The sequence below is a fragment of the Nicotiana tabacum genome, chromosome 19 (genome assembly GCF_000715075.1).
Source record: "Nicotiana tabacum cultivar K326 chromosome 19, ASM71507v2, whole genome shotgun sequence".
In the NCBI taxonomy this organism is placed as follows: domain Eukaryota; kingdom Viridiplantae; phylum Streptophyta; class Magnoliopsida; order Solanales; family Solanaceae; genus Nicotiana; species Nicotiana tabacum.
Window position 1 is genome coordinate 4,798,134 of NC_134098.1, and position 60,948 is coordinate 4,859,081.

At 35.9% G+C, this 60,948-nt stretch overlaps 2 pseudogenes; both read left to right on the forward strand.

The window, feature by feature from the left end:
* The first annotated feature begins 32,990 nt into the window (after window positions 1–32,990).
* LOC107788340 (uncharacterized) lies at window positions 32,991–36,523 on the forward strand (annotated as a pseudogene).
* Window positions 36,524–48,853: 12,330 nt separating this feature from the next.
* On the forward strand, window positions 48,854–60,495 carry LOC107798908 (uncharacterized; annotated as a pseudogene).
* Window positions 60,496–60,948: the final 453 nt, after the last annotated feature.

Genomic DNA, 60,948 nt, shown 5'->3' on the forward strand with positions numbered 1-60,948 from the left:
CAATATTTGCGCTATTTATTTACTCATATAAGTTGACGTGTTGCTATTACTGCTCATATTGGTAGAAGCAACAATGACTGTGATTACCCTACTGTTACATGTAATTGGATTAATGAGGATTGGATAATGCAAAAGCGCATAATTTCTTATAGAATAATTACTTCACAGCACACAAGGCAGTTTATTGCTAGCACGGTTATGGATATTTGCATATATTTTTGCATTAGTGATAAAATAATATAATTTTTAATGGATAATGCTACTAATAGCACAAATATTATAAACTTGCTTACCACTACGCTAAATCCTGCATTTAGTAATATTTTTTATGTTAGATGTATTTGTCATATTTACCATTTAATTGTGGGTGATGGTATGAGAATTTTAAATATTCAAATTGAAAAGTTTAAAATGGCTCTTAATTGACTTTTTCATTCAAACCGTAGAAGTAGACTTAGAGAATATTTTAAAAGATGCGATGATTGTGGTCTAAGATAAAGAAAGGCTCCTAAACCTTGTCCAACTAGATGGAACTATATATATGAAAGTTTGATTTTTGCATATGAATATAGAAACCCCATAAACTCAATGTTTAATGCACATGTAAGTGATGATGACGATTACCTTACGAATGGGAATTGGGCTAATGTTAAAATGCTTGTTGATTTTTAAAAAAAAATCATATTGCTACAAAAGAATTTTCGGGACAATATTATCCTACTATTTCTAATTGTTTAGTATATATTGCAGAACTTGCAAATTTATTTGCTCATTTTTCACAGAGTGGAGAAATTTATCAACTTGCTATTGATTCTATGAGAACAAAGTTTAAAATTATTTTTCCCTATTCCCCCTATTTATGGTGTTGCTACTTTGTTAAATCCTTGTATGAAATAAGAAGGTCTTCAATTTTGGTATGAAACTGTTTATAATGGTTTAGTAATTGAAGATGATGAGTTGCCTAAACTTCCGAAAACAATAGCCTTAATTAGAACAAATGCTAAAACTATTTATAATGCTTATAGTTGCATTAAATCATGCTAGACCAAATGTTCCAACTCCTTCTTCTTCTGATTCTCAATCTTCTAAAAGAATTGCGGGAGTAAGAAGACTCAGTATTTGGGCGGATTTTAGAGGTTCTTTTAGTTATAGTAGTAATGATTTTTCACAATTAAATGAGCTTGAAGTTTATTTGTCACAGCAACTTGAGGAAGTGAATTCCGACGGCACCTTTGATATTTTGCAATGATGTAAGGACAAAGAAAAATACTTTTCGGTTCTTTCAAGGATGGCCTGAGATATTTTAACTATTCAAGATTCAACAGTGGCATCGGAGAGTGCTTTCGGTCAAGCAAGACTTCAAATCGGTGATCATAGACAGTCTATGAGGGATAACTTGGAAAATCAGTACTTTTCAGGGATTGGATCCATTCAGAAAGAAAAAAATTTGGACTTGCTGAATCACAACCAGAGGTAGACGAAGTTTATGAAGAAATGCTAGCTGAACTTGCTGAGGATGCTCCGCCACCACAATGAAACTTCCTCCAAACCTTGAAGGATTTATGAAGTTTGTAAGAGATAGCATGTAACTTGTATGAACAAAAAATAGTATGTAACTTGTATTTTGGGACTTCTTGATTAGTTCATTCTTCTTCTCAATGGTAGTATTAGCACCTTGTTGTGCTCATTACATGGGTGGAGGAAGACTAAAAAAGATATTACCATTTTTTTTATTGCTATAAATAAAATTATAAGACATTGCTTTGAATATATTTTTATAATATTTTTGTCTTTAAATTTAAATTAAAAAATTAGGTCACAATTCTATAATAATATATATTACAAGGCATTGCCTTAGATGTTTTTTAACATCTTTTTGTCTCTAAGTTTTATTTAATTAAAAAAAATTACTGCTTAGCCATTGGGCCCATTTAGTCCGCTTGGACTGCAGCCCCGGGTCTTTTCAGCCTGGGACCATGAGTTAGTAGGCCCAGTCCAGAGCCGGTTCCTACAAAAGCACGTTTAGTCCGGGACCGTTTAGCCCGTTTATTTAACGACTGAGACCGGCCCGCGAGACCGGCCTTTTTGGCTCGTTTGGGTCTCGGACCGGCCCACTTGCCATCCTTAAGCGAAAAATATCTAACGTTGAGTTAAATATTTTTTAAAAATAACCTTTAAAGTTTTCATATGCATTTTAGTTGATCAAAAGGAGTTAAAACTTATAGGTCGCCAAAATATGAATTACATTGTAATGACGGTATTTACCCGTAAAATGATACAATTGAATTTATACGTGTTTTATAGACAATTAAATTAATTTGATCCAAAAATAATAGATGAATTAAACAAAAATATAAAACTTAGCCTTAAAATAGAAATAGGCGGCAGATATCTTGGTTCTGGGCGCAGAGCTATCGGGAGCAACAAGAACAATGCAAATAAGCAAGAAAGTAAAATGTTATTGAGCTTTTGATAAAATATAGTGTATGCTTATTAGAAAAACTGTGTCCTTTACTATGATAGTAGAGCTCACTATTTATAGCTGCACCTAGGGAACAAGGTCCTAGGATTAAGCTCCTCTTTAATGACAATTATGAGGGCCATTGAAGGGTGTGTAACAGCATGGAGTGAATGTCATATTCTCTGTAACAGATCATGCACTTAATGTTGTAGAATATTCTTCATTGAATGCTACCGGATATGGGCGTTAATTTTGTCATTATGAGTATTATTCTCTCCGGTGACAAGCGAGATCGTTGCCTTCGGGTTTAGCTATCTTCTACCTTAGGTTCCACATATCACTTTCTTATGCGATCATTAAATATGAACATATTTTATCCCATACAGATAGTCCTCTGGCATAACCTTGTATCACCGGGAAGTTGGTAGAAATACCTTTTTTGGCAAAAAAATTCTCGGATCCCCTCTGAAAAATTTCTGACAGTTGATTAGACGCACGTCTCTCCGCATTTATTGCCCCGAACATACATGATCCCACGATTTATCATCACTTTTGTCGATTATCGAGGTAATTATGGCCACAATTTTAGCCGCCTATACCTTTACTTATACACATCAAACCTCTTCATTTATACTTCATAATTCTTTACGCTTTCTCAAACTCTTTTTACTCAACTCGTGTTGTGTCTTTAACCTTCCTTTAACCTTCTTCTTGATAGAAAACCTTCACTCATATCTGATAAAAAAAAGGCATATTCTTCCAGAAACCCTAGTTCTTCAAAGAACAAAGGTAAAGCTGATGATGATGCTCCTCCTACGGTGAGCTCCATCATCCCAAAGAGTCTTGTCACCACCAAAGACTTTGAAGAGAAGAATCCTTCCGCTCACTCTCGTACGTGGGTCGTTAGCATATATCCTTATTCCATCCATCCTTCTAGTATTCCTGTTGTGAAGGAAGACTAGCACTGTCAAGATTTAGACATAATCGCTCCCGACCTGGCGGAGCGAATAACCTTACCCGTGATGGATTTTATTTATTTTTACACATATCTCTTCACCTTGGGGACATTTTCTTTGAGTGGAGAGCTTGACTCCATCATCTTGGAGTTCTACATCCACTACCAGGTGTACTTGGCACAAGTAAGTCCTTCTGTGCGGAGGACAGTCGCTTGTCTTCGGTGCCTGTGCTAGGAGACGTGAGAAGATTTAACTCTAGCTCGATTGATGAACCTCTATTCCTCCAAGATCTTCCGCGGGGAAATGATTAATTTCAGCAAGCGCATCCACCATTCTCTGCTATCCAGCATGGATGATAACAACGACCGTGGGTGGATGGAACAGTTCATTTCAGTCACCACCGGTGAAATCATTCTGGCTAGAGCTTCATCCTTTCCGCAATTATGGAACCGCACTCGTAAGTTCACCATTTATGTTTTCTTCCGTTAAAGATCATTCCATATTGTTATTGACCCTTCTTCTTTCAGCGACTCGATAGGTTCCACCCATGGTTGAAGGCTTGGACCAGTGGGTCTAGAAACATTTGGACGTTACTATGCCCGAGACCCGCACGTGGAAAAAACTGCCCTTAAATATGGGTGGAAGGACAAAAATCATGGTAAGTCAAACTCACCTTGTTCTTACATTTTCGCATAAGGAAGTTGTTTAACCTTTCTCTCCTGTTGGATTCCGGTCTACCCTAGGGCTCAGTTGTCGTCCCCGAGGAGGATGTTTCGGCTAATCATATTGATGCAGCGAGGCTGCTGCAGGAGGCTTTTACGCAGACAAGTGTCTCCGGGCCTGCTTCTAGTATGAGTGCTTCTTCTCGAAGTCCCCGCCTAGAGAACAAGCAACCAAAAAAAAGGCGTTCCTCCATGACAGGGGAAAAAATAAAAAGGCGAAGAGTGCCACTCCTGAAGTTGTGGCGATGAGCCCCTCGCCCGGGCCGGTCATAGACACTGTAATGATTTATGATAATGGGGAAGCCAACGAAGAGGAGGCTTCTCTACATAGAAGACAATGACCTTCCTCAGCTCAACAGACTGCTCAATCTGTTGAGTTAGTTACACCAATCGAGGAGGATGCCTCGGCATTCTGGGGAATATGAGATGGTGGAAATGCTAACTCCCGCTTTCGGATCCCAGTTGTTATGCCCGGTATTATGAGGCTGAGTATCGGGTCCCCGCCGTCTTCGGTTGATGAGCAACCAACAACTAGCACTGCGCTTGTCGCATCCACTTCTCATCCTTCAATGCCATCAGATTCATCTCCTTCTTCACCAACTCTTCCTTTGCCACCAACAACTGCTACATCATCTCCACCGGCCGCAACTTCCCGAGAAGAGGACGTCCCTCTCCCCTAGTCCCCAGTTCATGGGAGCTTGGGGCAAAATTATGATGCCCCCTCAGAAGATTCGCAAAGGAGGAGGAGTGTTACTCTTTCGATCTCTACTGGATGCCACATGTTGTCCCGACCGATGGAACTTGCTAACTATCTGAAGCCTTTGGCTTCAGAAAAATATAGGGAGAATATATAAGCCCTATCTTGAGAGTGTTTGTTGAACAAGGCTATGCACAACGCAACAGCGGTATATTCTTCGTTTCCTTCATTATCTCTTCAATCTTTGATATATTAGGACTTTGAAATTGCATTTTTCATTTTGCACGCCAGCTTCCTTGCTTCCAAGGACCTCCAAAGGTTGATTCAAGATAAAGAGGAACTTACCTCCGAGCGAGATCAACTTTTGGCCGAGCAGGACCAAACCGATGCTCGTCTCTCAGAGCTGGAAGCTAGAGCTACCGAGGTAATTATGTTGGAGGCTCGGTTGCAGCAAAGCGAGCAAGAAGTGGAGACCCTTAGTCAAGAAGTCGCCCTGTTGAGGGCTCAATTTGAAGAAGCTAGGGCAAAATGTGTTGAAATCCATAATGTCATTCTTGCTGCATCCGATTGTGAGGTTGTCTCTGCTGAAAGATTGAACAATTTGGAGGCGGCCTTGAACTCTAAAGGTGAAGAACTTGCTACTGCCGGGGTGAAGTATGCCCAATTGGATGAGAAGCATAAGAAGACCATTGAGCGTAATAGACTTTCCAGCTCTACTGTCTGTGATCTCGATGTCAGCCTTCGGTCCGTTAGATTCATGCGGGAAAAACTTTCTGCTGAGGTTGACCAGCTTAAAGTAGAAATCAAGCACCGAGCGGATTCCCTCGTTGTTGGAAAAACATATGTTATGTACAACACGAGGAGAAAAACCTTGGAAGAGGCTAAAATGGATGTCATTGACTTTGATGCTGAAATCTCTAAAGCACGTGAGCTCGAGTCATCTGCTAAAAAGGGTCTTCCAGTCAAACCCAATGCTACTGATTCTTTTGGTTCCGGTTCTGAGTTCTCGGGAACTGAAGAGGTGCCGGAAGGCAAAGATGCTGAAGGCCAAAATGACGAAGGCCAAGATCTCGAACTGGTGTCGGACCTACCCACTTTTCCTGGGGGCGTGAGTGCTTCTCTTCATCCGGGTTCCGGAGATGCAGCAACTTATTCCTTGATTTCCTTTTTAAACTTTTTTGTTGGTGTCTTTTGGCACATTTATTGTAAATAAAAACACTTATGCGTTAAAGTATCGTATAAGTTTCCCTTTCTGCATACTTTCGTTTAAACATTTGCGCAAGTTTGCTCTTTACGTCTTTTTTCCTTTAAGTGTTTGTGCAAGTTTTATTATTTGTGTCTGATCATGCAAGACTTTGGATGTATTTTCCCCAAAAAGCATTTGGATTCGGGGCATAAATTCTTCCGAAATCAACCCTTTAACGTGAGGGTTTTTAATAAGAGAGGGCCCTTTTATGTTTACGGTGCTCTTGAAGATGACGTCTCATGTTCGTTATGTCACTAGCATTTGAAGTACTTGTTTAACTTTCAAATGATAAAATCAATTCATCGTTCAGACATGAAACGAGATAGAAATAAAAGGGATTTACTTTATTCCTTCCATTTTCAAAAGTACATAAGCATTCATTGTGCTAAAAAGAAATTGCCATTTCTTGTGGCTAACTTGTACAACTTGTTTTTACGGGGCTGGCCGTGCAGTCCTCGGTCCCGATGATATAATTATGTTTTCGGATTTCGTATACCAGTCAAAGTGGCAATCAGTTTTTTCATATCCTCATATCATTCCCCCCAGTGTTCGAATGTGAAGAATGCGAATTAGAATACTGGAGTTTTACGCCATCGGGGATTTCACTAGTGAATGGCTAGATAAGCTTCAGTTCGGTAACAAACTTCACTTCCCCTTAGGAATTTATGCTATCGAGCCAAAGATTATCTAACAATCTCCCAGTGGCTTGCACTTGTGAACGGTCGGGCAATCTCTGTTCGACAGCAAACTCAACTTCCCGGTAGGAACTTTGCTATCGAGCAAAAGACTATCTAACTGCTCCATAGTGGTTTTTCTCTTGTATGCCTTGTCATTAAAAGGTCTTATTGTTGTTGTTGAAACTTCCTTCGTAGTATGCTTTCCGTTGCTGCCTCGTTAAAAACCTTGCCAGAAAAATCCAATTGGGACAAAAATCAGACGAAGGGAAAAAGGGACACATACTTTCAGTACATGTGATGTTCATCAGCAATAGTATCTCTTGAGGTGTTCCACGTTCCATTTGCTTGGAAACTTTTCTCCATATTGATTCTCTAACTTATATGACCCTTTCCCGGTGACAACTGAAATCCGGTATGGGCCTTCCCACGTTGGACCTAGCTTTCCCGCATTGAGTTCCCGGGTGTTCTGAGTTACTTTTCTTAAAACCAAGTCTCTTACTTTGAAATAACGGAGGTTGGTTCATGTATTATAATATCTCTCTATTCGCTGCTTTTGAGCTAACATCCTTATATGCGCCAAGTCCCTGCTTTCATCGAGTAGCTCCAAATTGACTAATATTGCTTCACTATTTGCTTCTCTGTTTGACCGAAAATATCTCATGGAAGGTTTACCTACTTCCACAAGGATCAGGGCTTCTGACCCGTACACAAGAGAAAAATGAGTCTCCCCCGTGCTTGATTTAGTTGTTGTTCGATATGCCTATAGTACACCTAGAAGCTCTTCAGACCATTTTCCTTTAACTGTTTCCAATCTCTTTTTGAGATTTTGTATGATCACTTTGGTCGTTGATTCTGCTTGGCCGTTTGCGCTCGGATGATAAGGCGATGATGTGATCCTCTTGATTTTCAAATCTTCGAGGAATTTTGTGATTTTTGCGCCTATAAATTATGGCACATTGTTGCATGCTATTTCTTTTGGTATCCCAAATCTGCAAATTATGTTCTCCCATAAGAAATCTACCACTTCACGTTCGCCGATCTTCTGATAAGGACCTGCTTCAACCCACTTAGAAAAATAGTTAGTTAAAATCAAAAAAAAATTTACCTTACTGGGGGCCAGTGGCAGTGGTCCGATGATATCCATTTCCCACTTCATGAATAGCCATGGTGACAGAACTGAGTGCAGTGGATCTGTCGGTTGATTTACCAGCGGTGCATATCGTTGACATTTATCGCAATTTTGAACATATGCTATGGCGTCTTGTTCCATACGGGGCCAATAGTATCCTACCCTTATTAATTTTAGTACTAAGGAATCTGTGCCTGAGTGATTCCCGCCGATCCCTTCGTTGACTTCTCGCATAACATAGTTAGCTTCGGAGGCTCCCAAATATCGGGCGAACGGGTCTTGGAAAGATTTTTTGTATAATTGACCTCCTTTGAAACTATATCGTGCAGCCTTAGTTCATAGTGCCCAAGATACCTTAGGATCCTCAGGCAGTTTCCCGTGTTTGAGATAGATAATTTCATTTCTCCAGACTAAATTAGACGTGTTTACCTCGTAAAAGCTATCTGCGTCCAGTACTGAGTGCTAAGTTGTACGACCGTATCAGAGTCCGATACTTTTATTTATGCGGACGAGCCAAGGTTAGCTAATCCATATGCTTCTGCATTTTCTTCCCTCGGGATATGCATGATTGACTACTCCCGGAACCGAGCAAGCATAGCTTGAACCTTCATTACGTATTGTTGCACGCGTTCCTCCTTGGCTTCGAAGATCCCGTAGACCTAATTTACTTCCAACTGGGAGTCACATCTGATTTCTATGTCCTCGGAGTCCAGTCCCCCAGCCTATTCGAGGCCTGCAATCAAAGATTCATACTTTGCCTCATTGTTAGTCAGCGTGACCGTTCTTATGGCCTGCCTTAGCCTTTCCCTCGAAGGTGTGGTTAGTACTATGCCAAGCCCGAATCATTTTACGTTGGAAGTTCCATCCGTGAATAGGGTCCAAACTCCTTATGTCGATTCTGACACCATCACTGCTTCTTTTATTGCCAAAGGTAACAGTCCTGGACTGAAATCGGCCACAAAGTCGGCCAAAACTTGTGATTTAATTGTAGTCCTAGGTTTATATTCTATGTCAAATTTACTCATTTCGACGGCCCACTTGGCCAGCCTCCCCAAAAGTTCGCTTTATGAAGGATATTCCGCAGGGGAAAGGTGGTCACCACAACTATCAAATGACATTAAAAATAAGGCCTTAGTTTTTGATCGGCGACTACGAGAGCTAAAGACAATTTTCCAAATGTGGGTAGCGAGTTTCTACTCCTGTTAAAATTTTGCTAACAAAATAGATATGAGATTGCGTACCTTCATCCTCACAGACTAAAACAGCACTTACCGCTACCTCCGAGACTACTAAGTAGACCAATAATTTTTTGCCTTCTTCCGGTTTCAGTAGTAACGGAGGATTTGACAAATACGTTTTCAAATCCCTCAAAGCATGTTGACATTACGGGGTCCATTCGAAGTTGTTCTTCTTTTTTAGTAGCGAGAATAAATGATGGCATTTCTTTGAAGATCGGGAAATGAATCTGCTCAAAGTGGTCAATCTTCTCGTTAGCCTCTGAACCTCTTTTACCCTTGATAACTAGTCTGGTATGTCTTCAATGGCCATGATTTTATCGGGGTTAACCTCGATCCCCCTTTGTGACACCAGGAATCCCAGGAACTTACTGGAGCTGACCCCAAATGCACACTTCTCGGGGTTAAGCTTCATGTTATGCTTTCTTAAGATGTCGGAAGTTTCTTGCAAGTGTTTGAGATGATCACATGCGTTCAAAGACTTAACAAGCATATCATCTATGTAAACTTCCATGGTTTTCCTTATTTTCTTTTTAAACATCTTGTTCACGAGCCATTGATAAGTGGCTCTGGCGTTCTTTAGCCCGAAGGGCATTACGTTGTAACAATATATGCCGACATTCGTGATGAACGAAGTTTTTTCCTGATCCTCCAGGGCCATTTTGATTTGATTGTACCTGGAGTAAGCATCGAGGAAACTTATTAACTCATGCCCGGCTGTTGCATCAATTATTTGATCAATGTTTGGCAATGGGAACGAGTCTTTCGGGCACGCTTTATTTAAGTCATTATAGTCTACGCACATGCAAACTTTATCTTCTTCTTTGGTACTACTACTACATTAGCTAGAAAGTCGGGATACTTTACCTCTCGGATTAAACCGATATCAAGAAGACGAGTTACCTCTTATTTGATGAATTTATTTTTGGCCTCCGCAATAGGACGTTTTTTCTGTCTTACCAGAGGAGTGCTGGGATCCAAGCTTAGCTTGTGTATGACCCATTTTCGGCGGGATACCTATCATATACACATGAGACCATGCAAAACAATCGACATTAAATTTAAGAAATTCAATAAATCCATACCTGAGTTCGGGGTGCAACCCTGTTCCCAAGTGGAATTTCTTATCCAAGATTTTTTCGAATAAAGCTACTTGCTCAAGTTCTTCCGTTGTGCACTTTGTTGTGCCCGTCTCTTCTGGTACCTAAAAATACCTTGGTACTTGATAGGATTCTGATGCCGCCTCCCCCTGGTTGACTTCGCTTGGCTCGGGAATAGGCACATGCTCATGTAATTGCTATGTCGCATGCTCTTTCCCTTTGCTATTAGAGGCTGTGATTGTATTCATCTCCCTTGGTGCCGGTTGGTCACCTTTTATTTATTTAACTCCCTCGGGAGTTTGAAATTTCAGCAACTAATGATATGTTGATGGCACAACCTTCATTCGTGCAACCACAATCTCCCCAGGGAGATATTGTAACTCATATTGCCGTCCACTACCTCGAAGAGGGTCGTCTTTATGACCCCCTCAGCATTCATGGACAGCAAGATCTCTCCCCGAGTTGTCACACTTGCTAGATTGAATCCAGCGAGGAGTTTTATGGCCGGAATGATACTTCTAGTGAGTTTGGCTTGCTCCAACACTTTCCATTGGATAATATTGGCCGAACTTCCTGGATCCACCAAAACACGTTTAATTTTAAAATCTAAGGCATTTAGAGAGATTACCAGGGAATCGTTACGCGGTAGTAGCAGTCCATCCGCATCTTTCTCCATAAAAGTAATGTCGTCTTTAGCAACTTCCCTGAGTCTTTTGCTGTGGGTCACTGATACCTTCATCTTTTTCACCGCCGAAAATATAGCCCCGTTAATCTCGTTCCCTCCGAAAGTCATGTTGATCGTTAGGCGTGGGAGATATTCTCCTACTTTTGAAGGTTATGCATTATCACGATTGCGACCGTAGTTGTTTTTATCCCGGTCACTTAAATATTCCCTGAGATGGCCGTTTTTCAACAATGTCGCCACCTTTTTATGCAGATGTCGGCAGTCCCCAGTCCGGTGACCATTTGTCCCATGGTATTCGCACCACAAATTAAGATCCCTCTGGCCGGGACAGATCTCATTAGCTTCGGGAACCGTGCTTCTTTATTATTCTTCATAGCCGATACCAGCTCCACTATGATGACGTTGAAGTTCTATTCAAAAAGTCTGGGGTAGGAAGAATCTGACATTTCCTTGTTCTGCAACAACATGTTGTTTCAGCCGCAATGAGTTCTCTTATCGGCAGTAAATCTGTTCGCTGACCGGAAACCTTTGCCGCGTCTTTCGGCCCATTCATAGGGCAAAAATGAATACTCGAAGACCGTAAATCTGTATCGAAATCTTCTTTCAATTTCTCTTTATTCTTCTCCCGGTCCCGACCCTTAACCAACGCCGGGAAACCGAGCTGATCATTTTCAATCCTTATTTTCGACTCGTACCGATTGTGAACATTTGCCCAAGTTGTTTCCTAGAACTCGAGCAAACTTTCTTTCAACTTCCGCGAAGCATCGGAACAGCTCGAATTCAGACATTTGCTGAATGCTTTAGCCGTCCATTCGTCCAGAATGGCTAGTAGTAACATTCTTTCCTTCTGGAACCAGGTTACGAACTCCCTGCAGCAACTCAGACTCTCCTTACGCAATCCTAAATATATCGTCCTTTTGGGCCTATACTTTTCGGTCCCTGGCATGGGCCTTGATGAAAGAATCTGCGAGCATCTCAAAGAAGTCTATGGAATGGTCAGGCAAAAGCTAATACCACGTCAGGGCTCCCTTCGTAAAAGTCTCCCCAAATTTCTTCTGCAAAACGGACTCAATATCGTGGGGAGCTAAATCGTTTCCCCTCACCACCGTTGTATAAATGGTGATATGCTCCTAAGGATCTAAAGCCCCATCATACTTCGGCATGTCTGGCATTTTAAACCGCTTCAAGATCAGCTTTGATGTCGCGCTTGGTTTGTACGGTAATTGTGTGTACTTCTTTGAGTCTGATTCTTTCAACACTGGTGGTACGCCCAGAATTTGATCCATTCGAGTGTTTACTTCCCTCATAAATCACATGAGTTCGATTTTAATGGGATCACTCTCATTGTTGTGACCGGATCCATTCCCCCAGCCCTATCGGAGTGGACCTCGCCCCTAGGGGTATTGTTGTCGACCCTCTGCATCGTTTGGCTTACGGGAGCACCAGGAAGAACTGGGCCTCACCCCATTTGCGTTGTTAGAAGAGCCCGACAACGCCTGCTCCAGTTCCGTCATGACCTTATCTTGCCATGTGAGGTGGCCTATAATGGCCTCTTATTGCTCTTGCAAGACCCTGACTGCTTCGATGACGTGCTCTTCTTCAGCATTATCAGGAGTTGCCTCCCGAACATATTGCGGATATCAGCCGTCATGGATCGACATGGCCTCGTTCCCCTCGTTGGGCTTATCACTGATTGAATCCTTATGCTGAGGCTGATTTCTTTGAGTCTCAACGTTGCGTGTGTTGTTAACACCATTATCTGCCATTTTTAATTGTTTTTGATAAGAACAAAGAATCAAACAAGTTAGTAACAGATACATGGATCAATTCAATTACACGAATATCTATGTCCCACTGTGGGTGCTAAATTGTTTACATGATAAACAGTATAGTTGAATTTATACGTGATTTATAGACAAGTGAATTAATTTGATTCAAAAATAATAGATGTATTAAACAGAAATATAAGACTTAGCCTTAAAATTGAAATAGACAGTAGATATCTTGGTTCCGGGCACAGAGCTACCGGGAGCAAAAAGAACAACGCAATAAGTAAGAAAGTAAAATGTTATTGAGATTTTGATATAATATAGTGTATCCTTGTCAAAAAATTTGTGTCCTTTACAATGATAGTAGAACTCACTATTTATAGTTGAACCTAGGGAATAAGGTCTTAGAATTAAGCTCATCTTTAATGACAATTATGAGGTGTGATGACCCAATAGGTCATTTGAAGTTTTACCCTTTATTTCCGTATTTCGAGACCTCGAATAGCTCCGTTTAGTCTTCCTTGATTTGCATGCGCAGTAAGTGTCCTTTTTCGGAAGGTTTTTATGAGAAAATTGATGAAAATATAAAATTGTACCTTAAAACTCAATTGAGTTGACTACGGTCAACATTTTGTGTAAACAGACCCGGATCAGTATTTTAACGGTCCCGGTGGATCCATATAGTGATTTTGGGACACGGGTGTATGCTCAAAATCGAATTTGGAAGTCCCTAACTTGATTTATCATAATTTATTGAAAACAAGAAGTTTAAAGGTTTAAAGAATTTTTAAGTTTGACTTTGTTGATACCGGGTTCGGATTTCGGTTCCAGAACTTTGTATAAGATCATTACAGTTTTTATGACTTGTCTGCAAAATTTGGTGCAAAACATAGTTGATATGACGTGATTCGGAGGTTCGATTGAAAAATTGAAAGTTCTTAAATTTTTTTGAAAATTACTTGTTATGGTGTCCGAATCATAGTTCTAAGTGTTATTTTAGTGTTTTGATCGTGCGAGCGAGTTTGTATGATGTTATTACACTTGTGTACATGTTTGGTTTGGAGCCCGAGGGACTCGAGTGAGTTTTTGATACGCTACAGAATGATTTCGGGCTTAGTAGAATAGATCATGCCTCTTATGTTACCGGTGCTCTGTTGCAGGTTTCGCATTTGCGAGATCAGGCTCGCATTTGCGAGCCTCGCTTTTGCGAACAAGGTTTTGTATTTGCGAGCATGAGCTGACTGGGGAAATCTCGCATTTGCGAGGCGAATGTTCGCATTTGCAAACTTGCTTCTGTCGCTTTTGGGAAGGTAGAGTCGCATTTGCGACTCAGCATATTCCTAGGCAAACTTCGCATATGCGAAGGGATGGTCCGCATTTGCGAGGGCATGGGTTCGCATTTGCGACCAAAACATCGCATTTGCGATGACTGCTTCCTGAGAAGGGTTCGCATTTGCGACTTCTTTCTCGTATTTCCGATGTTCGCAGTTGCAAACAAGCTATCGCAATTGCGACATCCGCACCTGGTAAAAGAGGAGAAAAACTGAATTTAGCTCATTTCTTTCAAACTCTCAACCCTAAACACCCTAGAGGCAATTTTCCCAAGAGATATTCTTTCTAAATTCGTTCGTAACTGACTTTAATCCATTTTTTTTCAATTACTCATTACATTTCATAAGTTTTCAACATCAAATCTAGGATTTTCATGGTAGAAATTAGGGATTTGGGTATAATTAGAGATTTTTGTAAATTTGGGATTTAGACCTCAAATTGAGGTCAGATTTTGAAACTAATTACATAATTGGGCTCGAGGGCAAAAGGGTAAATGGGTTTTGGTCCGAATCTCGCGCTTTGATCAAGCGACCACGGGGTCGACTTTTGTTGACTTTTTGGAAAAAGTGTAAAACTCTTAACTTTATGTATTGTAATTGATTTCTCTAGTCTTATTTGATATTATTGAGTCGATTTTGGTTAGATTCAATTGATTTGGAGGCGGATTTTAGAGGAAAGGCCCCGATAGAGCTTTGATTTGCTTGTGGAACGAGGTAAGTGTTGGGTCTAACCTTGATTTGAGGGAATTAGGAACCCTTGAGCTATGTGCTATATGAAATTCATGTGTAGCGGCATATATGCGAGGTGACGAATGTATATACGCCATCAAAATACTTGTTTCCACATTTTTCGCATTTCATTAATTAATTTTTTTTATGTCTTAACTGTTACATGCTTTAATTGCTTCCTATGCCTTAATTTGCTACTTGACTGTTATTATTCTCCTATAAAAGTGTTAGTTTCTCCCATGTTTTCATGATTTAATTGTTACTTGCCTTAATTGACCTACATGTATCCTTTAGTTGTCATTTATTTTACTTGTCTTGCTGCTCAGCCTTAATTATAGCAAATTCTTGATTTGGTACGAGATATTCTTTATGGTTCTACTTTCATATTCGTTAATTGTAGAGATTCATTTGGTTCGAGTTGTTGAATTGATTTTATTTATTGACTTGTGTTTATGGATCGAGTTACACGCTGCAACATGTGTAATAAGAGAGAATTGATATTGATATGGTGAGATCGGATTACACGCTGCAACATGTGGAATAAGAGATGATTGATATGGTGAAATAAGGGACCCTAATTATATGGTGGGATCGGGTTGCGCATCGCAACACATTTTTACTTGTTATTATTGATATTGACATGGTGGAATAAGGAAAAAACATGTTTGTATGGTGTGATCGAGTTGCGCGCCGCAACGATTTATGTGTTTGGTATTCTTTGTTGTATTGTGTTGGCTTCGGTGTTTTCATACGAGATTCTGAGGATTTGGTATTTCTGATTTTACTGGCTTTCGAGGATTGAGTTTACGGTCATGAGTTAACTACTTTAATTTCCTGTATTTCCTTTCCTGTCATTATATTATACTGCGTACAGGTTATTGTAAGTGACCCATTTTAGCCTCGTCACTACTTCGTCGAGGTTAGGCTTGACACTTACAGAGTACATGGGTCGGTTATACTCATATTATACTTTGCACTTCTTGTGCAGACTTTGGAGTCGGTCCCAGTGGTGGTCAGTAGATAGCTCCGATCGGACATTTGACGGAGACTTGAGGTATAGTTGCTCGACGTTCACAATTTTCAAACAGTTTACTTTCTTTCAGGCCATTATGTGTATTATTCTGGGTTGTATTTAGATATTTCCGTTGTTATGACTTTTCGCACTTTATTTTAGTTCCATTATAATTATTTCAGTTTAATTGGCATCAGTTAATTTGATTTGTTAAAAATAATTTAAAACTATTCTAACGTTGGCTTGCTTAGCAAGTGAAATGGTAGGCGTCATCACAATCCCGAGGGTGAAAATTACGGGTTGTGACATGAGGGCCATTAAAGGGTGTGGAACGGCGGACAGTGAATGCATATTCTCTGTAACAGATCATGCACTTAATGTTGTAGAATATTCTTCATTAAATGCTACTGGATAGGGGTATTAATTTTGTTGTTATGAGTATCATTCTCTCCGGTGACAAGCGAAATCGTTGCCTTCAGGTTTAGTTATCTTCTGCCTTCGGTTCCACGTACCGCTTTTTTATGCGATAATTAAATATGAACATATTTAACCCACGGGAGTATATGTTTCAAGAAAATTGATGTATACATATTAAATATTTGATTTGGAAAAAAATGTACATTAAACGGAATTTTGAATTACTTTATCAAATTCAGATATATACGTGCCCAATCGGTATGCATGCTTACACACAATGAAAAAGAAAAATCTTATAAACGAATTGTTTGATTTATATATACTAAATTTCTAATCAATTTTAAATTTCTGTATTATTAGTATTTCTTAACTAGTTCAATAAGGAATGATGTAATGGCCAAAATTTTATTTGATTTAAAGTTCTAAATATTAGAAAATTAACTTAAATTATATTTTTTGTCCAATATGAAATCTATTTTTTTTTAAAAGCGAACAATATTTTTGGTAAGGGATTTCGTGCTTTTAATATAGTAGATAAATATAGATAAAATTTGGACCCAAAAAAAATAGAAATGAATTTTGGATATGAATATATCTATCTAAAATACGGGAATATTCCATAGAAAGATATATTTGTCTTATTCAAAATCTTAATTTTAATTTTTAAGTAAACAAAATATTTTATTTAAAAAAAATAATAAGTTCAAAAATTAACATTTATTTAATGGTCTTACCTAACCCGTGCTCAGATCCAATTTATCTAGTATGTCATTAATTTTTTACTCAAAGTAACTTGGAGAATTTTTAATAGCAAAGCCTTCAAAAGGCCTTTGGATCGAAGAATTCGGGACAAGTGCCCAGATAGCCATTTTCAGATATGTCGGTACTTATTTTGTCCTAATATTTTAAATTAAAAATTTCAACTTCAGGATAACTCAGGATATTTTGTCATAAAAATTTGAACTGAAAAAAATTGAAATTTAAGACGCACTGCTAATTCCTAAATAGCAGCTCTTTAAAGTGGTGTCATTTCTACATAGAATTCACACACTCATATTACAAAGTACTAAACATTTTAACATTTTATAACAGAATATGTTAGCCATTTTCAAGAACCACCCAAGGTTGTGGTTGGGGTTAAGTATCCCTTTATCTTAACGAGAAGTCTCAGATTCGAGTCTTGGGAATAGATTCGCCTTTGGTAGGGAGTGTTTTATCCTTTAAAATGGGATTTTCTTGCGCGGATCCACATTAGTTAGGTCCCATTGCAGGTATTGGACACTAAATTTAAATTTAAAAAAATCATGACCAATTAATTTGAAAGAATAGAAAAGGAAAATAATAAAGAGAGTTTAGTTAAACATTGCTCTTGAATTATGCAAATGATTGAAGATTATTTTCTCTTTTGTAGGCACAATTTTTTGTTTGTTATATCCAAACGAGAGAATGCGCTTCAGATAGTTTTTGTGATTATTTGGTTATTTGGTTTTTAACTTCCAAATACATTGTTTGTATATACAATATTACGATGACTAAAGTTATTAAGAAGTAACCAAATATACCTACAATCAGAAATTGTGTGGAAAAAACTTATAATTTTTGAAATCTGTATGAATTTAAACTAAGAAACTGAATAAATGAAGGTAAAGGATCCATATGATTACATATTTAGCTGAGATTAAGTTTAGTTAAACTTCTTATACTTGCATTAGCTCTCGTATTTAACGAGAATCTCTTTTGTTTAGTTATAGAGATTTGTATCTACAGTAAGAACCTCAAATTTTAGAAAACCCTAATTACCCTTTTAACTATTGGAACGAAACGAATAAAAATAGAACCGAACAAATAAAAAAGATTCATACAACCAGCCTCGACAAGTTTGAAACTGAAATGCAATTGATTGATTAATAGACACCTGCATGCCAGTATGAAGGGGAAAATCAAATACATGTTATATACAACAACAAAAATCAATGTAACCTCACCAGTAGAGTATGAATAGGGTAATGTGTACGCAGACTTTACCCCTACTTTGTAAAGGTAGTGACTAAGTGTGATGAATAACCTCTCATGCATATTACCTAATTTTTTCAAATTTGTATGAAGTAAAAATGTGAGACCTGCTCAGATACCAATTGAAAGTACAAGATTTGGAGGGGGGTGAATTGTAGTCTTTTTAAATTTTTAGTCGACTACTCTTGAGATCTAGTTGACTAATACGGATATAGCCTACACAATATTATTTGTACTTCGATTCGAACAAATATTAGTCTCAACAAACAGTAAATCACGTTCCAAAACATAGATCGTAGTATAACCATACAGATATCCTCCTTCCATAACTTAGTAAATCTTTTTTCATGAGTTTCATTTGAGAGTAAGTCACGTTCTTGAGTGAAAAATATTTTCTAGCCTTTGAATAGTCTCATAGATGATAGACTAGTTTCCTTCTTTGTTTCTTCCATCTATGTAGCCACTCCTTTCCTTATCGAAGAGAGTTCCTTTGTATAGTTTTCTTGAATTCAAATACTTCCCAATTATGATTGTACGAAAATATTCTTCCTTTCATATTAGCTAAGGGATCAAATCTTGAATGATTGTATTCTTCCGTCTATTGATATTTATGATACCTTCAGATTTGTTTCCTTTCTTGCTTTCTAGAATTCTTGTTCTATAAAAGCTCCATTTCCATTTCGTCAATCTTGTATGCTATAATTTATGGACTTTTGTTCACCTCTTTCCCTATGAGTACAACACCAATTTCCCTTGTAGAGTAGATTACAACTTTGAGGCTTTCCTTTTTCCACTCCTGTGACTTTGTCTTGAGAGATCTTCTATATCATCGAGCGTTCTTAATTTTGGACAAATTCTTGCTGTCGTTCACGTCTTCACACGTCTTCGATTTATCACGCCATCCTTGATTGTTCCATCTACTTTGAGATCATCATAAATTTTTTCCTTCTTGTTGATAAACTAGCGCATTCAATTGATATTTCTCCTATCTTCTTTTCTCCCTTTTCACTATTGAATGAACCTATTCCAAAATGAATTTATGTTGCGTATGCTTTAAAGATGGTAACTTTAGCTTAGGAAGCAGTACATAGCCATTGGGAGAAGTTGTTACTTTGTTTACCTTAGTTACATTTGAGTCCCAGTTATTTGTAAATAGGAAGTTTGGTTTATTTCAATTAAGTCCCATAGACATTTCCTAGTTAGCAGATTCCGTCCTAGGCACAGTTAGTTAGTTGTCATAGACAACTGTAGTACTTGGTACGAAATGATAAATTGGATAGCCACGAGCTCTTCCTTATATTGTTGTAATTATCTATCATAAATCTATCTTTGAAATAAATCCTCTTAGTCTTAGCTAGTTTTTAATTTTCCTTTTTCTCTGTTTTTGCTCATCTGCTCAATACCTTATCATTTGGTATCATAGCAGTGGTCCTCGCACTGTGAAAATGGCATCTGACCTCAAGGGGGTTACTGATACTCTTGCAAGAATCTTGATAGATTTGGCCAACCTTACAATGAGGCAAGACCAACTGAAGGAGATGCGAGATAGAGCTTTAATGGAGTTACGAGAGTCGATTGAGTACAATAAACAGCAGATCGATAGAAATAAAGGGGTGGCTCTCCCAGATGGTGCTGAAATTATTCACCCACCACTAGTCCCTTTGGAAATACTAGTAATCAACATGAAAGCTTAGGTCATGGGGGCAATATGGCAGGTCGAACTCCACCAGAAAACACCCTAGAACCACCTGGAGCTAGAGGCAGTGTTAATGCTCGAGGATCTGGGGCTTCTTCTAAAAAATTGTTATCAAAAGTGATTAAATTGGACTTTCCTTGCTTTGATGGTACTAAAATTAGATCTTGCTATACAAGGTCAAACAATTCTTCTTTGTTGACCCCATACCTTCTTCCCAGCATATTAAGGTAACTTCTATTCATTTCGATGAGGTTGCTATTGAATGACACATGGCTTATTTTAAAAGCATATTGAACTTGCCTTACCCTAGTTGGTATGAATATCTATATGCTATTATTGATAGATTCGGGACTGAATGTGATAATCCAATCTTGAGTGATTGTATTCTTCCGTCTAATGATATTTATGATACCTTCAGATTTGTTTCCTTTTTTGCTTCTAGGATTATTGTTCTAGAACCCCCCTTCATTTCGCCAATCTTGTACGTTGCAATCTATGGACTGTTGTTCACCTCTTTCCTTATGAGTACAACACCAATTTCCCTTGTATAGTAGATTACATCTTTAAGTTTTTCTTTCTCCACTCTTGTGTCTTTATCTTGAGAGATCTTATATATCATCGAGTGTTCTTAATTTTGGACAAATTCTTACCGCCTTTCACGTCTTCATACGTCTTCGATTTATCATGTCATCCTTGATTGTTCCATCTACTTTGACATCATCATGGATACTTTCCTTCTTGTTGATAAACTAGCGCACACAATTGATATTTGTCCTATCTTCTTTTCTTCCTTTCCACTATTGAATGAACCTGTTCCAAAATGAACTCATCACCAGTAAATGGTCTTTTACTAATATTTATATTGATTTGTTATCATCAAAATCAATATTTGAAACTTTCGGGTTAACACCAGTTAAACTGTAGTTCTTGATATTTCAAACATGACTTCTCGATGTACAACAACAACAACCCAGTATAATCTCACTAGTGGGGTCTGTTATACTTTTAAGCTTGGTTTAGCTTAATTTTAAGCTTGGTGTAGCTTAAAAGGGGTAAATGGGAAATGGAGGGAAAATAAAATATTTGAGTTTCCCTCCTTAGCAAAGGGATATTGTCCATATTGAAGGAAGAAAAGGCTTTTGATGAGTATATATACAATTGCCCTTCTTCTAGCTCTTAAAGAGTTAAGAAGAAGGCAAGTCTCGCGCCGTCGTCGTCGTCGCTCGCTCGGCTTTGGCTTCGTATTTGGTCAACTATCGATTGATTAATTTTTTTGGATAAAATTTCTTTCAATGATTTAATTATTTAATTAAATTAATTAACAAAAATTCAATCCAGAATAACCCATGACCCGCGATCCGATCCGGTCCGGCCCGTTTTCTTTCCCGGATTATTTTAAATCCGTTTTCTGTTTTTCCCGAAATATTTCAACAGAAATATTCTCACTCGTTCCAACAATTATGGTTGTTTCTGAAAGGTTGCAAGCCTTTTCAGAAACAATGCCAAATGGTCCATTAAATATGTCTTGAATCCTAGAATCTTTACTTATAAAATTTTCGGATCATCATCTTCTTCTTCTTCTTCACAACATTTTCCAGTGTGTTTTGCGACTATTAAGTGATTCGAAGTTTACCGGAGTTTTTGGTACCAATACGCTGGTGAGTTAAATCGTTCTATCCTGGGAAGATAATATTCCAACACCTCGGGTACTTCAGGGGAATAATTTTCTGAAGGACACACTGTGCATTCAGTGGGCTCGATTTATTCCAATATTATTTTTCCAGAATTTATTTTGTGAAACTAGTTCTACTAACTTTCTGTTTCTATTTCTATCTCAGAAAGTTTAATGGCTTTTATTATTTGTTACAGTAATACAGAGTAGATAACAATCTTAAGGAAATTATTTTATTGTATTCTGTATTCTGTTTGTGAGATTAAAACCTGTGTGGTTTTCTACTCCTTCTGAATTTTACTATTCTGATTTGAAGATATAAAAACTTCATCAGAATATTGAAATTCAGAAACGATTTGAAGAACATAAAAAGTTCATCGTTTTATGTGAAACAAATATAAAAACTTTGGATTTTTATTTATTAAACATATTGTTTATTATAAATTACAGTATTATTTACTATTCTGTTTTCTGTCATTAATTAAACTATTCTGTTATTGACAATGAGAAATGGCAATTGATAACGGAAATTCTTCTGTGACTATTGCGGCAACAACAATAGTCTCGTCAAGCCGAACTGTTGTTCCACCGGCCAAAAATCGGAGAAATTTTCAGGAGCCAACTTCAAAGGATGGCAGCAAAGGGTGTTCTTTTGGCTTACCACACTTGGTATGCAGAAATTCACTAGTGAAGAACCTCCAGTGCCTGCTGCGGACATGCCGGACAACAATAAATTCATGATTGTTGAGGCGTGGAAACAAGCAGATTTTCTTTGCAAAGGCTATATCTTAAGCGCTTTAGAGGATGACTTGTACAATGTGTACAGTGCGATGAATACTTCGAAAGAATTATAGGATGCACTTGAGAAGAAGTACAAGACTGAAGATGCATGCTTGAGGAAGTTCGTGGTTGTCAAGTTTCTAGACTATAAAATGATAGACATCAAAACTGTTGGAACCCAAGTTCAGGAGCTTCAACTTATTTTTCACGACCTTATTGTTGAAGGTATGGTCGTGAATGAAGCATTTCAAGTAGCTGCAATGATTGAAAAATTGCCTCATTCGTGGAGAGATTTCAAGAACTATCTTAAGCACAAGCGCAAAGAAATGAAGTTGGAAGATCTTGTGATTCGTCTCAAGATTGAGGAAGACAACAAAATAGCCGAGAAGAAGTCTCGTGGAAATTCAACGATCATGAGAGCTAATATCGTTGAGCAGACTGCTACAAAAAGTAAGAAGAGAAAGAGGTATTCTGGACAGACTAAGGAGCAGAACAAAAAGAAATTCAAGGGCAGCTGCTACAATTGTGGAAAAATTGGTCACAAAGTGCCTGATTGTCATCTCCCAAAAAAAGATAAGAAGAAGGGACAAGCCAACATAGTGGAGAAGAATGATGACATTGATGATCTGTGTGCAATACTTTCGGAATGCAACCTAGTTGGAAATCCGAAGGAGTGGTGGATTGACTCTGGAGCCACTCAATATGTTTGTGTTGTCAAAGAAGCATTTGTGACTTACTCTACTGCTGGTCCCGAAGAAGAGCTTTCCATGGGAAATACTGCAACGGCCAAGATTGAAGGTTATGGGAAGATATTCCTGAAGATGACTTCCGGCAAGGTGTTACCGCTCAACAACGTTCTTCATGTTCCTACTATTAGGAAGAATTTAGTTTCTACTTCTTTACTTGTTAAGAATGGATTCAAATGTATATTTGTTTCTGATAAAGTTGTTGTAAGCAAGAATGAAATGTATGTTGGAAAGGGCTACCTCACATAGGGCATTTTCAAACTAAATGTAATAGTTGTTGACAGTATGCATAAAATTTCTGTTTCTTCTTATTTATTGGAGTCAAATGATTTATGGCATATTCGTTTAGGACATGTCAATTACAAAACCTTGTGGAAGTTAATTAATTTAGAAGTATTGCCTAAATTCGAGTGTAATAAATCAAAGTCAAATATGCGTTGAATCTAAGTTTGTAAAACATCCTTATAAGTCTATTGAAAGGAATTCAAATCATTTAGACTTAATTCATACTGACATTTGTGATATGAAGTCGACACCATCTCGAGGTGGGAAAAAGTATTTTATTACTTTTATTGATGATTGCACTCGATATTGTTATGTTTATTTGCTTAATAGTAAGGATGAAGCAATAGAAGCATTTAAGAAATACAAGAATGAAGTGGAGAATCAATTGAATAAAAAGATCAAAATGATTAGAAGTGATAAGGGTGGAGAATATGAATCTCCATTTGCAGAAATATGTTCGGAATATGAAATTATCCATCAAACTACTGCACCTTGCACACCTCAATCCAATGGAATTGCGGAAAGGAAAAATCAGACTTTAAAGGAAATGATGAATTCTTTATTAATAAGTTTCGGATTACCGCAGAGTTTGTGGGGGGAAGCTATCCTTACAGCTAACCGAATACTCAACAGAGTACCCCACAGTAAAACACAATCTATTCCATATGAAAAATAGAAAGGAAGAAAACCCAACTTGAAATATTTCAAAGTGTGGGGGTGTCTAGCAAAGGTACAAGTTCCTTTATCGAAAAGGGTTAAAATCGAATCAAAAACTGTAGATTGCATTTTCATTGGATATGCTACAAACAGCAAAGCACGTCGATTTTTGGTTCATAAATCCGATAATCCCAAAATTCATGTTAATACTGTAATGAAATCAGATAATGCTGAATTCTTTGAAAGCATCTATCTGTGTAAAACTGAATGCGAGACGTTAAGTGAAAGATCCAAGGTCAAAGAACATCTACCTCCTTTAGACCAGATTTTGTGACATTCTTGCTTGAATATGTGCCTCAAACTTTTAAAGCAGTTATGTCATCTTCTGATTCAACATTTTGGAAAGAGGTAGTCAATAGTGAGATTCAATCAATTTTGGATAACCATACATGGGAATTGGTTGATCTTCCTCCGGGAAATAAGCCTTTAGGTTCGAAATGGATCTTTAAACGGAAAATGAAAGCTGATGGCACTATTGACAAATATAAGGCAAGATTTGTTGTCAAAGGTTATAGACAAAAGGAAGGCCTTGATTACTTTGACACTTACTCGCCAATAATGAGGATAACATCTATTAGGGTGTTAGTGGAACTAGCGGCCGTGTATGGTCTTGAAATCCATCAAATGGATATTAAAACATCTTTCTTAAATGGATAACTGGAGGAAGAGATTTACATGGAACTACCTGAGAGTTTTATGGTTCCTGGTAAAGAAAAGAAAGTGTGCAAACTTGCTAAGTCGCTTTATCGACCTAAACAAGCACCCAAACAATGGCATGCCAAATTTGACCAAACAATGTTGGCAAGTGGATTTAAAATCAACGAGTGTGACAAATGTGTTTACATTAAAAACACTCAAGGACATGAAGTCATTGTTTGTTTATATATTGATGACATGTTGATAATGAGCAAAAACATGGCAGATATAAATGCTACTAAGCGCATGTTGGCTAGCGAATTCGATATGAAAGACTTAGGAGTTGCTGATGTGATCTTAGGAATCAGAATTCACAAGACTCCACAAGGTCTAGCATTATCACAGTCTCACTACATTGAAAAGGTACTTGACAAGTTAAAGTATTTGGATTTTAAAATTGCCAAGACTCCAATTGACATGAGTTATGCACTTCAAAAGAATGAAGGTGAAAGTGACTCATAACTGGACTATGCAAGAGTATTGGAAAGTTTGATGTATATCATAAATTGCACGCGACCAGATATAGCATATGCTATTAGTAAACTGAGTCGGTTTACAAGTAATCCCAATCAAATACATTGGATGGCAATGAAACGAGTTTTGGGGTATCTCAAACATACCCAAAATTACGCTTTGCATTATAAGAATTATCCCTCTGTGATCGAGGGATATAGTGATGCAAATTGGATAACTGGATCATCTGAAGTTAAATCCACAAGTGGATATGTTTTCACAATTGGGGGTGGAGCAGTGTCTTGAAAATCATCCAAACAAACGTGCATCGCCCATTCTATAATGGAATCTGAATTCACAACTTTAGATAAGGCCGGTGAAGAAGCTGAATGGCTCTGGAATTTCTTGGAAGATATTCCATTTTGGCCCAAACCTTTGGCAACTATTTGTATACATTGTGATAGTCAAATAGCAATAGGCAGGGCAAGGAGCGTTATGTATAACGAAAAATCTCGTCATATACGACGGAGACATAATACCGTTAGACAACTACTCTCTAGTTGTGTTATCATGATTGACTACTTAAAGTCAAGAGATAACATGTCGGATCCACTTACAAAAGGCCTATCTAGAGAGACAGTTGCAAGATCATCAAAGGGAATGAGATTAAGGCCTAGGACAAGTCATCATGGAGGTAACTCTACCTAGCAGACTGGAGATCCCAAGAGTTAGGTTCAAAGAGATCAAACAAAGTTATGAATGACGGTTCAACATTGTCAAATAACTCAACCTATTCTCGTGATGAAGACAATGTTCAGAAATCGAGGTAAAGCATTAAGGCTTTTTGATGAGTCAACAAAGCTTAAAGGTTTTTTAATGATTTGCTAAGTCTGGCAGGATATGACCAGATAGTGTGTCTATAGGATTACACGTTTAGAAATCACCTATGTGAGTGTGAAGTGTAAGCCGCTTCAAGGGAAATGAAAGTAAAGGCCCATTCTCTAAGCACTCATGAAACCAGGCGGTGTTCATGGCTGAAACGAACACAATCGTGAGAACCATAGATGGTTAAGGGTTAATTGTGTGACTTATGCTGTCTAGGTATACAACAAAGCTTGACGGTTCAAAGATATCAAATCTACCGATTGACCAAGTATATCCGATATAAGTTCACTACGAAAAGTTCAAAAGGAAACTTACTTATCCAGATGCAATTAATTATTGCATGTAAAACACACATGCGTCTGTGCATTCATTTATTTTATAGCCATTCCCCATTCATGTGGGGGATTGTTGAGCTTTTAAGCTTAGTTTAGGTTAATTTTAAGCTTTGTGTAGCTTAAAGATGATGAATGAAAAATAGAGGGAAAATGAAATATTTGAGTTTCCTTCCTTGGCAAAGGGACATTGTCCCATATTGGAGGAAGAAAAGGTTTTTGATGGGTATATATACAATTGCTCTTCTTCTAGCTTTTAAAGAGTTAAGAAGAAGGCAAGTCTCGGGTCGTCGTCGTCGTGGCTCGCTCGGCTTCTTCGGATTCAGATTTGGTCAAAGATCGATTGATTAATTTTTTTTGGACAAAATTTCTTTTAATTATTTAATTAATTAATTAAATTAATTAATAAAAATTTAATTCGGAATAACCCATGACCCGCGACCCAGTCCGGTCCGACCCATTTTTTTCTCGGATTATTTTAAATCCGTTTTCTGTTTTTTCCATAATATTTCAACAGAAATATTTCCACCCGTTCCAACAGCTATGGCTGTTTCTGAAAGGTTGCAAACCTTTTCAGAAATAATGCCAAATGGTCTATAAATATGCCTTGAATCCCAGAATCTTTACTTACGAAATTTTCTGATCATCTTCTTCTTCTTCTTCTGCACAATATTTTCCAGTGTGTTTTGCGACCATTGAGTGATTCGAAGTTCACCGCGTTTTTGGTACCAATACGCTGGTGAGTTAAATCGTTCTATCCTGGGGGATAATATTCCAACACATCGGGTACTTGAGGGGACTAATTTTTTTAAGGACACACTGTGCATTCAGTGAGCTCGATTTATTCCAATATTGTTTTTCTAGAGTTTATTTCCTGAAACTGGTTCTACTAATTTTTTGTTTCTGTTTCTATTTCAGATAATGGTTTTTATTGTTTATTACAGTAATACATAGTAGATAACAGGGTCTGAGGAGGGTAGTGTGTACGCAGACCTTACCCCTATCATGTGGTAGAGAGACTGTTTTCGATAGATCCTCGGCTCCCTCCGAATAACTTCCCACCTTATTCTTGGGGTGACTCGAACTCACAATCTCATGGGGTGACTTTTCGACGTAATGACCGGTATTTCAAGCTCACTTGGCGCTGGCCAACTGTGCACGGAGGAGATAATTAGCAGCTGCAACCATGTGGCAGAGAGCACGACTTAACTTCAGAGGATGTTGGAATCGTAACTCCAGGACCAATGTCCATTTACTGTACAAAAGTAAATTTTGGGATAGTCTTCTAACTGCATTAAAATGTCATTGTTTGTTAATCTCAAAACAAACATATATTAGCTTGAACAAAAGTCTCCTTAGCAGTTTAGAAGACACAAGAGTGGCACATGAATGACATTATTGATTATCAGTTTCCGTACCAATATTTCCTAAATGAAAGCTGAAAAAACTACTATATCCGTTTCATATTATTTGTCTTTCCAGGTTTTTGCACATCCCTTAATAAAGATATTTAATTGTCTTAGTTATAAGAGTAATTGTCTAAACTACCCTTTATTTCTCTCTAAAATATTTCACTAATTAACAATACACTCATTAACTCTGTGAGCAATTTCTTCTATTGACGGAATCTTTGGCAAGTAGATGTTGTAAACTCCGGGGCCAATGCCAGTAGGGTTGTGCACGGATCAAATCGGATCGAATTTAACGCATTTTGGATTGAAATTTTGAATTTCGGATTGCAATCTGAATCCAATCCGAATTAATATCGGATCGGATTTTAAAGTTTGGATTGAATAAATATTTTCGATTTTCGAATCGGATTATATGTATCATTAAGACTATTGCTAATCTAATCGGCTAATACATTTGCCTTATCTGCTTATTCTGTGTTTTGTGCTAATACAAACATTTCTTTACTTTTCATCCCTTTTATCAGCATTGCATCTCTAAGAAAATATTTCTCTGGAGGTTCGAGTTGTTATGCCTCTAAGTTACAAAATCCATACTTATATTTTCTTTGTAGAAGAGGCAATACAACAAGAAAAATTCATTGGTGCCAATGTAGCTAAATCCATCAATTGTAAAGGTAATAACTTTGAGGAAGATGTAAAGGAAGTACTGGCTATCCGAAATTAAAGTTTAGTATTTATACATGCCCTAATAATTTCGGATTTCGGATCGTATCGGGTTTAAATTATACCAATCCAAATACGATCCGAATATTCAAAAATTTAATAAGCATAATCTGAAGTTCAATCCAAATATTCGAAATCCAAAATTGAAGTTCGAATTTCAGATATCCGATCCAAATGCACAGCCCAAAATGCCACCACCACACTGCACTCCCTCACGGAACACATAAAGAAGCTTCTCATCTGACAAGAAGTTGCTATTGATTCTCAAAATAATAGAAAATGATAATACCTGAAGACTACTAAATAAACTGAAAATGCTGTTCCTAGACCTATAATGTATACGCATAAGGAAACTCGAATTGTTTCTCATATCAAGAGTGAAATAAAATATGATTTTCAAGATAAAGTAGGTATACCGCTGCTTTATGTATTTGTCCAAAAGGTCCTCTGTTTTACCGAAGCATGAAAAATGAACCTCTGCTCTTAAGGTTTTGGATTGATTTAGTATTTAGTCACTATTTGACATGCATAAAGAAAATTTGAACAAAAATATCCCTACTTAAAACACAAAAAAACTTCAGGAAAATTATTAGTTCAAACTCCATGAATTATTTCTGAAGTTTAAAAAATTTCTTATAAGTAAAATTCCAACATTATACGCTAAAGTTTAAAACTTTTAAACGTGAAGCTCCATTGCATTAACTTTTAGAATTTGTGGTATTTTTTTTCAATTAAATTACATTCTCTATTTTTCTGTTGTGAGACTAATCTGGTAGGGTTTTTGTCTAAGCTAACTAGTGGCAATGTCGTGTCTTAATATTTTGCGTTTCAGTGCCGGACCTATTTACTAGCTATCGTTTTTACTTTGCATCTTTTTTCTGAATTTCATGTTGTTCCTATTTTTCCTATAATTTCTGCGGTGAAGCTGATATTGTCTCCTTTTGTCTTTTTGTCCTCTTGAGCCGGGGGTCTTTCGAAAACAGTCTTTCTACCTCTTGGGGGTAGGGGTAAGGTCTGCGTACACACTACCCTCGCCATACCCCACTAGTAAAATTTTACTGGGTTGTTGTTGTTCTTGTTGTAAATTACATTCTCTCTCCCTATGTGTTTCATAATACCTCAAGTTGATGTGGAATTACCGCTAATTTTAGTTCTTTACACAATCTTATATCAAATATTATGAAATTACCTTTTTGTTTGATCACCATCTCTTGTCGAGTTTAATGGGATTAATTTACTTGTTTAAAAGGTAGCAAATTTACTTATTACAAATGAAAATTATCTTTACCCGTTTATATTTACCCCATATTTTACTATTCAAAGGTAAAAGTTTGTACCCACGTTGGCTCAAATATGCCCCATACTCGTTAAATGACTATAAGCCATAACTCGACCCAAATGAAGCTTCAAATATCAGTTTTTACTTTTTTTTTCCCCTTCAAGCTTTAAATATAAACAACATAATAAATGTCAAAATTATTTCTTCAAATCATTTTTGACCGCTTCAAATACAATAAAATTTACCTAAATTGATGATTCTCAACGTACACACACGACACTTCGAAAATCTCAGCAACTTGGAATTTTGATGAGTCAATAGTGAAGAACTTCATTTTTTTAATCTCAACTTAGAATTGAAAGAATCCAAAAATCGAATTCAACTCAATCACAATAGGGAAGAAAATAACTCAAACAAACAATAACCCATTCACTTTCATTACTCAGTTGATTTACATCGAGTACTAATCACAAACTTTAAAAGTTTATCACCCGCAACTTCGAATGTCAAATACCCAACAGTTTCGTTTCCAACTTCTCCACCAAATCGTTGAATCCCTTATGATTTTAGCTCAATACTTCAAATCCGATTGAATTTCAAGTACCACATCAGTTAAATTTATGAAAGTTTCAAAATTAAACTGAGACAATAAAGTTAACAAGAACACACACAAACAAAACAAAAAATAGTGGCTACAAAAGTGTTGAAATTTTTTATGTATAGCCGGGAGCAAATTAGTTGCCAGAGTTTTAGACAAATAATTATTTTTTATTTTACCTAATGGGTTTGGGTTAAGAAAGTATTCAAATATAGGAATAGTGAAACACATGGCAAAAATGAATAATAGTTGAACGTGAATGGGTCAATATGTATTTGAAAGTAGCAAATATGACTCATTTTCTAGAATCCTTCTCATTTTGCACCCTAATGTGTATCTTTTTTTGTGATTTGCACCTTGTCCTATTTTTTTTACGATTTCAACTCTAACTTCTTTATAGGGTTAAGAAATAAACATGAAGAGGTGAGGATTGAGGAAACTTTACAATGGTGGGCGTAGTGCAATGACTAGTGAGCAATGAATGTGTGAAGCATCAAGCATCCGCAAAGGTAAAGCAAAATAAATGCTTACAGTAACAGTCTAACAGAGAAGCAAGAAGCAGAAGCAGTGGCGTGAATGGAGGCTGAAGTAGCGAGAATTGGAGAAAGGGAAAGGGAAAAGTGGACTCGGAGAATTGGGGCATTGTTTTACCTTTAATCATAAGAGAATATTCTATAAAGAGTACTTTTATTATTACTTTATCTTATTTGTTTATACTTAAACAAACAAACAAACAGAAAAGTAAAATATTTATTATAAAATATAGAAGAGTGTGTTGTGTAGTGTACTTAATTTTCTTAAATAAACAAACAAACAGATAAGTAAAACATTTACTATAAAATATAGAAGAGTGTGTTGTATAGTATACTTAATTTTCTTAAATTGCAACTGAATGTAAGCCAAAAATTTATTTGCTCTCGCCTAGATTCAAACTCTTGCACTGCTTAACGAAAAGGCAGACATTTGCCACTAGTACCTTTACCACTTTTGTTCTACAGGTGGCACTTTAAATATATATTCTATTTCTTATACATATTTACATATATACATAAGATTTTTGCCGAAATTTGTGAGTGGCGTACCACCCCGAACCGTGTACATAAATCTGCCTCTGACCTAATGGGTTTGAGTTAAGAAAGTATTCAAATATTATGTGATTATTTTGGGTGCTGGTTTGAACAAAATGCTCCAGATCCTTTACTATATTTGGACGATAGTATAGATTTTTATATAGGAATAGTGAAACACATGGCAAAAATGAATAATATTTGAAAGTGAATGGGTCAATACGTATTTGAAAGTAGCAAATATGACTCATTTTCTAGAGTCCTTCGCATTTTGCACCCTAATGTGTATCTTTTTTTTTTGTGATTTGCACCCGTTCTATTTTTTTTACGATTTCAACTTTAACCTCTTTATCCTTTGCATTTTGCACCCTGTCCTATTTTTTTATGATTTCAACCCTAACCTCTTTATCTGGCGCATTTTGCACCCCTAAATTGTATCCTTTTTTGTGATTTGCACCCTGTCCTATTTTTTTTTACGATTTCAACCCTAAGCTCTTTATTCCCTTGCAAAACAATAAAATCACCATTTATATAAAATTTTCATTAGGGCAAAAGAGGAAGGCGATACTTATCCCAGGATACCATTTATATAATTCTGAGATAATTTATCTCAGGATAAAGCGATACTAAAATTTTATCCCATAATTATTTTTGCTTATCCATCATACCAAACGACCCCTAAGAGATAGCGTTATAGAAAAGGGAAAAAATCTATTAATAAATAATTTTTTAATTAGTTTTACGTGGTACGAATAATTAGTCAAGATTCAATATAAGAATCAAACATGGGTGAAAAATAAATAATAATTTATATAAGATAGAACGTATTTAGAGAGAAAAGTAAATATGTAATCAATTTCGAATAAAAAATCTTAAATTTATTTTTGGATTATTTGGTTTTTAAAGGAATACAAAGATTGTCATTTACTTAATTTATTAACTCGACTTATTATGAAGTTAAGATAATATCTCTCTTTTATTTTTTTACTAAGACTAATTCTTAGTGTTTCTCGCTCTCTTTATTTGTCGCTGAAGGTTTTGGCATACTTATTAAAAAATTATTTAATAACATCAATTATAAGAAATTTTTAACTAAATCATTACCTTTATCTCTTTTTTAAATGGGTAATTAATGACTATATGCCTTGTTTAAGTAGTAAGGGTGAAAGTAAAAAAGAAATTAATATCTCCTTAATTATTTAAAGCGAGAAGTATTTTGGATTAATATTTTTCACTAAAAGTAACAGGTGACCATGAATAAAGAAATCTAATTCTAAGGTTTGTATTTCCTCTTTTTCCCTCATGAAAAATTTATATAAATGGTGGTTTTATTTTTTTGCAAGGGAATAAAGGTTGGGGTTGGAATCGTAAAAAATAATAGGACAGGATGCAAATCACAAAAAAGGAGAAAAATGTGATGGATAAAGAGGTTAGGGTTGAAATCGTAAAACTAAAATAGTACAGGATGCAAATCACAGCAAAAGATACACATTAGGGTGCAAAATGCGAAGGACTCCATTTTCTATGGAGAAAAATGTGTTCCGTATCCTAAATTAGGGCTCACTCACTGGAAAAGCCCTTTCAGAAATTTGAGGGTTTCCTTAGCCATTGAAGATGACGAGAATTTCTCTGCTGCGTTACTCTTGCAATGGTATCTCATGCTTTGCTATTTCACGTTCTGGTTCAGCAATTACAATCAGAGATTATTCTTCTTCTCAGAGCGACACATCTATTTCTCCGGCAAAGGGTAAACAGGGAGTAACTTGTAGGTTTGAGAACGTCAAGTGCTTAGATGATGCTGTGAGTCTTTTCCGTCGAATGGTAAGAATGCAGCCTCTTCCTTCGGTTTTTGACTTATCGAAATTATTAAAGACTGGTAAATATGAAGCATTACTCTGCTGTTCTTTCCCTTTTCCTAGAAATGCAGAAATTAGGCATCCCAATTAGTGATTCCATATTGAATATAGCGATTAACAATTATTGCCTAATGCATCGTTCTGAGTGTGGATTTTCGGTGTTAGCCATTTACTTGAAGAAGGGCATTCCATTTGATGTTGTCACCTTTACCACCTTACTAAGGGGACTCTTTGCGGAAAATAAGATCAAAGATGCAGTTAACTTGTTAAAAAAATTGGTGGGAGAGAATATTTGTGAGCCTGATGAAGTCATGTATTCGACTGTCATGAATGGGCTTAGCAAAAGGGGCCATACTCAAAAAACTTTTGATTTGCTACGGGTAATGGAAAAAGGAAGCACTAAGCCCAACGCATACATCTATAACATTGTTATAGATGCCCTTTGCAAAGATAGAATGCTAGATGCTGCAATTAGCCTTTTCGGAGAGATGAAACAAAAAGGCATTCTTCCAAACATTGTCACATATAATTCATTAATTGATGGTTTATGTAAGCTTGGTCAGTGGGACAAGGTTAGGACTTTGTTCTTTGAAATGGTAAATCTTAATATTTTTCCAAATGTGTGCACCTTGACCACAGTGACAGATGGACTATGCAAAGAAGGAAAAGCTGAAGATGCTGAGGAAATAATGAAACACATGATTGAAAAAGGTGTAAAGCCAGATGTGGTCACCTATAGTGTGATAATTGATGGATATTGCTTGCGCGGTCAAATGGATAGAGCAAGGAGACTTTTTGATTCCATGATTAATAAGAGCATTAAGCCTACCATTATTAGCTATAACATATTAATAAATGGATATTGTAAGAAAAAGAAATTGGATGAGGCCAAGCATTTGTTTCATGAAATTTCTCGAAATGGATTGGAACCTAGCATTGTTACCTACAATACTATCTTGCAAGGTCTATTTGAAGTTGGAAGAATTGACTTTGCGCAAAAATTCTTTGCTGAGATGCTATCTATAGGGCTCAAACCTGATTTTTGCACTAATAGCATTTTGCTCGGTGGTTATTTCAAGAATGGACTTGTTGAGAAAGCTATGTTGCTATTTCATGAGTTGGAAAGAAAGAGAGAAGATAGTGATATTGAACTTCACACTGCTGTTATTGATGGATTGTGCAAAAACGGTCAGCTCGACAAAGCTCATGCTATTTTTGAGAAGCTTTCTTTAATTGGATTGTTTCCTGATGTGATTGCACACAATACAATTATAAATGGATTATGTCTAGAAGGGTTGTTAGATGAAGCTAAAGATATGCTAAGAAATATGGAGGACAATGGTTGTTCGCCAAACAATTTGACCTACAATGTTATTGTGCGAGGATTTCTCAAGTGTGGCAAAATCACCGAAATGACAACTTTTTTAAAGGAAATGACTAGAAGGGACTTCTCGTTTGATGCTAGTACAGTAGAGTTACTAATAGACATTACAGCAAAGGATCCTTCTTTACTTAACATGATACCACAATTTCACCCGGGAAGTAAGAAGTGAATATTTATTTCACTTGTTTATTCACTATCACTATGATGCAATTTCCTTTTACCTTGGCCAAAGAAATCACATCCAATGGAATTGCAGAATCTGAAAGCATGAAAAATTTGAACATTGCTTAAGCTTTCCAAGCAAGCTTATTGAAGAGGTACACCAGTTTTCATTTTTAATTCTTTTGCCACTCTGCTTTGTGTTCAGAATCATATTTTATTGCACTATTAATGTGAAAAATAACACGAGTTTCCTTATATGTGCACATTATAAGTCTAGGATTATCATTTTCGGTGGTATTTAGTTATCTTCAGGTATTATCATTGTTTGAATTTTTGAATATCAATAACAATTTCCTGTAACTTAGAATTTGCTGTAGAAACATTATTCTTGATAGTTTCTAAGGTCTTGATTACATCAGTCATAATTGTAACAATAGAGCTGACGTGACACCATTGAGAACTCCAGGTCAGCTGAGAAGCTAGTTTCCGTGTTACGCGAGAGAGTGAATTATTGTGCTGGCATTCGTCCTGGATTTACGACATCCGGGATTCCATCCATCGATGAAATCGCTGACAGAATCAAGAAAATGCTTGCAGGATACCAATATACTCTGGTTTAACCCTGATTGTGGCCTCAAAACTCGCAAGTATACTGAAGTTAAGCCGTGCTCTCAGCAGTGGCTGGTGAATTGTTCAATGGTCCTCCTGGAGCAAACTGGACTGCAGAGGAAGCAGAAGATTCTGTTGCACATCTTGCATTAATGACACTGGCAACAGTTTCCTTGCAAAAGGTAAAACACTCATCGTCTAGGTAGTCAACCTATCTTGTATATCTCTACTGTATCTGGTTTGTATTATTTGTTGTTTTGACTAATTGAAATGTTTTCTAAACTGTTTGACGTTTTAGATCATCAAGAAGCATGTATCACCCTTTTTCCAAATTCATCCTTCCTACTCAAATGTAGAAATTGAAGGAGAAGTCTTTCATGAGGATGCTGCAAAGTCCAAGAAACAGGTAGAAGAAATGCTGCCAAGGTCGCTTACATAGCTTTAACAAAATGTAAGCTAACAGCTAATACCCTTTTTACTTTTCGACATTCTTTTGACATCTTTTCCAATTTCAGGCAACTGTTTTCCTCTGACTTGGAAGATGAATCTCCAAAACTGAACCTTTCATGGAAACTACAGAAACTAAATCTCTAAAACAGTCCACAGGTGCAGAAATGGTTACTGCATTTTTTGAGAAGTCACCTTCTTCAGTGGAATCATTGTGCAATTTTCCTAGAGAAACCAAGTCATTAGCTGCAATGACACCAACATATTCCTCCTCTCTCTCTCTCTCTCTCTCTCTCTCTCTCTCTCTCTCTCTCTCATGTTGAAATCTAATTAGTTGCTCCATACAAGTCAATTTTTACCTGCTATGATTGAGCATATTTTACTTTTTAGAAACATTGCCAAGTCAGTTAATCTTTCTACAGTATTACTGGTGACAAGTCATTGCATAATGTACTTTCATATAATTTTGGATTAGAAATCCAATAAACAAAGATAATCAGAGTACATACTCTGCTAAATATCTGCTCAACCGTGCAGTTTAACTATCTTATTAATCTAGGTCTCTCCCTCTGTTATTTCCTTTTGTTTTTAGCAAATGAAGGATGCTGCTATGGCATTTGGCTAAGAGCTCTAGCAGTTCTTAATTACAAGAAATGTCGCAGATGTCTTGGATTTGACAAAATCTTGCCATATTTTAGTTGACTAGATGACATGCCCGCGTATTCTTCTTCTTTCTTAACTGCTGCATTGATGGTTACAGGCCTGAGATGCAGAGATATTCTGTTTCTTGGTCCCATTTTCCCTTTTATCATAACTGGTTCTGCTTTATTTGTCGTGTTGAATGAGCACACATGAGATGCTGATCATCTCACGCATATATGAGTTTAAAATAGAAAGGTACATTTATAAATTTATCACAAAGTTTATTGTTTTTATTATAATATAATGTGTATTAAGTATATATTTAAGTTGCATGTTATAAGTGATAAATAAGTAGGGGTAAGGTTTGCATATACACTACCCTTCCCAGACCCCACGGTGTGGGATAATACTGGGTATGTTGTTGTTGTTACAAGTGATAAATAAGTAATCTTTTAGGAGTTTGTTATAAAATTTGTCTTTGCTTTTAATATTTATAAAATTATATATTACCTGCATTGAATTATATGTTTATAAGATTCTCACTATTTTTTATTCTCGATTGCGTAAATAATTTTTTGAAATTTAATTGCTACTAATAAAATTTTTGATAAGAGCAAATTGATTTTTTTATATCTATTCTGTTCATCCCTTTCATTATAAAACATTGTTAAATTATATGTTTGATTATCATTTTTTTATTTTTTTTTGTTTTAAAAATAGAATTTAGTGATTATATAGGTAAGTTTATAGCATAAATATCGGAAAAGAGAAAAATATCTTGATATACTAAAAACATTAAAAAAATAAAACTTGGAAGAGATAAATGTTGATACTATAGAAGATGAAATATGCATTTTACAAAGTTAATTGAGAAATGAGGGAGAGAATGACAATTATTTAAAGTAGAGGGGCAATTTGATTTTTAGCAAAGTATGGGAGTGTAAATAATTTCCAATCCATTCATCTCACACATATATGAGTTTAAAAGGGTGAGCAATTGAACTGTAGCATGAAACTTGGTGGGAAAATTATAGCGATGAGTACGTTTGCCTTAATTCGTGATAAATATTTACTTTACTAAAAGTTTCTAGAGTTTTTTCATATTTTAGCTAAGTATACTTTTGTCAAAAAAATATTTTCGCATTAAAAGGTAGCTAAATTTTGAATAGTTTTGAAAGTGTTGGCTAAAACTTAATTAAAATATGGCTATTTACCAATTTCTTCACATAAATACTTATGCTTATTTATTAGCTGACACGACCTTCTAAATTTGCTAAGTATTTTCCAAGAAATTAATGAACAAAAAATGAGTGGACGGAAATTATTTACCCCCTCAAATTTTGCTAAATATCAAATAACCCTTCTACTTTGAACAATAGTTATTCTCTCCCTCATTTCTCAATTAACTTTTTAAAAGGCCTATTTCAACCTCTATATTATCAACATTTATCTCTTTTACGTTTTTTTAAATGCTTATAGTATATCACGATATTTTTCTTCTGATATCTATGCTATAAACTTACCTATATAATAACTAAATCTTATTTTCAAAATAAAAAATAGTAATCAAGCATATAATTTAATGATGTTTAATAATGAAAAGGATGAGCATAATAAAAATAAAAAAAATTAATTTGCTCTTATAATTTTTTTTATTAATAGCAATTAAATTTCAAAAATCTAGTGCGCAATCGAGAATAAAAAATGGTGAGAACCTTATAAACATATAATACAATGCAGGTAATACAAAAAATGATAATTATTACAAGCAGAGGCAAATTTTATAACAAGCTTAAATATATACTTAATACACATTATATTATAATAAAAAACATAAATTTTGGGATAAATTTATAAAAGGACCATTCTATTTATAATTTTTATAAATTTTAAGTTATAATTTATAATAAGGTATATAATAATTTAGTTATAGGTTCGTAAAAAGTAGCATATAATTTTTGAAATTTTTTTTTGAAATTTTAAATAAGATGACACCATTAACTATTTACAATATACAAGGAGTATTAATTTAATTAAGGGAGAAGAAATCATGAAAAAGTTAGGGGCATCACCGAACCAATTAACATAGGAAGCATAATAAAATTTTGGATTCTAATCGTCCATTAAAATTGGAACTTTTGAGTACTCGATTATAAAATATTTATTCTTACACACACTTAAAAGAGTTAGTATGATGAATAAATTAACGTGATAAAAACTTCAGCATATCAAATGAGCCGCTGAGTTTCTGGCACAAACTTCTAAGAATTAAAATTGATTTGTAATAAAAGAGTGCAAATTGTAGGGCATAATTTTTAAATCTAGGAATTAATCAAGCATGCAACCTTGTAGTTGGGGCTTGGGACTTTCATGTAATTATAATGTTGCTTCAATTGAACTGAAAAAATAGATATTTTATTTAAATGTGTGTCTAAGAGTAATTAGAATTTAGTTTTCAATGGAGAACAAATACATACAAAGAACATGTTTAAACTAGGCATGCTAATTACCATAATGAAATAAACATGAGATAAATTTACTTATATTGATTTGATTCATCTTTTCTTAAATAATGGAAGAATATCTAGTTTTAATAAAAAATAATAATGTTGTAACGACACGACCTGTCGTTTTGAGCTCTAGCATGCCGTTCTGCGGTTTTGAGACCTTGAGTAGCCTCACTTTATGTATTATGACTTGCACGTGTAGTCGATTTTTATTTCCGAGAATTTCGAAGTTGATTTAGAAGAATAATTCTCAATTCGGAAGCTTTAAGTTTGAAGAGTTGAAGATTTGACTTTTGAGTAAACAATCTCGGAATCGAGATCTAAAGGTTCCTATAGGTTCGTAAGGTAATTTCGGGCTTGGGCATATATTCGGGTTGAGTATCGGGTGGTCCGGGAGTGATTCAACGCTTATTATCGAAAGTTTGTACTTTGGAAGGTTTTTAATTAGCCAAATTTGACTTAGAGTGGAATTTGGTGTAATTGTACTTCAAGCGGTGTTCCGGGACCTTGGATTAGTTCGTTTAGTTGGTTGGAACTTGTTTTGTGAAGTTTGGTCGTGATCCGGAATGTCTAAGTGAGATTCAGACGAGTTCGGCGAAGTATGAAGGTTTGAAAGCTAAGAGAGTTTAAGAAATTGACTTTGATCTTTAATTATTGGTTTCGATGTTATAATTCATGTTCTGAGCCTTTGGACAAGTTTACATAGTATATAAACATGTTAGAATGATTCAACGGGGTTCCTCGGACCTCGAGTGAGTTTTGGGGTGATTTCGGATCACTTTTGGGCCATTTTAACTGTTGATAACTGATGTCAGGGGGTGTGAATTGTGATCGCGAAGGTCTGGGCTGCGATAGTGAAGAGCAAAGTGCATTGCAGGCCTTGTGAATCGTGATCACGGAAGGTATGACCGCGATCGCGTAGAAGAAATTTTTGTTGTCAGTAGTGTGACATAAGGAATTTGGGGATGATCCAAAAATAAAAGTTGTATCCCTTTGAATCTAGTTTTCAGAAAATTAAACTGTCTGTCATTTGAAATTTTGTATAAAATGTTATGGCCATTATACTAAAGGGTGTCTGTGAAGAGGAAAACACAAGTTGTACATCGCGATCGCGGGGCTTCTTGGTCGTGATCGCGGTGAGGAAAATGATGCTAGAATACTTGTTAACTGCGATGGCGAAGAAGGTGGTCTAGCAGGTATATTAAACATCTAATATCAGAATTTTGAGTTTATTTCTTCACTATTAAGTTCTTGGAGCACGTGTAGGGTGATTCTTGAAGACTATTTTCGCCATATATCATAAGGTAAGTTATTCCTACTTGTTATGAGTTAAATACATGGATTATATATGGATTTAAACATAGAAGTTAGTGAAATTATGGGATTTTGAAAGAAAACCTAAAAATATTATTTTTGAGCCTGACCACAAAATTGGACATGAAACTGGGAATAAATCATATATTTGAGTTCGTGGTGCTATGAGTAATATTTATCTTCAAAAATTTTCGAATTTCGGAGGTTGACCTTGTTGACTTTTCGTGTGAGGTTGGTAATTATTTCTAGTTGTTAAATTACGAGTCGTTGAGTATATTTTTGATTAGTTTGCACGCTCTTTGACTAGTTTCGGATGATTTGGCATTGGTTAGAGGTGTTAGTGAGGCACTGGAGCCGGTTATCGAATTTTGGAGCTATGTAAGTCTCTTGTCTAACCTTATAAGAGAGAATTTACCCCGTAGGTGCTATATTTGTTACGTGCTACGTGTTATAGGAGCTACGCACGTACGAGGTGACGGGTGTCCGTACCTATGCTAGTTTCTTGATCATATTCGGGTGGACTTAGACTCACACCATGTTTTAATTGTATCACTTGAGTTATTCTTGCCTAATTGAATGCTTTTAGTTATATTTTAGCTTGAGAGTAGACTTGCATAGAATATCAAACTTGCTATTTTAGATACTTGAGCGCTATCTGATTAGTCGCGAAAATTATACCTCATTTTATGGATTTCTCTCACGTTGTACGTATTTGTCTGAATGTTTCTTAAATTTCATAACTCACACTTATATTCGTGAGTGAGGCCAGTGACCCATCAAAATTTTACTATTCCTTTGGGATCGGGTTGAACGCCTTAGCAGTACCATTATGGGATCAGGATGTTCGCCTCAACAATATTACGAGATACATTTAGGGATCGGGTCGTATGACCTTGACGGTGTACACTATTATTATGGATCGGGTCGTACTCCACGACAGGATATCGTGCCATCAGTCTTATAGGATTGGGTTGTTCACCTCAGCAGAATCGTGCGTAACATTTGATACAGAGACATCGTACCTATGAATCTTCCTGACTTGAGATGCGACATTTTATCTGGTATTGACCATTATGTATTCCATTCGAGGTAGTATATGATAATTGAGGATTTCGTATTTACTCTTCTGTTGAGGATTGCACATATATCTGTTTTAGTATTTTTACCTGCTATGCCTCATACATGTCTACTTTTATTATACTTTAATTATTGGACCACTAGTAAGTATCGACATTGATACCTCGTCACTACTTTTTCGAAGTTAGGCTAAATACTTACTAGGTACGCGTTGATTAACGTACTCATACTGCACTTTTATACTAATTGTGCAAGTACCGAGACATGTATATTTGGTGATCATCTGGCTGCGTAGGCGCAGTTGTTGAGAAGATTTTGCGGTGAGCTGCTCTCTATGTTACGATCCGCAACACATGGAGTTTCCCGTCCTATCCATTTACTGTACTATGTCTATTTTTTTTTACTCTAGACAGTTGTTATAATATTATTGTATATTCTAGTAGATGCCCATGTACTTGTAACACTGAGTTTTGGGGATTTAGATTCTCGTTCTAGGTTGGGATGTGATGACTCCTACGAGCCCCCAGCCCCCCTTGGGGGGGGGGGAACTAGATGTATGAGCTCACGTTGGGTTTACCCCATCCCCGTGGCAACAAGCTCCAGTGATCTCTTTCCTACCGAGGCACGCCAACTCCCACCATATTCCATATCACATTTCGTGAATCAAAGGGGAAGCCTACTCATTATGTAGAAATTATATAAAAATTAGTAAAATAATCTCTCTCTCTCTCTATATATAATAATATATATAAAAGAGGAACTTGGAGAGGTGATGTGGCACCTCTTTAAAAGCAGGGATTCAATTTATCTTTTTTTTTTATATTTATTTTTTCCCCTTTTTATAAAACCAAACCAACAACGGTTATGTTAGGATCGGGAACCCGGGTAGTGTGGAATTTAGCCAAACAACGGTATAATGACAATAACAAAGACAATGGAAGTTGATAACAACGACAATTAAAGTAGATAAATAAGACACAAATTTAATGTGATTCGGTCAAAGTGACCTACGTCCACAAGCGGAGAAGAGCAATTTACTATAACAATAAGAGTACAAAAGAGAGTATAAAATTAGAGTAAACACTCTAATTAATTCCAAATATCCTAAGAGAATAACCTCACAAGATCATTCCAAAGAAAGGGTTCACACAAGTGCTTCCCAACACTTAACTCTCATACAAAACACTCTTAATAAAGGAAGAAAGGAAAAAACAAGAATTGAAGACAAGTCTTGTTGGTGTGTTTACAAATGAGGAGAAACTCCTCTATTTATAGCAAGAAATCCTTAGCTTAATAATAGATATTATGTCATAGCAAATGTCATGATCTACAAATTTGTTATAATGGATATTATGTCATGGCAAATGTCATGAACCACAAATTTGTTATAATGGATATTATGTCATGGCAAATGTCATAAAAATTTGGCCATATTACAAATCTCCACCTTGGCTTAATTTTGGCTGACATAGTAAATTTGCTCCACCTTCTCCGCAAAAGCCCCAATGGGCATATGTCAAAATTTAACGCCATCAAAATCAGACAAGTTGTCTGATACCGAAACTGCAGTAGGGCCTATAATAGTGGAGCCCAATAAAGTATACAACGAACCAGATCTGTGTGCTTTCATGATCACAAGAGCATCTTGAAAAACTTTTAAAACTCCACTTTCACTAGTGAATTTGCACCCAAGGGATTCTAAAGTGCCCAAAGATATGAGATTTTTCTTCAACTCAGGAACATATCTAACATCGGAGAGAGTTCTCACCACATCATCGTGCATTCTGACCCGAATTGTACCTTTGCCAATAACGTTACAAGTAACATTGCTACCCAGTTGGACAACTCTACCTGCAACTGAATCATATGTAGAAAACAAGTCCCTGCTAGGACACATATGATATGAATAACCGGAATCTAAAATTCACTCATTGTCTAATCTGAAACTAGTTTCAGTTGCTAAAAATATAGTTCCCTCAATCTCATCAGTTGCTATACTAGCTTCGGCGGTGTCAGTATTTTTGTGCTCATTTTTTCTTTCTTTGTGCTTTTCTTTATTTTTCAGTTTATAGCATTCAAAGATATTGTGACATTTCTTATGATAATAGCGACACTCTAAATTACTGTATCTGGAATTGGAGTCAGATTTTCCCCTAACAAATAAGCCAACTTCCGCTTGAGTTCCACTAGCTTCCCCAGTAATATCACTATCTATCTGTTCTTTTGATTTTAAGATAGATTTAATATTCTTATAAGAGATATTATCCTTTGCATAAAGCATAGTATCTCTTATATGCTTAAAAGATGGGGGTAGAGAACAAAGCAGTAACACGGCTTGATCCTCATCTTTAATTTCAGTATCTATATTACTCAAATCCATAAGAATGGAATCAAAGGTGTCAAGATGAGAGAGAATAGAGGTACCTTCACCCATACGAATTGTATAAAGCTTCTGCTTCAGGTAAAGTTTATTTTCTACCGTCCTCTTCATATATAAGATTTTTAATTTTTTCCACATGCCTTTAGCTGTAGTTTCTACAGAAACTTCACGTAAAACCTCATTTGAGAGATTTAAAATGATACCTGCTTTTACCCTTTTGTCTATGATGGCAAACTCCTCGTCCGTTATTTTATCCGGCTTCTTCTAATTTCCTTGTAACGCCAAATCTAAGCCATCCTGAATTAGGATAACTTCCATCTTTAATTGCCACATTCCGAAGTTTGCACTTCGGTCAAATTTCTCAACATAGGTCTTTGTTAGAGTCATTTTAGCTATTGAAACTAACCCGGTTAGATCCGGCTCTGATATCAATTTGTTAGGATCGGGAACTCGGGTAGTGCGGAATTTAGCCAAACAACGGTATAATGACAATAACAAATACAATGGAAGTTGATAACAATGACAATTAAAATAGATAAAGAAGACACAAATTTAACGTGATTCGGTCAAAGTGACCTACGTCCACAAGCAGAGAAGAGCAATTTACTATAACAATAAGAGTACAAAAGAGAGTACAAAATTAGAGTAAACACTCTTATTAATCCCAAATACCCTAAGAGAATAACCTCACAAGATCACTCCAAAGAAAGGGTTCACACAAGTGCTTCCCAACACTTAACTCTCATACAAAACACTCTTAATAAAGGAAGAAAGGAAGAAACAAGAATTGAAGACAAGTCTTGTTGGTGTGTTTACAAATGAGGAGAAACTCCTCTATTTATAGCAAGAAATCCTTAGCCTAATAATGGATATTATGTCATGACAAATGTCATGATCCACAAATTTGTTATAATGGATATTATGTCATGGCAAATGTCATGAACCATAAATTTGTTATAATGGATATTATGTCATGACAAATGTCATGAAAATTTGGCCATATTAAAGGTTACTTTATTAAAGAAACTGAAAAAGTTTTACCAAATAAAACTGAAGTTATATTTAAAGTCTCTAATCAATGTAAGTAATGGTTAAGACACTAAACGATAATTTTAGAAGTTTCTTTGTTCTCCAAGGGGGAGAAAGTGAAAGTTAACCACTCAATCATGAATTTCTTTCATGGTTTCACCAACACATACACAACCTTCGTTGGAGAAGTTTTAAAGATCCCAGAGTAATCAATTTAGTTTTTCATGGATGGAATATCTATTTTTATTTCGTTTTGATGTCTTTGATGTGACGTCCTCAAAACAAAGTTATTTGTTGTCTATTAATGCAGAGCTTCCTGTGCATGACATTAACTTCACCTCTCAACGCAGCCAAAATGACAGTAAATATGTTGTTTTATAGTCTAAATGAATTAAGTATTATCTTATATCAACTCGGGAAGAAGATAAACTAATTAACGTTAAGAAGAAAACCAAAAACTAAAAAAAAAAAAAGAGGAAAAAGCTTTTCAGGTTTATATGACAAGTCAATGAATACTTGTGTTGTCATTTGTACAACACTTTGAAAAAGTAGTCTAACAACAACAACTCAATATAATCTCACTAGTGGGGTTTGGGGAGGGTTGTGTGTACGCAGACCTTACCCCTAACTTGGGGTAGAGAGTTTGTTTCCAATAGACCCTCGACATCCTTCCCTCCAAGAACTCACCACCTTGCTCTTGGGGTGACTCGAACTCACAGTCTCTTGGTTGGAAGTGGAGCGTGCTTACCATCGTAGCAACCCACTGCTGGATATTTGCACTATATATTTGCACTACTGGATATAGTGTTCGCAAGAAAAGACCAGTGCTTGAAGGTCTTTGAAAAACCTAAAAGACAATGGAATGCAGCAGGAGGAAAGGGGAAACCAAAAGCCAAAATTGGTAAAAAGAAATAGCCTCTGACAAATTAAAGAAAAGAAAATGTAAAAGTCTCTATCAAAATTTTTGGTTCTCTTCTCCTTCCTATAATGAATGTGTATTAATGTCTTGAGACTCTCAATTGAAATTGCTTGAAACTCAGGGTATAAGGAAATTTTCAGGCGTTGGATGCTAATAAAAAGCAATGTTGAAAAGAGTTTTGCTTTTGTGGAGGACTTGAGATTGCTCCAGACCAAATTATTTTACTCCTATTGTGAGCTCTTCTTTCTTTTCTTCCTTTTGGTCTTTGTGGACAAATTTTTTAATTCTTTTGAGGAGGTATTCTCAAGGATAACACTCTGTAGTATCAAGTAAATTGATTTGGTTTAGTCCGGGGCGGCCCAACCTCGTCGGAGGCCTAAAACAAAATCTTAATAACAGGCTATATATATATATATATTATTTAATGAATATCGTTTTTAAAAAAATTAGACAAGTAAGGATGTAGAATTAAAAAAATAAGAACTTAGTTTTATAAAATACAGAAAATTAAATGAATTTAACGTTGATTGCATCACAGCTGAAATGGGAGAACCCAGAAAACATAAGTGATTCCTTTTTTTTTTTTTTAAGTAAGTCCCTTTCTATATTTGGTAACAATTCAACTTTAGATTTTCTTTTTACCATTAATGAGATGAGATGATTTCTAGCCCAAAAACTTCTATCATTTATTTAAGATTACAAATTTTAAAAGTCTTTCTTTATTTCATAAAATCCATGTCCAGGCAAACACTTTCATATAAATTGGGACGGAGAGAGTATAATTTATGTAAGAAAAATAAATAATAAGTTAGATTATTAGATATAGTTACGTGAACAACTAATGAATAGAGAAATATAATTAAGTAAAAAAGTAAAATAAGATTGATAGAAAACTATTTTAGTTATATTAATTAGAGGAAGAAATCGAGTTATTAAAAATTAATATGACAATAAAAAAATAAATTTATCAATAATAAAAGATAATTATATAAATAATATACTACTATATATAGAGAAATACTAGTAATTTTGGGGCCCTTAAATATTTGGGGCCTAAAGGAAGTGTTGGGCCGCCTCTGGGTTTAGCAATAGGATGGTTGAAGTGGAATTCAGCCTTTTCTTTTGCATTTAGTAAATAGTATTGTATAATATATCTACAGCCTTTATATGGTGTTGTTTTCCAACCTTTTTTTTTCCTTTTAAAGTTTCGTTTTAAAATAGTAAACTTTTAAGGATTTCTAATTACCATATTCTCCGTATGTGTATTGAATATGGTTGGATTATTTGTCCTTTTACTACAGACTAGAGGTTCCGTTAATTTTCCTTGAATCACCCTCCCAGAAGACACTTTTTCTAATTATTAATGTCAAGACCCTTTTAATCAGTTGCATCTTTGATCATAACAATAATATATGTCAAATAATTCATGCTAAGAAACAAAATACTAAGGAAAAAGTCCTAGATTATAAAATTACCATTTTCTCACTGTTTGATTATTTCCATTTTATGTTATTTTAATTCAGGCACACAAATATTGAGTTAACTGGGTTGTTTCATATTTAACTTCAACTATCTCTTTGTAAAACATTTATATACAGAATCCGAAAAGAATCATGATTTTTTTTTATTAGTAATGCTTGATTTTAATAAAAAGTATAATGTTAACATTTAATCATATTTTGATCTTTTTTAAGACCGCGCGAACAACGGGCAAATACACTAATTATTATATAGAAGAGGGAATTAAAAATGACAAGAACAAAATAAATATTTATGTAGGATAAAGGGAGAGCATGATAATTATTCATAGTTGACGACTTGACAGAGAGATTTGATTTTTATTTGCAGGGTAGAAGAGTTTTTGGCTAAAATCATCCCTCAACTATGGCTCAAAATTAGAGTACATCCTTGTGTAATATTAGTGAACAAAAAATATCCCTTAACTATCCAAAAAAAGGCAAGAATCATCCTTCCGTTAATTCCCGTTAAGAAACTAACAGCTGCAACCAAAACATGTGTCAAGCACGTTATTTTGATGTTTTTTAAGACCGCGCGAAGCGCAAGCAAATACACTAGTTATTATATGGAAGAGGGGATTAAAAGTGACAAGAACAAAATAAATATTATGTATGATAAAGGGGGAGTATAATAATTATTCATAGTTGACGACTTGAAGGAGAGATTTGATTTTCATTTACAGGATAGAAGAGTTTTTGGCTAAAATCATCCCTCAACTATGGCTCAAAACTAGAGTACATCCTTGTGTAATATTAGTGAACAAAAAACATCCCTTAGGTAGCCAAAAAAAGGCAAGAATCATCCTTCCGTTAATTCTCGTTAAGAAATTAACAGCTGCAACCAAAACATATGTCAAGCACGTTACTTCCCCCAATCTCACTATTTTGTCCTTCCCGATCATCTCGTCTTCATCCTTCACCGAAGCTTAGACTTCTAAAACTTAATTTTTCTTTGAATATAATAAATATTAAAATAATAAACCTTTATATTAAATAAAAGACTTACTAGAACTTTGTAAATTCAGTAATATGAGTATAAGTTAATGTGAAGCTATTGTATATGATATTATCGAATGCTTAAAGATTTATAATATCAATAATACCATAGTTGGTGTGGATGATTGGCCGTTTAAACTTCGAGCCAACATTTTCTATTTTTTCTTATGCTTCAACCCATAAGATGTGGTGCTTTTAAGAATGAGGAAGATGCTTAGTTTGAGAAATAGCAAAAATATTACTCCATAGAATGGGAAAAGCCAAAACTTTTTCAATGGCTATTGTTGCTTTTATCTTGTTTGTGAGGAGTAAGAAAATAAGTAATGGAGAATAGTCCTAGCTTCAGTTCTTGTTCGAGAAAATAACTTATCTTGTTGCTCTAGTTATTTTCTGAAGTTAAACGTAGAACGTATAGTTTTTGAAGCCTTGATTTCACTGAATATGAAAGAGCGAGATAGCTTCGGGAGGAATAGAATGAGAGGTGAATGGTGATTTGGGGGAAGTCACGTGCTTGTCACATATTTTGATTGTAATTATTAATTTTTTAACGGAAATTAACATAAGCATGATTCTTGCCATTTTTGAATAGTTAAGGATGTACCCTAGTTTTTGAGCCATACTTGAAGGAATGATTTTTGCCAAAAACTCAGACATTTTTTAGTAGAACTTTAATTGGAAAAGTGAAGAAAAGGAAGAAAAATTTCACACCGTTATTTTGTACTTACAGGACTCCTCCCTCTACTCATAAACTGTAGGGCACACCGAGATAGAGCTGAGCGCCATCCGCCGAATTGAAGATGACGAGAATTCCTCTGCTGCGTTACTCTTGCAATGATATTTCCTTTGCTATTTCCCGTTCCGGTTCGGCATTTACAACCAGAGATTATTCTTCTTCTCATAGCAATATTGAGAATGTCAAGTGTTTAGATGATGCTCTGAGTCTCTTTCGTCAAATGGTCAGAACGCAGCCTCTTCCTTCTGTTTTTAGCTTCTCCAAATTATTGAAGAATATGGTAAATATGAAGCATTACTCTGCTTTGTTTCCCTTTTTCGAGAAATGCGGAAATTAGGCATCCCAGTTAATGATTTCATCTTGAATATAGTGATTAACAATTATTGCCTAATGCATTGTTCTGACTGCGGATTTTCAGTGTTAGCCATTTACTTGAAGAGTGGCTTTCCGTTTGATGTGGTCACCTTTAGCACCTTACTAAGGGGACTCTGTGCGGAAAATAAGATCAAAGATGCAGTTAACTTGTTCAAAAAGTTGGTGAGAGAGAATATTTGCCAGCCCAACGAAGTCATGTATTCGATTGTCATGAATGGGCTTAGCAAAAAGGGTCATACTCAAAAAACTTTTGATTTGCTTAGGGTAATGGAACAGGGAAGCACTAAGCCCGATGCATACATCTATGGCATTGTTATAGATGCCTTATGCAAAGATAGAATGGTAGATGCTGCAATTAGCCTTTTGAACGAAATGAAACAAAAAGGCATTCCTCCGGACGTTGTCACTTATAATTCATTGATTGATGGTCTTAGTAAGTTTGGTAAGTGGGAAGAGGTTAGGAATTTGTTCTTAGAAATGGTAAATCTGAATATTTATCCAGATGTCTGCACCTTCAACATAGTGATAGATGGACTATGCAAAGAAGGGAAAGTTGAAGATGCGGAGGAGGTAGTGAGACACATGATTGGAAAAGGTGTAGAGCCAGATGTGGTCACCTACAATGTGATAATTGATGGATATTGCTTGCGCAGCCAAATGGATAGAGCAAGGAGAATTTTTGATTCCATGATAGATAAGAGCATTAAGCCTGACATTTTTAGCTATAGCATACTAATAAATGGATATTGTAAGAAGAAGAAATTGGATGAGGCCATGCATTTGTTTCATGAAATTTCTCGAAATGGACCCAAACCTAACATTGTTATCTACAGTACTATCTTGCAAGGTCTATTTGAAGTTGGAAAAACTGATTTTGCGCAGAAGTTCTTTGCTGAGATGCTATCTGCGGGGCTCAAACCAAATTTATGCACTAATCGCATTTTGCTCGGTGGTTATTTTCAGAATGGACTTGTTGAGAAAGCTATGTCGCTATTTCAGAAGTTGGAAATAAAGAGAGAAGATACCGATATTGAACTTTACAATGTTGTACTTGACGGATTGTGCAAAAATGGTCAACTCGACAAAGCTCATGCCATTTTTGAGAAGCTTTCTTTAATTGGATTGTTTCCTAATGTGATTACATACACTATAATAATAAATGGATTTTGTCTAGAAGGGTTATTAGATGATGCTAAAGATATGCTAAGAAAAATGGAGGAGAATAGTTGTTTGCCGGACAATGCAACTTACAATGTTATTGTCCGAGGATTTCTAAAGTTTAGCAAAATTAGTGAAATGAAAGTTTTTTTGAATGAAATGAATGAAAGGGGCTTCTCGTTTGATGCAAGTACACTAGAGTTACTAATAGATGTTATAGCGAAGGATCCTTCTTTGCTTAACATGATACCACAGTTTACCTCGGGAAGTAAGAAGTGAATATTTATTTCACTTGATTTATTCAGCTATACTTATCACCGTGATACAATTTCCTTTTACCTCTGCGAAAGTAATCACTTTTAATGGAACTGCGGAAGCTGAAAGAATGGAAATTAGAACATTGCTTGAGCTTTCCAAGCAAACTTATTGAGGAGGTACATCAGTTCTAGTATTTTGATTGTTATTCCACTCTACTTTATCTTGGAAATCATATTTTGTTGCCTTAATGTGAGAAACGATAGAATTTCCTTATGGGTACTCATTTTAAGTCTAGGAATAGCATTTTCAATGTATTTAGTAGTCTTTACGTATTATCATTTTCTGGCATTTTGAGAATCATATCATAACTTCCTGTCAGATGAGAAGCTTCTTTCTGTGTTCCATGAGGGAGTGTAGTACGGTGCTGGCATTGGCCGTGGACAACATCCATTCACCAAGGATTCCATCAACATAAGAAATTGCTGACATAATCAACAAAATGCTTGCAGTCCTTGATACCATCATCCTCTGGGTCAACCCCGACTATGGCCTTAAGACGTGCAAGATGGAGCAGATCGCAACCCATAATGAAGCTGCTAAGTTTGCTTTCCTTCATTTTACTTATGGTGTACGAAGTATATCTCTAAATAAAGTTATGTTTTTAGGTGTTTGCTTGACTAGTATTGATGCCCATTTTTTGATCTATTTGATCATTTTCCACATAAAAGCTCTGGTTTAGCCTTCCCCTTGAATTTTACTCTTTAATTTGCGAACTCAAATAGTCAAGTCTGGTTTGATGTTTTTCCTCCAAGTTTGTCATAGTGATATAATCATTAGTATGTTAGAGAACCCCTAGTGTTAAATAATCCTTAAATACGGAGTATTGAAATATTATGGAATATGGACCTAAAGAGAGCAAAAATGATACTGAGGATTCATATAACTGCCCCAATTAGCTTGGACTGAGGCATAGTTGTTGTTGTTCTAATTTTGTTATAGAAAAATCATTTTTTCTCTTCTTTCTTTTCATTCTTTTTCACTCTTGAAGTTTGTTTAACTCTGTCTATATGAAAAGCATAGTAGGTCCCAGGTCCGGATAAAAAATAAGGATTCTCAGCATAAAATAATTTAGCTGTGACGAATCCTCTGAATTTATTAGGAGAGTGGAATAGATACAATGAATTCAAATTAGCGTCTTCAATTAGTTTGTGATTGAAGAATTCTTGATTGGTTGATTGATTGACACTTGAAGTTTGTTTTAAATTAAGGGTGTGGAGAATTCAATCTCTCTCTCTATAGTATGTTATGCACTCATGTTCCTTTCTTGTATAGTGTCAAGAAAACAATGATACTTCCTTATAACGCGTGCAACTCTGTATGAATATCAAGTGTTTAAAATGTGAAGTCCATGAGCAACTAAGAACAAATTATTGACTCAATCACATTTAACTCCTCGTGTATCTTGCTTCTTTTTTGTCTAGGATTATTGGAACTATATAGTTTGGCTCGCTGATGATACATTATTGTTTAGGAGAAAGAGCTATAGATTAATGTTAATTTCTCAAAAACAAGAGCTACAGATTAGACAGTGAAGTTTATGTTGCATGCTTGTACAATGCTTGAATAGGAAAATAGCTTCTGCCGTTGCTTGGACAACAACTAAAGATATATTAAAGACTTATACTTTAGATGTCAAATGAGAGATCTCCTGAAGATACTTCCTTCCCGGTTTCAAGTTCTAATATTGAGTTAGAAATCTGTTTTTTTATACCTTGATCCCAACACTAATTTTTTACAGAGCGAAACAAGTATTGTTCTTCATACATCTCCACAGTACATTAGGGCTGAAAAGATTAATGCGTCTTCAATTTTGCGGGGGCATGAAATGAGAAATCACCTTCTTCAGTGGAATCACTGTGCTATTTTCCTCGAGAAACTATATCATTAACTGAAATGAAACCATCCGATTCATCTACCAGCTCGAATGCAAATTCTAGTGCGACAAAGTCTGTAGAAACCAAAAGTTACCTCCTTTGCAACAGGGTCGGAGTGTACAAATCCATTCCAGATGAGGTCTTCCCTACAGGTACTATTGTGCTTCCTATTGGTGAAGATAAGTGGTTTGCTCTGAGCTTGAAATACCCCAATAAGAACCGTGGCCAATTATGTGTGACAGTAAAGGCATGTTTTGTTACATTTATCGTCTTCTTAAACACAAAGGCTGAATTGAATCTAGGATGTATAAAGCTACCATCTGTTTAAAGTATATGTATATTTTATTTTCTGGAACATTGAATTGTTTGTGGAAGTTAAGAAGTATTATTACGAACTTAGCAGGGGATTTTCTTTTGCCCCTTAGGTATTGTCTTTATTCTGTTTAGTTGTGGTTGCTGTTCTTCAGGATTAGGTGAACAAAGTATGACTTCTGGCATGGACATTCATCCTCTTCTCGTGTTGATCTACTCCAATTTAACACACACAGACATACCTCACACACACATATTGATATCACGTATATATCTCTCTCTCTCTCTCTCTCTCTCTCTCTCTCTCTCTCTCTCTCTCTCATGTTTGGCGAAACTCATCAGCTGTTTCATTTAAGGCAATCGTTACATGCTACGATTGAGCAGATTTAACTATTCAGAAACATGCCAAGTCAGTTACTATTTCTGTAGTTGAACTAATAGATCGTTGCATAATATGCTTGCGTATAATTTTGGTTTAGAAATCATCCAATGAAAAATGATCATCAGTAAGTAGTCTGTTAAATAGCTGCTGAACTATGTGTTTGTTTTTTACGTTCTTATTAATCCAAGTCTTGCCTCTCCCTCCTGCTGTTTCCTTTCTCTTTGGGCAAATGCGGAATGCACTCTGGCATTTGGCTAAGAGCTCCAACGGTTCTTCTTCTTAATCATAAGACATGTTGGAGTTAACAAGTTCTTGTCATATTTTAGTTGACTAACTGGCTTGCCTAAGTATTCTTCTTTCTTGACTGCTGCTTGATGGTTACAGACCTCAGATGCATATATTGTGCTTACTTATCCCATTTCCCTTTTATAATAACCTTTTCTACTTTATCTGTCGAGTTGGATGAGCACTTAGGAAGTGGATTTAGTCATTTGCTCTCCCTTTTAGTGAGAACAATAGGGTTTCATATTGAGCTCCAAATATATGATATTGGGATGGGATGGCTCCTACCAGCCCCAAGCCCCCCTCCGGGGGTGGGGGGGGGGGGCTGGATGTATGTGCTCCCGTTGGGTTTACCCCATCCCCGTGGCAACAAGAAATGATATCGTCCTATACTCCGGTGATCTCTTTCCTACTGAGACACGCCAACTCCCACCATATTCTATATCACATTCAGTGAATCAAAGGGGAAGCCTACTCATTATGTGGAAATTATATAGAAATTAGTAAAATAATTATTATATAGAAGAGGGAATTAAAAATGACAAGAACAAAATACATATTATGTAGGATAAAGGGATAGGATAAAGGGGGAGTATGATAATTATTCATAGTTGACGGAGAGATTTGATTTTTATTTGCAGGGTAGAAAGACACTTTTTTTAGTAGAACTTTAATTGGAAAAGTGAAGAAAAGGAAGAAAAAGTTCACACCGTTATTTTGTACTTATAGACTCCCTCTACTCATAAACTGTAGTTACGCAAAATTAGGGCACACCGAGATAGAGCAGAGCACCATCCGCCAAATTGAAGATGACGAGAATCCCCCTGCTGCGTTACTCTTGCAATGGTATTTCCTTTGCTATTTCCCGTTCTGGTTCGGCATTTACTATCAGAGATTATTCTTCTTCTCATAGATATTGAGAATGTCAAGTGTTTAGATGATGCTCTGAGCCTCTTTCGTCGGATGGTCAGAACGCAGCCTCTTCCTTCTGTTTTTAGCTTCTCGAAATTATTAAAGACTATGGTAAATATGAAGCATTACTCTGCTGCTGTTTCCCTTTTTCGAGACATGCGGAAATTGGGCGTCCCAGTTAATGATTTCATCTTGAGTATCGCGATTAATAATTATTGCCTAATGCATCGTTCTGACTGCGGATTTTCAGTATTAGCCATTTACTTGAAGAATGGCATTCCATTTGATATTATCACATTTAACACCTTACTAAGGGGACTCTTTGCTGAAAATAAAATCAAAGATGCAGTTAACTTGTTCAAAAAGTTGGTGAGAAAGAAGATATGTGAGCCTGATGAAGTCACGTATTTGATAGTCATGAATGGGCTTAGCAAAAGGGGCCATACTAAAAAACTTTCGATTTGCTAAGGGTAATGGAACAAGGAAGCATCATGCCAGACACAAGAATCTATAACGTTGTTATAGATGCTCTTTGCAAGGATAGAATGATGGATGCTGCAATTAGCCTTTTCGAAGAGATGAAACAAAAAGGCATTCCTCCGGATGTTATCACATATAATTCATTGATTGATGGTCTTTGTAAATTTGGTCAGTTGGAGAAGGTTAGGACTTTGTTCTTCGAAATGGTAAATCTTAATATTTATCCAGATGTGCAAACCTTGACCATAGTGACCGATGGACTATGCAAAGATGAGAAGCTTCTTTCTGTGCTGGTATAATTTTACTCCAGGAAATAATGCTCTTCTCTAGCATTAGAGCTAAGAAAAGTTCGGCTAGAATACAAGGCTTACAAGTTAGCTATCTACTAGGGCAGTTATTGTTTTTTCTCTGACTCTTCAAGGATCTTGGGGGAAGGATATGTCAAGTATATTACAAAGGAAATCAGCAAAGTAGTCAAACTCCAGGAAGAGCTAGACTTTGTTATGCTTATGCCTAAGAAGCTTTTACAACCAATGGATGGGTTCAATCTTATGGATCCCGCTGTGTTAAGCCTCCAATTATCTATGGTGATGTCAGTCAGAAAAACCAATGACTGCTTCCTGGTATTCACTGGCACAAAGTATGAGCAAGCACTGAGGTTTGAATTTTTAAGCTTTAACGCTTTTCTTTTCCTCATTCAGTGTCTCACACATCTAAGTTGACTGGTGTTTTGTTGCTGTTTAGATTTGAGACTTGCTCTCAAATTGCATTGGCTATTAAGGATGAGGTTGAAGATCTTGAGAAGGCTGGCATTAATGTCATTCAAGTTGATGGAGCTGCTTTAAGGGAGGCGTTGCCTCTTAGAAAGCCCAAGGAAGCTTTCTACTTGAACTGGCCTGTGGATTCATTCAGGATAACCAACTTCAGTGTTCAAGACACTACCCAGGTCGATATTCAGTCTTGTCCTCATTCTGCAAGTCAAATGGTTATTATTATCTCTGTCAAAGTCTGTTGTGCTTAGCTACTTCTTCAGAAGTTTCCTACTTCAGAATTTCTATTTTAGGTAGTCTATGTATTTTGCTACTAAACTAGCTTCTGAATTCATGCACCTTTCGCTCAAAGAACAGGATGAAGGATAAGAATATTAATTAGACGAGCTTAAGGAACATAGTGTTTTCCCCACATTTCTGAAGGATTAACATGATGTCAAGCAGTATTGCAAGAAGGAGACTAAAAGATTCATAAGCAAATTCATGTGTGAAATTGGTTCTTTCTTTCCAATAGTTGTCCGGTAAAGCTAAGATCTGTATAGAACCAGGAGGTGCTTTATGTTATTGGGGAAGTTTTTCTTTTAAGGTAGTATTTTTCTTCTTTGTCCCAGGGTATTGGTTCGGTTGTAAAGTACAACGTGTGATGTTAGTCGTACTTCATGAGTTCGAATCTTGCTGCTGACAAAAGTTTGGTATTTAAGTGAAGATGGGTAGAGGGGCAGGTCATTATCCACCGAGTTTCAACTGTGCGCTAGCTGGCCCTCGGGTATTTTCTCGATTATAAAAAACTACTACTTTTTTCTTCTTTTACGTGGTTCTACTCGTACTGCCATTTTTTGTGACAGATTCACACCCACATTTGCTATTCAAACTTCAATGACATCGTCCATTCCATTAATAATATGGATGCTGATGTGATACCATCGAGAACTCCAGGTCAAGTCAGAAGTGTTCCTTATTATGTATGAAAGTAGAGGCATGTTACTTACGTTAGTCATCCTCTTAAACGTTGAGGCTAAACTGAATCAAGGATGATTGTAGCTACCATCTACTTAGAACATTTTTATATTATATTTTATTTTCTGAAACATTAAAGTGTTGTTTTGGAAGTTAAGTGGCTGTTAATATGATCTTCTAGGTAGTTCTTTGTTTATTCCCCTCAGCTATCCCTTTTATTCTGTTTAGTTGTGATTGCTGTGAAAAAATGACTTCCACTTTGTCTACTCTAAGTTGACTCTCTCTCTCTCTCTTTCATGTGGAGAAACACTTTAGCTGTTCCATATCCAATCTTACATGCTACGATTGAACCCTTAGCTGTTCCTTCTTGAAACCTGATAAATTTCTGTCTTTTCAGTGCGTTATCATATATGAACTCAACATTCGGCTGTGATGTCGATACATGATTTCTCAGATATCTCAGGTGACATAAAACATGAAAATAAGTTACTGTGATATGTGACGTTTTCATCCGATTATGAACATTTTGTTTGGACAATGTTAACATTATACTGAGTATAGTGCAAAAAATCTCATCCAGCAGTTTAGCAAAATTTTCGTTTTAAAGAGTCCCTGTAATTTCTTTTTGTGTTGTAATTTAGTTGCAGGTGCACTAGACAGACTCATACTTTATACTATATTTTTATTTTTATAAATAAATGGTAAAAAGCATGTGTACATATTAAGAGGTGCACCCACTGCTTTTAAATTCTGATCATATCATTTATAATTTACTCCCCCTCTAGAAAAAAGACAAATGTATTGCACACACCATGTTGGTGGGAGGAGGTAACAGATAATCAACAACTATGTCTCAGTTTCAAGCAAGTTGGAGTCGGCTATACGAGTTCTCACTCTGTGTCGCTTAGGAGTGATAAAGAACAACACCTGGAAAATTAAGGTGAAGAGGGCCAGTGTGTTCTTGAAGCAGCTCAGCTTCGATGTAGGCACAAAATGTTCATATAATTGAGTTGTAGTAGAAGCTGTAGCTTCCTTTGAATCCATTTTCTGTCTTTTATTTCCTTTCCTTTTTGCTAATATGTTATCTTCCTTTTATCCTTTGTTCTTTCTTGTTGATGGAAAGAAAACATGATGCATTGTCTCCTGTTTTGGATGCAGACAACTCCAGCACCTCGATACAATTTGAAATCTCATGCTCGCCACATAAAGAATGAGATTTTGAAAGGTAAACCTTTATTAACCTACATGAACTTGTAAACGTCCCTAACTTCTCCCGCATAAAGATGAAATTTATAGGTTATATGGGTGTGTTTGGTATGAAGGAATGAAAATTTTTTCGTGTAAAATGAATGTTTTATCACTTATTTTCTCTTGTTTGGTTGGTGAGTGAATTTTTTTTTTTTTTGGAAAATATTTTCTAGTGTTTGGTTAGAAATTAGAAAATACTTTTTAGTAAAATAATTTTTTATACTCTTTGCACCCCCTTCCCCAAAATCCCCATGTTTTCTGTGCTCTCCCTCCACCCTCCACCCTTCCACCCCAAATATCCAACTTTTTCAGTACTCTATTTTCTTCAAGAATTTAATTATTCTTTTAAAAATTCACAAAACCAAAGGAACTAATGTGCTGCTTTATTTTTTCACGCAAAAATGACGTTGAAATTTGTGCTTCATAACTAAAAGAAAGTACTCTTGATAATATTTATATATATGGTGGGGGTAGGGTGGGGGTGGGGGTGGGGCAGGGTTGGGTTGAGTGGGTGGGTGTGGTGTAGTGGGGGTAGGGTTGGATAGGGTGGGGGTGGTTGGGGATGGAGAATAGGATAGGGAAGGGTGAAAAAGAGTTTTGAAAAATATTTTCCTTCAATTGGAGGAAATTAGTTCATGAGGAAAATGTTTTCCAAAACATTTAACCAACCAAGTATGGAAAAATTGAAAAATATTTTACTTCGTGCCAAATACACCCATATACAAACAAAAAATCCACAAGAGAACTTTCTTTAGATGCTTTCTGTGTTTCTTTCAAAATACATATTCCTTAACTAATTTCCATTACTTTGTTTATAAACCATTTCTACTCTACAGGGTTCTCTTATACAGTAAAAAAAACTTGAGAAGAACTCCTAAATAAAAATCATGAAGTGTAGGAGTAAAGTTTGGGATTCAAACTTTCAAGAGTTTCTAATTGGGGATAATGAAAGTTTATTATTTGTTATGAGTGAACATACACTCGGATAACATTGTTTTAACCTTTTTTGTGAGGAATGTTTTTTCTCAACCTCCACACCTTCATGTCCATGATCGTGACCTCAGTCAGCTGGAGCAACGCCATATCTCGCCTAATCACCTCTCCCCAATACTTCTTCGACCTGCCTCTACCTCTTTGTCGGCCCTCCAATGCCAGCCTCTCACACCTCCTCACCGAAGCATCAATGTCTCTCCTCTTAACATGTCCAAATCATCTAGGTCTCGTCCCGAATAATTTCATTTCTAATTCTATCTAACCTTGTATTCCCGCACATCTATCTCTAACATATACAATGATCTATTTGTTCTAAGTTTATATTTCTTCTAAATATATAATACATATTTTATCTTAACTTTGTATTTTTTTTATATTTCTTCTTTAGATGCAATGACTATTTGTTTCAAAGGTGTATTTCTCCTTTGAAGGCCAAGTGGTAGAAAAATTGACTGAAACTCTATTATTTTTAACAAATAATTTTTTTTAGCCAAAATAATATATTAACATATGTATTTCCTTTTATTCGTCTTTAGATGGTATGGCTATTTTTTCCAACGGTCTATTTATCCTTTTTCGGGCCAAATCAATAAAAGTTTGGCTAGAACTAATTATTCTTAGTCGGATAAAAATTTTACTTAGCCAAAATTATGGGGTTTCAATTGTACATTTCATTTTTTTTTCTTTGGATATGATGGCTATTTATTTTATTTGTGTATTATTTTAGGATCAATTCTACAAAAAAAAAAAAAAAAAAAAAATAGTTGCAAGAGTTGACCCTTAAAAAAATACACAAATAAATCATCAATAGCAAATATGATGCATTCATAGAATCAAGGTACCAAATACACTTCAGAGAGCATTGGTTCATTTCCGTATTTTTGCTCCTAGTACATGTTATTGTATATTGGCATTATATGGGTTATGTGCATTACACATAGGGTCTATAAAATGTGATACGTACATGTATTCATAATTTTTCATATGCAAACACTATTTTTTAATCGAAAAATTGTTCCCAACTTTTTGGGACAGGTCAATTTTACTTATTTGATTATGACTTACCAATTATTGCACTGTGCATATACAGAAGACGGGAAAAAAGTTCTTAGTTATTCCGTGTACGAAGAACCGCTTAGCAAACTCCAACGCTCCAACTGACTATACTAACGATTGCTCTAACGAAAATGGAATATTCAGTGGCGAAATTAGCTCGTGATAACGCACAACCACTTGTTCCATTGTCCATAGGACCTCGTGGCATACAACCGAAACGACTCCTGCTAGATAGTCGCCCCTTTCTCTCTTTTTACGGCCTCATGGACGGACGAAAGAAGGGAAGTCATAAAACATGGCAATAAAGGCTTGCCAAGTAGACAACAAGCAAGCAAGAGCTTCTCAGCCCCCCTAACCTTTCAGGATTGTTATTTATTGAGAAGAGACGTCCATTTTATCCGTGGAGGCCAATGTTAATTATTTAGTTTATTTTTCCCCTTACTTTGTAACAGATATTATTAGATGGTCCATGACCATTGTGCTTTAAGATGTGGTATACGCTAATATGCAAACACTATTTCCGCTGATATAAATACTTATGTTTATTTATTATACGTGTACTCCGTTTGAGTTACGTTTATTAAAGTGAGTACTGATTTACTTAATAATAGGTAAAAGTCTGATAAGTGCCGACCATGATCTCTCAAGTCCTCACATGCTAACTATTTCTAGAAACTAATGGACGACATAAAAAAGAATGATAAAGATAACATTTGTTTAGTGGAACTTCACTTGGAAA